The sequence below is a fragment of the Phocoena phocoena genome, chromosome 7 (assembly GCF_963924675.1).
Source record: "Phocoena phocoena chromosome 7, mPhoPho1.1, whole genome shotgun sequence".
In the NCBI taxonomy this organism is placed as follows: Eukaryota; Metazoa; Chordata; class Mammalia; order Artiodactyla; family Phocoenidae; genus Phocoena; species Phocoena phocoena.
In genome coordinates, this window is record NC_089225.1 from 65,255,246 (window position 1) to 65,327,334 (window position 72,089).

Consider the following 72,089-nt stretch of genomic DNA (forward strand, 5'->3'; position numbering starts at 1 on the left):
AAAAAACAAACAACCCATTCCAAAAATGGGCAGAAGACCTAAATAGACATTTCTCCAAAGAAGACATACAGATGGCCAAGAAGCACATGAGAAGATGCTCAACATCACTAATTATTACAGAAATGCAAATCAAAGCTACAATGAGGTATCACCTCACACCAGTTAGAAAGGCATCACCAGAAAATCTACAAACAACAAATGCTGGAGTGGGTGTGGAGAAAAGGGAACCCTTTTGCACTGTTGGTGGGAATGTAAATTGATACAGCCACTATGGAGAACAGTATGGAGGTTTCTTAAAGAACTAAAAATAGAATTACCATATGACCCAGCAATTCCACTACTGGGCATATATCCAGAGAAAACCATAATTCAAAAAGACACATGCACCCCAGTGTTCATTGCAGCACTGTTTACAATAGCCAGGTCATGGAAGCAACCTAAATGCCCATCTACAGATGAATGGATAAAGACGATGTGGTACATACATACAATGGAATATTACTCAGCCATAAAATGGAAGAAAATTGGGTCATTTGTAGAGATGTGGATGGATCTAGACACTGGCACACAGAGTGAAGTAAGTCAGAAAGAGAAAAACAAATATCGTATATTAATGCATATATGTGGAACCTAGAAAATGGTACAGATGAACCGTTTTGTAGAGCAGAAATTGAGACATAGAAGTAGAGAACAAATGTATGGATACCAAGGGGGGAAGCGGCGGGGGGTGGGGGCTGTGGTGTGATGAATTGGGACATTGGAATTGACATGCATACACTGATGCGTATAAAATGGATGACTAATGAGAAAAATAAATTTAAAAAAATAAACATACACAGAGGAAAAAATAGATAGTCCTCATGGAGCTTAGATTCGTGAGATGGAGGAAGTGGGGAATGAAGCACTAAGAGATAAACATAACAAATAAGGAAATTATATAGTGTGTTAGGAGCAGATAAATGCTATAGTAAAAAGGGAAATTAGATCAGGGTAAGGGGGCCTGGGAAAGCAGAGGAAAGGGGACAGTTGCAGTAGTCATTAGAATGATCATGAGGGGCCTCATTGACGAGATGAGATTTGAGCAAAGGCTGAAAGGAGGTGAGAGAATTGGCCAAGCAGTTATCTCGCAGAAGAACATTTAGCAGAGGGAAGAGCAAGAGCAAAGGCTGGAAGCAGGAGCGTGCCTGGTGTGTTCAAAGAGCAGCAAGCAGGCCAGGAAGTTGGAGTGAAGTAACTAAAAGGGAGAACAATAGTAGAAATCAGGGAGGTAACACAAGGTTAGTCATGTAGGGTGTTGGTCATTGCAGGGACTTTGGCTGTGATTCTGGGGTAAATGGTAGGCCATTTCAGAATTTGTGACACAGGAGTGTCATAATCTACATTATGCTTAAAAGAATCACTTTTGCTTTCGATGAGGAAAGATGAAAACAGGAAGACCTGTACGAAGACTCTTGCAGTACTCCAGGTAAGAGATCATGGTGGGTAGGATTAAAACAGTAGCAGAGTACTCAGATTTTTTAGATATATTTTGAAGCTAAAGATTTTCTGATGGATTGGATGTGGAATGTGAGAGACAGAGAGGAGTCAAGGATGTCTCTCAGGTTTTTGGCTTAAGTATTTGGAGTATTGGAGTTTCCAAGCAGTTAAATACTTTATAGTCAGTACATTTATTAATTTAAAATCTGGAAGCCTCCCCATAAATGTTTTTCATATAATACTTTGGAAATGGAGGTTGGGTCAGAATACAAAAGGTGTGTGATATGTGAGGTAAAATTTCTGACTTAGTGAAGGTTGTCTTGATAACCCCTTCCTACCACACCCCACTAAAAGTGCACATCTCAAATATAGGGACCATGAATTAGTTTTCTTGCACTTTTTTTTTTTTTGCTGTATGCGGGCCTCTCACTGTTGTGGCCTCTCCCGTTGCGGAGCACAGGCTCCGGACGCACAGGCTCAGCGGCCATGGCTCACGGGCCTAGCCACTCCACGGCATGTGGGATCTTCCCAGACCGGGGCACGAACCCGTGTCCCCTGCATCGGCAGGCGGACTCTCAACCACTGTGCCACCAGGGAAGCCCCTCTCTTGCATTTTTGATACCTACCGCAGTGCCTGTCATAAACTTATTTCATCAAATCCATTGCTATTGATTTTAAGACATAACATTATTTTATGTACTACCAACAAATGCTACCACTTACTTAAGTGACTTATTATTACTTTAATTATAAATTTAACTGAAATTTATTGAAAGTGTTATTTTGGACTATTTAGAAAAACATGCTTATCATTCAGTGTTACTATCTTTAAGGGCATTTGGCATGTGAAAGACAATGCTTTTCATGTATATCAGTAAAAAAATGTAATACAGCTTCATCTACTTGTGGGTATCATCCTTTCTCAGGTGTCATCCCTTCTTAAGTGTCAAAAAGCGCTTGGCGTTACTTTGCAAAAAAGTACGGAATTGCGATCATTCTCCCAACCATGAATGCGTACTTCATTAATATTAAATGGATGCCCTGTCACACAGATTCCTTTTCTGCATATATAATATTTCATTTCAGTCCTGGATCATAGTTCTTTCAGAAGATATTTTAAACAGCATTTGAACTCTACAAATATAGTATTAACAATGTATATAACAATGTATATAACTCATTTGAAGAGATGAAAATATGAAGAATTATGACCAAGTTCTGTGCAGACTTTGAAAACTATATCACAGCTGTCCTCTGGCCAGCAGCCATTATAGGATGTCATTCATTGTAAGAAACATTCTGATATCTTAGTTGGTAAAATGTGAAAAATGTGCATCTTACAATAATGAAATACAGTAGTAAATATTCAACAAATGCTTAACTGCTTGAAGTGTGACTCTCCGCCCCCGGATACCCCACGTGTGTGCCTCTGGCTCCAGGCTGCTATGCATTTCAACCTGTACCTGTACTGCAAATCCTGTTCAGGCTTTGATACATTATTTCTATTTTCATTTTTTTTTTTCCTGCCCAGCATCTTCTTACAGGAAACTATCCCTCCCACCTATGCTCTATCCCTGTGTTTGAGTGGGCTTGATTTCAATCCCTACTCTACCTAAAACAGGGCCAGGAATGACATGCAATTACTCCATCAAGACCTGTGCCATCAGGCCACAGTGGTTGGCTTAGGGATGGTCACATGATGCAAGCCAGGTCAGACCCCAACTTTTGTCAAAGCTATCAGGAAACAGACTTTCTTTTTGGGGGGGACTAAGATCTTTTAGGACCTTGTAGGCCTGCAGCTTATGGTGGCCACCTTATTATTACAGAAGTTGTCTGCCTGAGGAGGAAGCCTATACAGAGGAAAGCAGAATTGAGTTGAAGAGAAAGCTCTCTGGCAACCTCTGATCACCTGTATCTAGCCCTAATTAAAACTAGATTTATTCTTGGAGTTTTCAGTTATATGGCCAATAGATATATTTTTTCCTAAGGTAGGGTAAGTTTAGTTTCTTTGGTTTAAAACTGAAATTGTCCTGATGAATACAGACGCATTTTCCTACCTGCTGCTCCCCACCTTCTTCTCAGTAAATATCCCCTGTAGAGTGTGCTGACATTTAGTTACCATCTTTACTCTGAATTGTTCTAGGACTTGGAAGTCTTACTCTCACCTTTGACCCATTTCTCTCTGAATTATTCCATTAATCTAAATTGATTTTGTAGTTAGTTAATTGTCAAAACCAGGTGTAAGTTAGACTCTTCGCTTCTTCGAGGCCAGGTTCTTGGCTCAGTCTTTTTAGTCATCGGTAGATGGCAGCTTCTTGCTCTCATACCCTTTTGATAGACGCAGCTTTCTGCTTTTGACAGAAGCCGGCTCCTACTCTCTTTTTCAAAGCCTAAATGTGTCTTTATGCCTCCCACAAAGCTCTGGCCTCTTTTGATGATGAATACCTCAAACTCCTTGCTCACTTGCACAGCACAGAAGGCTTGGTGCCCCAAAACTTATTTGAAGGTTAAAACTTTGTCAGGTCAGGTTATCAACTCCAGCTACTTTCCAAAATTTTCTGTGGTGACTCAGATATTCCCAGTGCAGAGATTCACATCTTCCCAACATTTCCTAATTAAACTGCTATACCATGTAAGGCAGTATTGTATTGTGGGGATAAAGATAAATTTTGGAGCTAGAGACACCTGGATTCAAATCCTTGCTCTGGCATTTTTAGTTCCATAGCCCTGGGTAAATTATTTTAACTCTCTAAGCCTCAAATTGTAAAACAGGGATGGAAAAATTGTTTCTAGCTCAAATAAATGTTGTGAGATTTAAATATATCTATGTATTGATCTATAACCTATCTACCTATCTATCCGAATCTATCATATCTGACAGTAAGTTCTCATAAAGGGTAGCTATCATTAGAAAGTTGCATATCATATTATTTCAGAGTGCTCTAATGTCTGAATTGTGTTTTACGTTGAATTTTATATCACATATATTTAATTGTTATTATTTTTTTCTCATTCTTTCACATATGCACAATGACAAGAGTCATACTTAATCTAAGCCAGAAAACTTTGAATCCTTGTAAAACAAAAATCTGTTTAATATTGCAGATAAAGCCACATATCTTGCCCTAAAATAAATATAGAAAAGACTCTGAAAGCAGAGTCAGATGGTAGTAGAATTTATTATCTGAAAGACAGAGCTTGGCCAGGTTCTGCCATCTCTTATAGGTTCAATATGTCTCTACAGAATTCTTAGCTGCAGATAAAGTAATCCTATTTGATTTATATGGCCCCAGCTTAAGAACTCTACAGAAGGGAAGGTCTATACCAGTTCTTTATCTTGGGCACTTCGTTGACAGTGGCTTTATGTCCGAAAAGATACGGGATAAGAGGATGTAAAGGACTGTTCTCTCTATGCAATTTTCATTTGCTCAGTTTCTTCCTCAATATGTAGTGATATTTGCTGATCTATATTAATTAGGGATTTAAAAAATAGTTTTATTTGTGCTTGAGGAAAGTGCCAGATTGATTGCCAGGAAGTTTGTGTGCTGTTAATGTATCATAGTTAACTAAATTCAGTCTCTTCTTTGCCTACTTCTTAGACCTATCAGAATTACACAGACTTAGGAAAAACTGCCGTCAAACATGAAAAGTCAATACTATATTTCTTAACGTTATGGAAGAGAAAAGAAGGTGATTAAAGATTTAGACCTATGGCAAAATTATTAAGAATTATTTATTAGAGCTTGGTTTTTAACCTTTATGGGTCACAGACCCCTTAGAGAAATTTATGAAAACTGTGCACACTCTCCACAAAAATGTAAAAATAGATACAGGCAAAAAATTATGCACTTAGTTTCCAAGACATTATGAATCCTTTGAAGCTCATCAGGTTAAGAATCCCAGTGTGATTTCTTAAAATCGTAGAATCTTAGAAAAGTACATGGACATTAGAGTCCATTTAGATCAATCTCCAGTTTAACTTGGGGTTTTTCAGACTCAGCACTATGGACATTTGGACCAGATAATTCTTTGTTGTGTGGGACTATTCCATGTATTATGGGATATTTAGGAGCATCACTTTGCTCTACTCACTAGATGCCAGAGTGGGAGTAGGGGCAGTCATAATACTCAAAAATTGCCCCTAGGGGACAAAATCAGTTGAGAATCACTAGTCTAACTTAAAAATCCCTTCCATTTTGATAGCAAGTGATCATCTGGTCCCTAAGGGCATGTTCATTAACTCCAACCTGACACATCTGTTTTAATTTGAGTCTGCAGAAAGTAGAATCTGAGGTAAGTCCTTGAGGGCAGTTAGTTAATTTGGGAGGTGATCCTCAGAAGTGTAAGTGAGAGTGGAAAGCAATGAGACATTGACAGGGGAAAGCTAGTATAGTTTGCATTAATGAGGCAACTGGGGTTCAGTTATGATGGGATTCTCTGATGGACAGTGTAGAACCCACCTTAGAATTGTTCCACCAAGGGGAGGAAACTGAGGTATTATTGTCTCCTAGCCCTCATTGGTCAAGACTGCTCCAGGTAGAATTTAATTGTCAGCACTCTCAGGTTGCCCTGCAGGTGGGCTAGGCCAGCTCCTCTGATGCTGGAGAAATCCTCCAGGCAGAGTAGCAGAGTAGAGGGTATTTAAAAGGGACAGCTAACAGTTTGCAGAGGAACTGTCTATGGAAAACAGAGGTGGGCCAAGGGGATACAGGACAGGTTTTCAACAGCACCTGCTCAGCATTCCATTTTGTTTCAATTATTAAAACAATGGCTTTTTTTCTTTTTTGTGTGTGTGTGCTGATATTTGCTTTCTTATCACTAGGACCCAATGTCTTAAGGTGTTAGCTACCACAGATGTTGGTGTACTTGGTGTGTGGGCCAGGTTCAGTCTGTTGCCTATTTTTATATGGCCAGTGAGTTAAGAATTTTTCTTATTTTTTTTTACAGTTTTAAATTGTTGAAAAAATATTAGAAAGAAGAATAATATTTGTGACTTGTGGAAACTGTATGAAAATCAAATTTGAGGGTCTATAAATGAGGTTTTATTAAGAACATCCACACACATTAGTTTATGTACCAACTATGACTGTTTTCCTGTTACAGTGGTAAAATTGAGTGGTTGCAACAGACTATAAGGGCTAAAATATTTATGTGCTAGGTGGTTTATTACTGAAAAAGGAGGCCCGTCCTTGGCCCTACATATTGCCAACCTTTGATCTATAGCAGCAGTAAATAAATCTATTTCCTTTTCCAAATGGCAGCCTGAAAACATTTCAAGACATTTCTCATATTTCCTTCCCTCTCTTCCCTTTTTGTTTTCCAAGATGAACTTTTGAAATTCCTTTCCATATTTATCATATAGCACTATTCAAAGATACTTCATTCTTTAGATCACCTTCCTCTAGACCATTCCATTGAATCAATGCTTCCCTTAAAATGTGACTCTTAAAATGGAACATATTTTATAATGTGTGGTTTGAACAGTCAGAAGAATAGTGACACTATCCCCTGTGTTGAGTATTCTACTTTCTAAATGCAGCCTGACTCCATTAGGTTTTTGGAAGACTCATTACAATGTCCGCTCATAATAAGCAGTGAATCAACTAAAATCCATTTTCACATAAATTGGTGTTCAGTATAGGTGCGTTATTTCTTGACATTAACTGCTCCTCCCTTTTAACTATTAGATTTATTTTCTTTGAATACAGTTTAACTCTTTGCAGTCATTCTAAGGATCTTGTCTATTGACTTTAAATATTTGTTAAAATTTAATATTCATTGTTGTAAACAAAAATCTTTGTGTTTATGTTCAGGTGACCCTGATTTGGAATCTAATTTGTTTTCGGAAAACAGTCTCAATATGGAATCACTATAGGTCAAATCTAACTTTCTATGCCATTATATCATAAAGTGGGTCACTTTAGGCAGATTAAACAATTGACCTTAATGCTTTAGTCTTTTGTAGTAGTATTATGCAAACACATTCTTGTCATGGCCTTATCTTCGGCCATGACAAGAATGTCATGGCCTTACTGTACAGAGAAGTACAGTAAGGTACTTCTCTGCTTTTTCACTTTGAACTTGCCCATATGACTTTCTTTGACAAATGGGATACTAGCAGACAAGAAAGGGACTTGGATGGCTAGGTTTGCCTTCTGGGAGATCCTGATAATTATCATGAAAAACCAACCAACCAACCAACCAACCAAACAAACAAACAAAAGCAACCCTGATCCAGGAAGGCATTGACCTATTTCTAAAGCTAGAGTCTTATCAAGGAGAATTCCTTTACTTTGATGGAGAGGGCAACATTTGCCCAATACAATTTCAAAATTTCCAGGGACCAGTGATTCCTATGTGCCTATCATTCTTCTCTTGTTTTGAATGGAAATGTTTTATTACAGTTATACTGTCCTCCTTTGACCATTGTGGAATTTGTCTTTTTACTTCGTAGATCTATGGATCAAGAGTGGCCATATTTGAACCTGATGTGGATCAGGACGTTGGCTTGATGCTTTGTTTGGGTGAATTTGGGGGTGTTTTGGGATGGGGGTGAATATATTTTGCTCATGATAGGGATATGAATAGTTATAACCAAGAAGGTGAATTGTGGAAGATTAAATTATTTGTCCCAATTTTTAATAAAACTTTTCTATAGTAATATTATCATGGCCCAATTCAGTGGTGGGCAAAGTATGGCCTGTGGGCCAAATCCAGCTATAGCTCACTTTTGTAAGATCCTCAGCTAATAATGGCCTTTATATTTTCAAAGAGTTTGAAAAAAAGAAGAATTTGCAGAAAAGAAGGTATGTGGCCTGTAAAACCTAACATATTTTTATCTGGCCTCTCACAGAAAATGTTTGCAAATCCCCAGCCTAATGGAAGGTGAAGAGTTCCTCCCCACCCTGGACTTTGGGCTTTGCCGTATGACTTGCCTTGGTCAATGGGATGTTAGCAGATGTGATGTGAACAAAGGCTTGGAAAGTGTTTAAGAGTTTGAGCTTGACCCTGGGAGTCCTCCATGCCCCTCAGATTAAAAAAATTTTTAAGCGTGAAATATAACACATGCAGAAAAATGCACAAAACAAAAATATATAGCTCAATTATTAATTACAAAGCAGACAGCTGTATAACTATCACCCAGGTCAAGAAATGAATATTGCCACCACTTTAGAAGTCCTTGTGCCTCCTCTCTACCCACAAAGCTGGCCCTATCCAATATATTTCCTTCCTTGACTTTCCAAAGTGAAATATTAGTCAGTATATTCCCCTTCCTCCTGGACAATGCAAGGACTTAAGAACTCTTTAATATAGTGCCTCTAAACTCATATGTCATTTTTGTCTTTGTTCTATATATAGTGTGTTTATCCATTCACCTATTGATGACAGTTGGGTTGTTCTCAGTTGTTGATTCTTACAAGTAAAACTGCTATGAACGTGTGTACAAGTCCTTGTGTGAATGTTTTCTTTTGAGTAAATTCCTAGGAGCGGAATGGTTAGATCTCATTGGAGGTTTATATTTAACTTTTTAAGAAACTGCCAAACTGTTTTCCAAAGTTGTAGCATCACATACATTTTCACTATCAGTGTATAAAGTTCCATTTCCTCCATATCCTTCCCAACACTTGGTATTGTCAGTCTTTTTAACTTTAACCATTCCAATAGGAGTTAGTGGTATCTGAATAAACTTTATTTTTATTTTTTTTGAGGCAACAAGCTTTAATTTTCATTTCCCTAATGACAAATGACATTGAACCTTTTTTCATGGGTTTATTTGCCATGTGTATGTTTCCTTTGGTAAAGTGTATCTTCAAATCTTTTACTTCTCTTTTTTTAAAATTTAACTTAAAGGTTTTAAAATTTGAGGTATAGCTGATTTACAATAGTATATTAGTTTCAGGTGTACAACACAGTGATCAAAAATTTTTATGGATTATACTCCATTTAAAGTTATTGTAAAATATTGGCTATATTCCCTGTGCTGTACAATATATCCTTGTATCTTATTTATTTTATACATAGTAGTTTGTACCTCTTAATTCCCTACCCTTATCTTCTCCCACCCCCCTTCCCTCTCCCCATTGGTAACTACGATTTTGTTCTCTATATCTGTGAGTCTGTTGCTTTATTTTAAAAAAATTTACAAGTTTGTTTTATTTTTTAGATTCCATGTATAAGTGACATAATATAGTATTTGTTTTTCTCTGACTTATTTCACTAAGCATAATGCCCTCCACATTCATCCACGTTGTTGCATATGATAAAATTTCATTCTTTTTTATGGCTGAGTAGTATTCCATTGTATATATAGAGCTATAGATCTCTCTATATATACCATTGTGTGTGTGTTTATACATACATACATATATATATATATACATATATATATATATATATATATATATATATATATATACACACCACATTTTCTTTATCCATTCTTCTGTTGATAGACATTTAGGTTGCTTTTGTATCTTGGCTATTGTATTAAATAATACTGCAATGAACATTGGGGTGCATATACCTTTTTGAATTAGGGTTTTCATTTTCTTTGGATATATACCCAGGAGCAGAATTGCTAGATCATATGTTAGCTCTACTTTTAGTATTTTGAGGACCCTCCATACTGTTTTCCACAGTGGCTGCACTAATTTACATTCCCAACAACAGTGTACAAGGGTTTCATTTTCTTCACATTCTTGCCAACATTTGTTATTTTTGTTCTTTTTGATGATAGCCATACTGACAGGTGTGAGGTGATATCTCACTGTGGTTTTGATTTGCATTTCTCTGATGATTAGGTCCTTTGTTTTTCCATATGAATTTTAGAATCAATTTGAAAATTTCACAAAAAATTCTGCTGTGATTTTATTTGCAGATATATTGGATCTTTATATTAATATGGAAAGAATTGACATCTTAAAAACATTGGGTCTTTTGTTATTGGTATATTGGCATATTTATTCATTTATTTTGGTCTTTTAAATTTTTTTTCAGCATCTTTTTTTAGTTTTTAGTATACTAGTCTTGCAATCTTTTGTCAGATTTATTTATCCCTTAGTATTTTCTATTTTTTATGTGATTACAGTTGGGATTGTCTTTTATGTCAATTTTTGGATGTTTGTTTCTGGCATATAGATACACAATTGATTTATGCATATCGATGTTATACCCTGCAACTTTGCTAAACTCATTTCTTTATTCTATTATTGTAGATGGTACTTCATTTTCTTAAGTCAGGGAGTCTGATGGGCCCTGCCCCAGTTCCCCATCTTTGAACCATAGCCTAAACATACTCAAGGAAATTGTAGCGCTCAACTTGTTTGTGTTTTATCCCTAGCAGAGATCACTATTCCTCATTTCCTGATGTCTTGAAAACCATTGTCCAGTGTCTTGAAAACCATTGTTTCACATATTTTGTCCATTTGAGGGGTTGTTTCAGGCAGATAGGTAAACTCAGTCTGGAAGAGGAAAGTTCTGGGAGTTATTCACCTCTGCATTGAGGTGCCCTAGATAGCCACTGCTCTTCCAGCCTGGATCCCAAGAGGAGGTATTGAATGCGTGGAGCAGTATGACCTCAGCCAATCTGCTGATCTGCAGGCTGAATTGCAGTCCTGTGAATGTGTGAAATAGAATGGGTTAATAAAAATTGTTTTCCAAGCTCCCCCACAGAGATTCAGATTCATTGTTCACTGATATTAAAAACAAACATACAAACAAACACATACAAACAAACACAAACACATTGGTATTAAAAACAAGCATACAAACAAACACATTTCTCAGTCGAGGGGGTGGGGGAGGGATAGAAGGAAATAAAAAGATTAAAAAAAAATTTCCAGTCGATTTTAATGTGTTCTAGGCTGTATAATAAAACACTATTCAAAGAGAGCAATGTTGATGTGGTTATTAAGAAGTTACGGGCAGGATACAGGCAATCAGAAGATAGGCCAGCATTTCTTTGGGAAAGGTGTTATGAAGAAGGAATAGATGAGACTTTCTATCTTTCTGAAAACTTGTTTAGTTGAAAGGGGGAGGAACTTTTATTTTTAAAACTGCCAGCAGTTTATTTTTCCAGTTGTTGTAGAGGTAAAGCTAGAATTCCACGCTTGGGAACAGATTACTTTGTGTGTGTGTGTGTGTGTGTGTGTGTGTGTGTGTGTGTGTGTGTGTATAACTTTTTTTAAAAGAAAAAAAGGCACTTTTATGGGACTCTTGGTTATGTAAAAGTAAAGCTAAGATTCTGATATGGAATGGAAAGATTTAAGACAATGAAGAGGTAAACAACTTTCTATAAAGATGTTTTTCTTTTTTGAAAAAGTGAGCTTATCCTCATCAGATAATAATCTAACCGTTGGGATATGGGAAAGAGACAGGAAATAATTGGAAAACTTATGTTTCTCTCTCCTCCTAGTCCCAGTTTGGCCAAGGCAAGGGATACTGAATTCTGTGTGGGAAGGGACACTCAAAGGCCCTCCTTGGTGGATGAGTAGGCTGGTCTGACTGCAAGGTGGTGTACTGTAGAGGGTTAGGCCTTTGAACTCTAGGGGCATTGATGATCAGATTCAGTTTTAAGTTTTCTAAGTTGCTGTTCCTTTGGCTATATTCAACAGTTTGTTGAAGTTTTCTTTTAAACACCACAGCCAACTCATCCCTGTATTTTGTTGAACTGAGGAAGTTTTCTCTTTCCAGGTGTGACAGAATTCTAAGGTGTCTCCCAAGATTCCTTCTCCCTGGTGTCCATGCTGTGCATAGTGCCTTTCCCTTGAGTGAGGGTGGAACCTAAGCAAATTATGGGATATCACTCCCATGATTATGTTATTTCATAAAGCAAAGGAATTTTGCAGATGTAATGTAGGTTCCTAATCAGTTGTCTTTGAGTTAATCAAAAGGGAGGTTACATGGGCAGTCCTGACCTACTGAAGGGAGCCCTTAAAAGAGATAAGAAGCAGCAGCAGATACTCTCCTGGTAGCCTTAACCAAGTAAGTTGCCATGTTGTGAGAGAAGGGGGCCATGGGTTAAAAACCTGAGGGCAGCTTCTAGGAACTGAGAGCAGTCTCTGGCCAACAGCCAGCATGAAAACAGGTATCTCAGACATCTGACCAAGAACCAGTGAGCTGGCAAGAGGGTATTGATCTTCAAATAAGATGATAGCCTCAGCTAACACCTTAATCACATCCTGGAGAGATGAGAGCAGAGGAACAGTTGATCTGTACTTGGAATTCTAACTCACAGAAACTGAGAGGTAATAAATGGTGTTGTTATAAGCCGTCAGGTTTGTGGTGCTCTGTTAAGCAGCAGTAGCAAACGAATACATCAGTAGAGAGCCAAATAGCGTGGGAAAGTAGCAGCCTCCAGAAGCAGATATGCAGCAGCAAAGGGTGAGGAGTGATGATCTGGGGAAAGAACACAGGCTGAAGGGAGAAGCAGCAATTGGAACAGGTTTGTGGGATGTTTTCTTGGAGATTCATACAAATATTTAAGAAACCCAAGCAGATTTTGTATTTTATGCAATTAAATCAGAGAGAGAATCAGACTCATTTGTTCATTGAGGAAAAGTTTGGTATCTGAGTTTTGGAGAACTTGGTGATTTCCATGTCATATTTTATGTGCCTGGCATTATACTCAGAGCTGGATGTTCACTGGTGAGCAAGACAGACAATTTTTCTGCCCTCCTAGACTCACAAAGTAGTGGAGAACACAGTTTATTAACTAAGCACTTACAATAGACCATAAGTGCTGTGACGGAAAAAGGGCAGGATAGTATAGGAGTATGTAGCAGTGGCACAGAATTTAGGGATCCAAGGACCCTTCTTAGAAGAGTAGATACATCACCTGATCCTTACAGAGGAACTGGAGATGGCCAGGTGAATTGGGGATGGTGGTACTGTCTCCTTGAAAGAAGAAATAGCATGGCCAAAAATAGAGGAGCAAGGGGCAGCATCACTTTTGAGGAACTGAAGGTGGTTCAATACTGTATGGTGGGAGTAGAGAGCAAGGGAAGGGAGGGTGGAGTGGCTAGAGGCTGGCGAGATAAACTGGACATAGGTCATGGATACTGTGATAAACCTTATCAAAGGGTTTAACTTTTTACTCACAGCAAGGGAAGCCACTGAAGAATTTTAAGTGACGATGGGCATAAAACATCCTGTAATTAAAAAAATATATCATTTGGATTGTAATGCAGAGAATGAATTGGAGCAGGACATGGCTAGAGGTAAGAGGACTAAAAATGATGAGTTTCTAAAGTCCTTTCAAGGTAAAGCTAAGAAAAAACAAAATAGAGCATGTTGTCATGGCAGTGATTCAGTACTGATTTTTATTTTAAGGTAACTTTTAGAGTAGACAACTCTCTGTCTTAGTTGGTTCAAGCATTTTGATACTGCCTCCTAGCCCAAGATCAAGTTGTGGCTGAAGCCTTCCTCAGTAGCTTTTAAGCACATGTTCTCTTCCTAATATAATTAAGCAGGTCCTTGTATGTATGACAATGGATGGTGTATGACTTTTTCAGGAGTTTGGTCCTGACTTGTCTTGCCTTGATATGGAGCCAGAATTCCAGTTGCAGTATATTCTGAAATGCACTACTTTTTTCTTTTTTTGCGGTATGCGGGCCTCTGACTGTTGCGGCCTCTCCCGTTGCGGAGCACAGGCTCTGAACGCGCAGGCCCAGTGGCCATGGCTCACGGGCCCAGCTGCTCCGCGGCACGTGGGATCTTCCCAGACCGGGGCACGAACCTGTGTCCCCTGCATCGGCAGGCGGACTCTCAACCACTGCGCCACCAGGGAAGCCCTGCACTACTTTTATTTAGGATTAGCTCATTAGAAGCAAAGGAGAGCAAAGGGCCACCCTGCTGTTACTTTGTGAGCATCCATCCTCTTTCTCACCAACAGTGTAGATTAATGCTTACTCTCAAACCTTTGGAACTCTTTAATCATTTTTATTCTTCAGAGTGTTCCAAATGGAAAACAGGCACTGTCCAGTCCCATCAGTTGTAATATGGATGAAGAATCAGGGTTTGTTAGGCAAAGCACAGGTATAGTTTTACTTTAAAAGTTTCTATAACAAAAATTACATTAACAAATACATAATTCAACTTCACGGTAGAAGGCTGGATTAGAACTGGAACGCCAAAATGTATCTGAATTGAAAAAAAAATTTGATTTATTAAAAGTAATTGATTGGAGTGATCCAGGAGAAAGATTTTGAAGCTGAGTTGACACTCCTTGGGAAAGACGGTTGTGAGCAATTAGTGATGTATGCCTGGGCTATATTCTTTCTTCAGCAGCCTTCTAGATCTGAATTCTATGCTCTCTATCTGGATAAGAAGAGATCTTTGCAACTGAGACAAAGTTGAGGGTTACATGATTTGCATTATTCAAGGCAGAAATTCCACTTTTTTCAAATTCATAGTGTTTACACTTGTGCAGTTGGAGAATAATTTCTTACTGGAGCAGGAAGGTCCTGGTCAGGAGAAATTTGCTGATGTCACTTACATAAAATGTTGATGAATCATCAGAGTCCAGTGTTAAGTACATAGGACTTGCCTTATACATATCCTGATTGTGTCATTGTGTGTCTAATCCTTATCATTTGACTTAGATGAGATTATTCTAGGAATTCCATATTAAACCAGAATATATATGTTTTCACTTTACCAGAGAGTCTTACGCTGGGAAAGATAGTAAAGAACCATTTTGTAGCAAAGAATCATTCTGTATACCAACATGTAGGCTAGGACTAACTCATGGTCTCTTCTGATTCAGGGTTTTTAGCTATGCTCTTTTCCCTGCTTGGGATGCCCTTGAACTTATTTGGATTCCCTCCTCCCTTTTTTCTTTCCTCCTTCCTTTCCTCCTGTCTTCCCTTTCACAGTTGTTCAAAAGTGATTTCCTCAGAGAGGCCGTCTCTCACCTTGAAGACTACATCAGGTCTTCCTGCTCACGTTTTCATTGCTCTATTTACTGTTCTTTCATAACACTCACTGTAGTTTGTAATCATATTCTTTTGTGATTATTTGGTTAAGGCCACCAAACTGTAACTGTCATGAGATTGAGTTTATGTTTGGTTTGCTTATACTTTATGCTCGGAGCTCAGGCACATCTATATGGCTGGAACAGAGGAGGAACTCAATAAGTATTGAATAAATAAAAATTATACATAATTTTAATATAGTAAAACAAGGGCAAATAAAGGTTATACCAATACTAGAGAAGACTTTACCAGGGGTTTAAAATTTGAGCTATCTTCAGGGACGCGTACAAGCTAACTGTGGGAGGGAGAGGAGGAGGCAAGACCTGCATGTTGGCAGAGACACCACATGTAGCAGAAGAAGAGGAGTAGTAGTCGTGTGGCTGACGTACCGAGGGCGTGGAGGGACGAGGCTGGAGTGGCCTGCAGGTCCGTTAATGAAGGCCTTGTGATTCCCTTGTTTCGGTATTATCTTCCAGAAGGTTATGGGGAATGGTTGATGAATTTTAAGCAGAGCCTATATGATCATATCTGTGCTTGAGAAAATTCATGGATTTGAAGGAATGAGCCTGGCATTTGGGACCACAGTTAGAAAAACATTGCAGCCTTTCAGTCCAGAGATGAAAACAGCATTAACTAAAAACATGAATTAGAACTAGAGAAAAGGAGATAAAATTGAGAAATATTTCACAGGCACAATCTACAGGATGTGGTGGCTGATGGGATGGAAATGGGGGGCTGTGTGCAACAGACACACACTATCGCTGGGGCAGCCTGCCCTGGGTTCAGACCGGAGGAGGGTGGTGGGTAGGTGTTAGGAAAAGGCCTGCCCTGGGTTCAGACCGGAGGAGGGTGGTGGGTAGGTGTTAGGAAAAGCTGGGCAGGGGAGGGCTAGGACACTGCATTAGTATCCTTTTACATTCTGTAAATGCTTATCACCCCTTTTTGTTTATTTTCATGTGGCTTTGAGGCATGAAAGAAAAGTCACAAAATTAAGCAAGGAAGGTTTTTGATTGGGAGTAAAGCACTAAAAGTAAATTTTACTTAGGCTTTTTCATTTTGACCAGGGCTTTTCCATTGTCGGGGAAGAATATTTCATCAGAGATACAGGCAGTTTCTCTGGCTGTGGTTTTCTCTGACTACAAATTCTCTGAGGAGAATGAATAAATTATGGAAAATAATTGAGATGTGAGGTTATATGCTAAGTTGCATAAAAGGCTGACAGGCCCTAGTAGGATGGATGGGAATGATGTGTTTTTGACTTTGGCACATGTATTTGTATTAGAACAACATGTCATTCTAAGTATTGAGAACTTGGTGGATGATTTATTGTATTTTAAATATCACATGAGACCTAAAATAGTGCTAAGAGACTCTATAAATGATTGACTTTTGTTTTATCCCTGTTCATGGAAGACTTAAATATCACGATTCCAATTTGAAACAAGAGGCACAACAAATTGACTAAATTTGTCGATTCCAAAGTCTGCAGAGAGTCCTAGTCCTTGGAATGTAAAAGTTAAGAAAATTTTGGATCTGACAGGGTAACTGCAATTTCTTCCCTTGTGCTACAGGCACAGCGTGTACCTTCTAATAGCCGTCCTTCATTTCTGATTCAAATTGATATAAAAGCATTTAATGGGCTTTTAAAGGAGTATCCCCCTTAAAACAAGCTCTGTAATGAGTAACAAAGCTAGCTTACTATTTAAAAGAACGTAGGTTTTTCTGAGACTTGAAAGACCTGAATTATTTCCTCAGCTCTCCGGGGACAAGGAATATAAAACCTTGCGTTCTCTCTCTGAGCTTTGTATGTCATTACTGGTGTACAAAATCTGGTTAATCATCCTCCCACTGGCATCCCTTGCAGGAAGGTTGTGCAGGCAGATGTTATCATAGCTGAAAGATGCTGTAAAAGAAAACCTCTTCATGAATATAAAGGATTAATGCTGCTGCCTTGGCCCTAAATGCTCTAATTTCATACTGTTGGATACAATATGATTTCAGAACATTCTTTCTCCAATGCTTGAAAACATCTTTCTCAAGATTTCAAGCAAGGGAGACTTGTTCCTGAAATGGTTTTATGAGTGTAGGTGTCATGGCACCCTCTGCAAAGAGGTGAAGGCGTGCTGATGTTGAAGCAGTCATTGTGATTTAGAGTGAGAAGGCTATGCCGGTGCCTGCCCAAGTATCTGGCACTTAGAAGCAAGAATTTACGTATACTACCAGAGCAGATGCTGACTGACTCTGCCCATAATGATACATCCATAAACCAGCTGTGCTCAGCTTTGAACTAAGCCATCTGACTGTTGAAGCATCCCTGTCTTGAATTTATATCCAAGGAATATCAAACCTTTAGGACAATGACAAATTGAAGTGGACCTTCTTGGGATTAACTGATGCTGGCTTGTCAGGTAGCTATAAGCATTGTTGTAAAAGGTTGGCAATAATCAGTCCTTCTAATGGTAAGTGAGAGCATTTAATTGGATACTGAGATGTGATTGGGATGAAATGTCAAGGGGAAAGTGAGAAATTCAAGGTTGTCTTATTTTAAAAGAGACATATGCTGGAAAGATCTGTGGTTTAGCATTCTGGATTTGGCATTAAAGAGGATTTTCAGGGCTTGATAGTTTTAGCCATGGTCCCCAAACTATATCAAATTTAACTACCTCCTTTTCTTGGCTGGACTAAGAGAGATACTTGAACAAATAGAAACTTGCTGTGGGGAACATTAAAGTTATGGTTATTTAAGTTTATTGGAATATGAATCATTGGACAAAATTGAAAAAAGAAAATTTTAGCATGATATACATTATATTAAAAAGCAAATACAAGTAATTATTATTATTTGTATATTTAGCCTAATGTGTAAGAAATTTTAAATGGCACTTTTATCTTTAAAATCAGTGAATAAAGTGTTCTAGGGTGTTTTTGTTTTGTTCTGTTTTGTTTTAAACATCTTTATTGGAGTATAATTGCTTTACAATGGTGTGTTAGTTTCTGCTTTACAACAAAATGAATCAGTTATATATATACATATGTTCCCATACCTCTTCCCTCTTGCATCTCCCTCCCTCCCACCCTCCCTATTCCACCCCTCCAGGCAGTCACAAAGCACCGAGCTGATCTCCCTGTGCCATGCAGCTGCTTCCCACTAGCTATCTACCTTACGTTTGGTAGTGTATATATGTCCATGCCTCTCTCTCGCTTTGTCACAGCTTACCCTTCCCCCTCCCCATATCCTCAAGTCCATTCTCTAGTAGGTCTGTGTCTTTATTCCTGTCTTACCCTTAGGTTCTTCATGACATTTTTTCCCCCTTAAATTCCATATATATGTGTTAGCATACGGTATTTGTCTCTCTCTTTCTGACTTACTTCACTCTCTATGACAGACTCTAGGTCTATCCACCTCATCACAAATAGCTCAATTTCGTTTCTTTTTATGGCTGAGTAATATTCCATTGTATATACGTGCCACATCTTCTTTATCCATTCATCCAATCATGGAAACTTAGGTTGTTTCCATCTCCGGGCTATTGTAAATAGAGCTGCAATGAACATTTTGGTACATGACTCTTTTTGAATTATGGTTTTCTCAGGGTATATGCCCAGTAGTGGGATTGCTGGGTGTTCTAGCGTTTTTGATGGGCTGTTTATTAAATTGATATAGCTAGTTAGTCTCACAACACTTCAAGCATCATACATTTCCATTAAGGTCATCTTCAAACTACTGCACTTATTTCTAACTAATGGCACGTTCACAGATCTTTCATTATGGGGAAGCTGTTACAATATGAAAATAGAATTTTTTTTTACTTTAATAGCAAACACTGAGAGAGTTGCATTCTTATGCCTATAGTACTGCTTAAGTTGGTTGTGATAAGAGAGAAAGTTTTTTCATTTGTATCTGATTTTATAGGACCATTAGTATTATGTTACATTTGGGTACAGAGCAGTGATTCTTGGGTGCTGCAGGGAAAAAAGTCACTAATAAAGTGTTCAATGATGGTGTCAGAGATTACTAAGTAACCAAAAGCAAATTATTAATTTTTCATTCTAGAAATTCAGGGTTCAGGAGGACCACCAAATAGATAAAGAACTCATGGCAATCTTTGAGTGGGTGATGGTGATACAGACTGATGCCCTAAATCATCCTCTCTTCCTGTACAGGGAAAATTCCCCTCACATAGAATGGTGAAAAGATGGAGGTCTCTGGGATGAAGAGAGCTGGATTTCTGCTTCAGCTCTATCTTTCACAGCTGCTCCCCTGGATAAGTGATTTTGTTTTCTGTAAAATAAGGCTAGTCTTACTTTTCTCTCAAGGTCATTGTAAACATTGATTAAGGCAGCTTTTTATGGATTAAGACAGTCAGTATAGATCTGACATATAGTATTTGCTAAATAAATGAGACTTCCTTTCTCTTTCATTTCCCCTTCCAGCTTTAGTATGTAAGGACCTTCTTCAACCCAACTCCCTCCTCCTATCCCCAAGTGTGGCTGTCAGTTGCTTGGTCATGAGCTCTTTTTGAGTTATTTTTGAGCTCAGGCCTAGTGACATTGAGCTGGGCTCCGAGATTGGCCTTTTTTAAATTGAAAAAAATTTTTTTAGTTTTTCTATAATTTGTTCTGTTATGGACCCAAAATGTACTAGTTATGTAATTATTACAGTGATTATAATAGTTGGGTTTGTTTTTTCCCCAAATACCAGACCCAAAGTTACAGAGGACTTTGTTTTAGGTTTGACAGGCCTCCCATAGCCAATAGCCAATTAAATGGCAGATGAACATCATGAAAACATGATGACATAGATCTTTCTCAAACTAGCTTCTTAAGATAATACTTAGAACGTTTCATTCACATTAATAGTTTGTGTTCCTTGGTCTAGAATAGTTCCAACCACAACATTAATAACAAAATCAGAGTCCATTTCTACAGAGGAGCAAGATTAGAATGACATTCCTCTGTGAATTCTGATAGTTGCACTTTCCATAAGGTGGTTTTAGTTCTTTGGTTGATTAACATTTATAGCAAAATTATTTCAGAATAAATTTTTTTTGTGAATAAATCTAAGTGTGAGATGGTTTATAGTAGTATTTGAATGTAGTAGATATGCAAATGGTTGTAGATCAAAGCTAGTCTAAGTAATATTGGAAAGAATATTTTTTATAAATAAACCTGAATGCTAAATTCTGGTATATTTATAATTGGATATTGTGGCTACATTTGGGTTTTGGAAAGTTTCTGAAGAGTTGAAGTCACTTGAGAAATTAACTTTCAGAGGTCAAGATATGAGATCAATATTCTGCAAGTTCCATAAAAAGAACTTTATATCAATAAATAATGTTTCAGTATTTTTACTCCAACTTTTGCTGCCTTTTGCAAGCTGGAAGCTAGCAATTCTAAAATAACACATTTTAGCCTATACTAGCAATTATTATCTTTGCTTTGGCAATAAATACCTTCCTAAATGTCTATATTTTATTTACTGAAAACTCAACAAATGGTATCCTGGAAGGGAGAATTTTCAGGATGCTATTGTGGGTCGCAGCATGAGATTTTATATTATTACATAGTACCATGTAAAGACTTTCTCCTGAGAAGGAAGGAACAGTAATTACTTCATTAGTTGCATAAGAGAGTCATAGGTCTGAAGCATAAATTGATTCTGATTCACCAAGGATATTATTAAGCTGTCAAAATCTGTCAATATGGAGTGTGACAACAACATGTAAAATACCATTAAAGGGTCATTAACAAGGTCTTCAAGCTCATGCTTAGCATTTTCTCTGAGTTCCTAATGGAACTTTTCTCCAAACAGGATTTAAGTCAGATGTCTCATAATCTTTAATGCTGTTAAAAGTTTGCTATTGTAAGAAAGTGTGTCTTTTTTTGAGTTTTTTAGTTCCTATGTCAGCCAAAATGGAACAGCAGTTAAGTACCAACCACAGAAGTTTTGAAATCTTGAGATTTACACCCATTATTTTTTAAATCTGGTAAGCTCTGAAGATGGGCTGCAGTTGGTACATACTGGTTTGTATGTAGAGACTTAAAACATTCCTTTGCCAACAACAGTCATTGAATTTTTGCCATTACTTTGATAGATTTTTTTTTTTTGTAGAAGAAAAGGAAGTACAGTTTGTAATGAAAATTTATTTTTTTTCATTACACTGTCAATTACTGAGATCTGTGGTATTTGCAAATGAGTGTCCATCAAGAAAGTTAGCGCAATATTCTTTTCCTTTCTGTAGAAATATCTGACAACCACAAAAAAAAGAAGTGGGTCATTACCATTTTTCTTACTGCCATGAATATAACTCAAAATGCCAAATTGATTGAGTCTCAGCATTGTAAGTGGTGGCAGCTATGATGCAAATAACTTAGTTCTTCATTTAAATGTCAGACAGGTAGAGATTAGAGCTATTCTATCATTTTAATGAACACTAAGAAAAAGTTATCTATGATGCATGGAATAATAAGTCGCATTCTTTGAAAACAATAATAATAGTTGGAGCTGTCAAAAAACTTTATGAAACTTTGAATAACTAAACAAAATTTCATATACTTGTTCCTAGCATTTAAAAAAAGATAACTAAGATATAGATTGGAAAAAAAATAAACACCTGATGAGAATACATTGACCTGGGATGACCCAGATGGAATAGGTCCAGATATAATCTATTTGATAAGATTCTGGGAGTTGAGACCATATTCTCCTGATAGAAGGAGAAATTGGGAGGATATATACAGTTGTCAAGTAAGGATTAATTATGAGTGCTGAGTCAAATAAAAGAGTGGAAATTGTATGATAACCTTGAAAATCAGAGTGAGCTGAGCTGGGAAGGTAAGAGAGCTGTATACAAGAGTAATAATAGGAGGAGATTTAAAGCAATTAATAAGATATTATATAATGGCAGAAAAATTTAGGTGTGATTTAATTTTTGAACATAAAAACAGAGCATGATTCCTATCCTGAATGGTATCTAATAAGAAATTAATTAATTGATTTAATAAGACTGTACTGATGTCATGACCACTGATGTTTAATTAGAAGCTGATTGCTGATTATGCCAATTTCATACCTGGGAAGTTTCCAAGGGGATGCTTATACCTTTTGAAACATTTTCACTTTGAGAGTGATAATAATTATTTGCTGGCAGACTAAAAAGAAACTGGAGTAATAAAATAAAAATCTCTCTCTGCTCTGAGAAGAAATGAGAGACCTTTAGCACTGAATATTTATCATTAGGGGCTAAGGTAGCCCATGTAAAATTTGAGAGAAGGCGTTATCAAAACTTTTTCATGTGCTGTTGATTATTAGGAGAAGGGCTTGCCTTGGCTGATCACATGCTGCGGGGATGATATTAAAACTATTCAACAACTTGTGCAATATGCTTACCAACAACTAGAGTAATGCCCACTGTAGACAACCACTGTGGTCCACTGATGCTTCCAGACTGAAAGTCAGTTCCTCATGGCTGGCCCAGTATGTTTTAGGGTGTGGTCTGGACCAAACATAGGCTCCACTCTAGGTGAGTGAGTATAACTTAAATGTTGGTTTCCTATCACTAAAAAGGTGAACATCACTTAACGTCATACCTATATTAAGACAACAGTATGTCCACCTGCTTACCAGTGTCTGAAAGTGCTTGAATATGTGATAATTTCTGAGATGATGCTTATGAGGCAACATAAAAGACAGTGGCTAGCACAGAGCCTGCTTAATATCACTTAACATCACTTGTTTTCATGCAATAAACAGGAGTGTAGGCAATATGCTCCATTTTGTCAATTAAATTATTTTGTTAGTTGGATTATTTGTGCCAAAATTTTGAACATGTAACAAGTCAAATCAAATGAAATCTACCATGAATTTGTACCTTCCTGTTCTTAAACTAGTAAACTTGAGAAGATGTCATTCTTATTTTGTATCAGTAAAAGAAGGGATATTTGTATATATAGTTTATTTGGGTTAATATAGTTTATTTGGATATAGTTCATTTGGGTTAATAATATTTCAAAAATAAAACTTAAAAAATTTTGAGGAATGGGAATAAGAAGCAGTTTCTCATGGAAAGGAGGAGGGACAGAAGAAAATAACAATAGACAACATCCATGAAACTAATGAACCTGAAAGATGGTAATTATTTTATTTTATTTTATTTTTTGCCATATTTCAAAGATGTTTATTAGCTCCATGTAGCTCTTGAAGATGGTAATTATTATGGAGAAAAAGTTTGAGTTCTCAAAAGTCAGAGTTTTGGAAAATGACATCTACAGAGTATCTGGGATTTATTCCTTGGAACCAATGATTCAACTTTTCAAATTCTCTGTTTTGAAGTCCATTAATGTCTCTCAGAAATATTCTTATAGGTTATTACGGACTGTTTTGGAGAGTTTCTCTCCTTTAAATTTCTTTCTCTTCACTTCCAAAATATTGGGCGCTTTTTAAACTCATTACACACTTGTGGTCACTGACCTATTTATTGCCCAAGCGCGGATGTGCTTTGGCCGCCACAGACACTGTTCACTCTGGGGACCTTGAGGGATCCAGAGGTATGACAAAGGCCCACAGGGGCCGATGTGGTGGGGGCAGTTCAGGGAGCATGTGTGGTTTACATCATCTGACTAAGAACGTACATTTCTTGTTATAAATAGAATGATGAGACATTTCATTTGTGTTGTAAATCACAGTCTCAGATGAGCTAGTTCAGATGTCACCTTTGTGAAGGCTTTATTTTTTCCTTGTTTAGGTTACTCCAATAATTTACACATACCATTTTAATGGTATTTTTTTCCATTTTACTCTATTCATATGTATCTTCTCCTCCACTGGGCTATAGTAAAAGGGCACAAGACATCTTTTAGTCATTTTTATATCTCCATATCTAGTATGGTACTTAGTATAATGGTACCTTATAACATTTTGTTTGTTGTTTCTTTTGTGTGTTTTGAATAATGAACATAAGCTTTGCAATAGATAGAGCTGTTTTTCATAGGCTCTCTTGCCCACTTAAACATTAATGATTGTGACCACCTACAGGGGTGGGATAGAGAGGGTGGGAGGGAGATGCAAAAGGGAGGAGATTTGGGGATATATGTGTACATAGAGCTGATTCACTTTGTTATAAAGCAGAAACTAACACAACAATGTAAAGCGATTATACTCCAATAAAGATGTTAAAAAAATACAAAACATTAATGAAACTTCACATTTCTTTTTTTTAAATGGTAATTCTTTGTATTGCTTTATTGTACAATTGCAATGCCCCCTTATCATCTTCTGGAATCTTCTTCCAAGTTGTGCTCACTTTAGACACGCTGGAAAAGTAAATGATTATAAAACAAACAATTAAAGCACCACAAAGAACCAAGATTATATTACAGAAACATTAACCGTGCAAAAAAGAAATTTCTATTAGCAGTGCTTCTCAAACCTGGCTCTGCATTAGAATTGCCTGAGGCATGAATTTAAGATTTAAGGATGGCCCATGCCTAGTCACTTGGGTTTAATTGATCTAAAATGGGGGCCAGGGCTCTGTATTATTTTTAAAAGCTCACCATTAAGTAATTCTAAGTGGATCCAGGCTTAAGAACCACTACACTTAGTACTTCATTTTTTCACAATATCCTCAAATATCAAATAAGAAGCCCCACTGTATATATGGCACCATCTTGGTTATTTATTAACATTAGACAAGTTTCAAAGAACTTGAGGACACACTGCTATTAGTAGAAATCAATTTAAAAAATCCATTTTGTTAACAAAAATGTTGTGATGTCGATTATCTCTCAAGAAGCTGGCCAATAATAAAAATCAAAACTTACTTATGTCTGTTTTGCATCAGCTATATTTCATGGACCAGTGTAAAGTAACACAAAAAGTACCTCTAAAAAATTTTTCAGGGCTTCCCTGGACGCCTGCGCGTCCAGAGCCTGTGCTCCACAACGGGAGAGGCCACAACAGTTAGAGGCCCGCGTAACGCAAAAAAAAAAAAAAAATTTTCAAAGAGCCGAAAATGAACCCAGTTGAGTTGGAGGCAATCTAATTCAATAGATTAGATAATCATCTTAATTCTCAGTTACCACATCCTAACAGGTTTTCTTTGGTGGAATGAGAAAGGGGAGTCAGTATAAGGTTTCTAAGAGACAGTAATAATCAGACCCATTTGTGGGTTTCTGTATTATCACTGTCAAATTTACTGTCAAATTTGAAAATAGCCTAAAAAAAAGAAATTATTTTATACTTTCAAGTGTGACAAAAATCATAATGCCTATAGGACCTGTACACCAGACCTAGGCTGTTGTTTTATAGTTAAGACTAAAAGATGTAGCTTACCTATGAACAATTTCAGAACCAAAAGAACAAAGATCCCAATCTAACAGAAAGTTTTCTAATAGCATACATATGAAATTTGAAATAACTGGATTAAATGCATACTCTAAAAATTATCTTTCTTTCCTCTTAGTGACACATAGGTAGTAGAATACCAGCAACCAGACAAAAGTCATCACCTCAATTAAACAATAGTGCAAGACTACCCTACTATGTCTTTGCACAGGCTCAGCGGCCATGGCTCACGGACCCAGTCGCTCCGCGGCATGTGGGATCTTCCCGGACCGGGGCACAAACCCGTGTCCCCTGCATCGGCAGGTGGACTCTCAACCACTGCGCCACCAGGGAAGCCCCCCTACTGTGTCTTTGCATGAGCTGGTGGTGCTGAGCCACTCAACACAAATTTTCATGGGTTACACTAATGAACTCAAAACAACAATACTTACTTGATTAAGTCCATATCACTGAGCTGTGTTAAAATATTTGCTAAGGGATGTCTGAGTCCCCTTCGAAAGAGTTCCCTGAGAACATCTACACACTTTAGGCCTGTTTTCCTGCCAATTATATTCCGTAGTCTAAAATTTCCACTGGATATAAATTCCCTCAGCTTCTCCCAATCTATTTTAGGATTTCGTTTACCATTTTTTTTTTAACGTTGAACAAACCACTTTTTCAGAATGAAGAGCTGGCAGCAAGTTTATCTGCGCTTTGCGTCCATAGCGGGCAAGATTGTGGACTGTCACTGAAATTTTCCACCAGGGAAGGCTACTGTCTTCATGCTCATTGAAGCCACTTTGTTGGGAAAATGAAGAGTAGCCACTGTCTTCATAAGGTACACTGGTCTCCAGTTCTTCTATGTCATTTGAACTGTTAAGTGTCGTACATGTTGATTTTCCTTATTATGCCAGGGTTTGCTTTCAGTTTCAAGTTCTACAATGCTGGGGCTCACAGTCGGTGACCCAAAACCTGGTAACCTTTCATAGTCTTTTTTTTTTTTTTCTAGATTAGCAACTTTATCTTTCTGTTTCTTTTTTTTTTTATTGGAGCATAATTGCTTTACAATGGTGTTTTAGTTTCTGCTTTATAACAAAGTGAATGAGTTATACGTATACATATGTTCCCATATCTCCTCCCTCTTGAGTCTCCCTCTCTCCCACCTTCCCTATCACACCCCTCCAGGCGGTCACAAGGCACCGAGCTGATCTCCCTATGCTATGCGGCTGCTTCCCACTAGCTATCTACCTTACGTTTGGTAGTGTATATATGTCCATTCCTCTCTCTCGCTTTGTCACAGCTTACCCTTCACCCTCCCCATATCCTCAAGTCCATTCTTTAGTAGGTCTGTGTCTTTATTCCTGTCTTACACCTAGGTTCTTCATGATAATTTTTTTCCTTAAATTCCATATATATGTGTTAGCATACGGTATTTGTCTTTCTCTTTCCGACTTACTCCACTCTCTATGACAGACTCTAGGTCTATTCACCTCATTACAAATAACTCAATTTCGTTTCTTTTTATGGCTGAGAAATATGCCATTGTATATATGTGGCACATCTTCTTTATCCATTCATCCGATGATGGACACTTAGGTTGTTTCCATCACCTGGCTATTGCAAATAGAGCTGCAATGAACATTTTGGTACATGACTCTTTGAATTATGGTTTTCTTAGGGTATATGCCCAGTAGTGGGATTGCTGGGTCATATGGTAGTTCTATTTGTAGTTTTTTAAGGAACCTCCATACTGTTCTCCACAGTGGCTTTATCAATTTACATTCGCACCAACAGTGCAAGAGTGTTCCCTTTTCTCCACACCCTCTCCAGCATTTATTGTTTCTAGATTTTTTGATGAAGACCATTCTGACTGGTGTGAGATGATATCTCATTGTAGTTTTGATTTGCATTTCTCTAATGATTAATGATGTTGAGCATTCTTTCATGTGTTTGTTGGCAGTCTGTATGACTTCTTTGGAGATTGTCTCTTTAGGTCTTCTGTCCATTTTTGGATTGGGTTGTTTGTTTTTTGTTATTGAGCTATATGAGCTGCTTATAAATTTTAGAGATCAATCCTTTGTCAGTTGCTTCATTTGCAAATATTTTCTCCCATGCTGAGGGCTGTCTTTTGGTCTTGTTTTTGGTTTCCTTTGCTGTGAAAAAAGCTTTGAAGTTTCATTAGGTCCCATTTGTTTATTTTTGTTTTTATTTCCATTTCTCTAGGAGGTGGGTAAAAAAGGATCTTGGTGTGATTTATGTCATAGAGTGTTCTGCCTATGTTTTACTCTAAGAGTTTGATAGTTTCTGGCCTTACATTTAGGTCTTTAATCCATTTTCAGCTTATTTTTGTGTATGGTGTTAGGGAGTGATCTAATCTCATACTTTTACATGTACCTGTCCAGTTTTCCCAGCACCACTTATAGAAGAGGCTGTCCTTTCTCCACTGTACATTCCTGCCTCCTTTATCAAAGATAAGGTGACTGTATGTGTGTGGGTTTATCTCTGGGCTTTCTATCCTGTTCCATTGATCTTTCTGTTTTTGTGCCAGTACCATACTATCTTGATTACTGTAGCTTTGTAGTATAGTCTGATGTCCGGGAGCCTGATTCCTCCAGCTCCATTTTTCTTTCTCAAGATTGCTTTGGCTATTCAGGGTCTTTTGTGTTTCCATACAAATTGTGAATTTTTTTGTTCTAGTTCTGTGAAAAATGCCAGTGGTAGTTTGATAGGGATTGCATTGCAACTGTAGATTGCTTTGGGTAGTAGAGTCATGTTTGCAATGTTGATTCTTCCTATCCAAGAACATGGTATATCTCTCCATCTGTTTGTATCATCTTTAATTTCTTTCATCAGTGTCTTATAATTTTCTGCATACAGGTGTTTTGTCTTCTTAGGTAGATTTATTCCTAGATATTTTATTCTCTTTGTTGCAATGGTAAATGGGAGTGTTTTCTTGATTTTACTTTCAGATTTTTCATCATTACTGTATAGTAATGCAAGAGATTTCTGTGCATTAATTTTGTATCCTGCTACTTTACCAAATTCATTGATTAGCTCTAGTAGTTTTCTGGTAGCATCTTTAGGATTCTCTATGTATAGTATCATGTCATCTGCAAACAGTGACAGCTTTACTTCTTCTTTTCCGATTTGGATTCCTTTTATTTCCTTTTCTTCTCTGATTGCTGTGGCTAAAACTTCCAAAACTATGTTGAATAAGAGTGATGAGAGTGGGCAACCTTGTCTTGTTCTTGATCTTAGTGGAAATGCTTTCAGTTTTTCACCATTGAGGACGATGTTGGTTGTGGGTTTGTCATATATGGCCTTTATTATGTTGAGGAAAGTTCCCTCTGTGCCTACTTTCTGCAGGGCTTTTATCATAAATTGGTGTTGAATTTTGTCGAAAGCTTTCTCTGCATCTATTGAGATGATCACATGGTTTTTCTCCTTCACTTTGTTAATATGGTTTATCACATTAATTGATTTGTGTATACTGAAGAATTCTTTCATTCCTGGAATAAACCCCACTTGATCATGGTGTATGATCGTTTTAATGTGCTGTTTGCTAGTATTTTGTTGAGGATTTTTGCATCTATGTTCATCAGTGACATTGGCGTGTAGTTTCCTTTCTTTGTGACATCCTTGTCTGGGTTTGGTATCAGGGTGATGGTGGCCTCGTAGAATGAGTTTGGGAGTGTTCCTCCCTCTGCTATATTTTGGAAGAGTTTGAGAAGGTTAAGTGTTAGTTCTTCTCTAAATGTTTGATAGAATTCGCCTGTGAAGCCATCTGCTCCTGGGCTTTTGTTTGTTGGAAGATTTTTAATCATAGTTTCAATTTCAGTGCTTGTGAATGGTCTGTTCATAGTTTCTATTTCTTCCTGATTCAGTATTAGCAGGTTGTGCATTTCTAAGAATTTGTCCATTTCTTCCAGGTTGTCTATTTTATTGGCATAGAGTTGCTTGTAGTAATCTCTCATGATCTTTTGTATTTCTGCAGTGTCAGTTGTTCTCCTTTTTCATTTCTAATTCTATTGAGTCTTCTTCCTTTTATTCTTGATGAGTCTGGCTAATGGTTTATCAATTTTGTTTATCTTCTCAAAGAACCAGCTTTTAGTTTTATTGATCTTTGCTATCGTTTCCTTCATTTCTTTTTCATTTATTTCTGATCTGATTTTTATGATTTCTTTCCTTCTGGTAACTTTGGGGTTCTGTTGTTCTTCTTTCTCTAATTGCTTTAGGTGCAAGGTTAGGTTGTTTATTCGAGGTGTTTCCTGTTTCTTAAGGTAGGATTGTATTGCTATAAACTTCCCGCTTAGAACTGCTTTTGCTGCATCTCATAGATTTTGGGTTGTTATGTCTCCATTTTCATTTGTTTCTAGGTATTTTTTATTTCCTCTTTGATTTCTTCAGTGATCACATCGTTATTAAGTAGTGTATTGTTTAGCCTCCATTTGTTTGTATTTTTACAGATCTTTTCCTGTAATTGATATCTAGTCTCATAGCATTGTGGTCAGAGAAGATACTTGATACAATTTCAATTTTCTTAAATTTACCAAGGCTTGATTTGTGACCAAGATATGATCTATCCTGGAGAATGTTCCATGAGCACTTGAGAAAAATGTGTGTTCTGTTGTCTTTGGATGGAATGTCCTATAAATATCAATTAAGCCCAAGTTGTTTAATGTATCATGTAAAACTTGTGTTTCCTTATTTATTTTCATTTTGGATGATCTGTCCATTGGTGAAAGTGGGGTGTTAAAGTCCCCTACTATGAATGTGTTACTTTAGATTTCCCCTTTTATGGCTGTTAGTATTTGCCTTATGTATTGAGGTGTTCCTATGTTGGGTGCATAAATATTTACAATTGTTATATCTTCTTCTTGGATAGATCCCTTGATCATTATGTAGTGTCCTTCTTTGTCTCTTCTAATAGTCTTTATTTTAAAGTCTATTTTGTCTAAGAATTGCTACTCCAGCTGTCTTTTGGTTTCCATTTGCATGAAATATCTTTTTCCATCCCCTTACTTTCAGTCTGTATGTGTCTCTAGGTCTGAAGTGGGTCTCTTGTAGACAGCAAATATATGGGTCCTGTTTATGTATCCATTCAGCCAATCTGTGTCTTTTGGTGGGAGCATTTAGTCCATTTACATTTAAGGTAATTATTGATATGCATGTTCCTATTCCCATTTTCTTAATTGTTTTGGGTTCGTTATTGTAGGTCTTTTCCTTCTCTTGTGTTTCTTGCCTAGAGAAGTTCCTTTAGCATTTGTTGTAAAGCTGGTTTGGTGGTGCTGAACTCTCAGCTTTTGCTTGTCTGTAAAGGTTTTAATTTCTCCATCAAATCTGAATGAGATTCTTGCTGGGTAGAGTAATCTTGGTTGCAGGCTTTTCTCCTTCATCACTTTAAATATGTCCTGCCAGTCCCTTCTGGCTTGCAGCGTTTCTGCTGAAAGATCAGCTGTTAACCTTATGGGGATGCCCTTGTGTGTTATTTGTTGTTTTTCCCTTGCTGCTTTTAATATGTTTTCTTTGTATTTAATTTTTGACAGTTTGATTAATATGTGTCTTGGCATATTCCTCCTTGGATTTTTCCTGTATGGGACTTTCTGTGCTTCCTGGAGTTGATTAACTATTTCCTTTCCCATATTAGGGAAGTTTTCAACTATTATCTCTTGAAATATTTTCTCAGTCCCTTTCTTTTTCTCTTATCTTCTGGAACCCCTATAATTTGAATGTTGGTGCGTTTAATGTTGTCCCAGAGGTCTCTGAGACTGTCCTCAGTTCTTTTTATTGTTTTTTCTTTATTCTGCTCTGCAGTAGTTATTTCCACTGCTTTATCTTCCAGGTCACTTACCCGTTCTTCTGCCTCAGTTATTCTGCTATTGATCCCATCTGGAGTATTTTTAAGTTCATTTATTGTGTTGTTCATCATTGTTTGTTTCATCTTTAGGTCTTCTAGGTCCTTGTTAAATGTTTCTTGCATTTTGTCTATTGTATTTCCAACATTTTGGATCATGTTTACTATTATTATTCTGAATTCTTTTTAAGGTAGACTGCCTATTTCCTCTTCATTTGTTAGGTCTGGTGGGTTTTTATCTTGCTCTTTCATCTGCTATGTGTTCTTCTGTCTTCTCATTTTGCTTATCTTACTGTGTTTGGGGTCTCCTTTTTGCAGGCTGCAGGTTCGTAGTTCCCGTTGTTTTTGGTGTCTGTCCCCAGTGGCTAAAGTTGGTTAAATGGGTTGTGTAGGCTTCCTGGTGGAGGGGACTAGTGCCTGTGTTCTGGTGGATGAGGCTGGATCTTGTCTTTCTGGTGGGCAGGTCCACATCTGGTGGTGTGTTTTGGGTGTCTGTGGACTTATTATGATTTTAGGCAGCCTCTCTGCTAATGGGTGGGGTTGTATTCCTGTCTTGCTAGTTGTTTCGCATAGGGTGTCCAGCACTGTAGCTTGCTGGTCGTTGAGTGAAGCTGGGTATTGGTGTTGAGGTGGAGATATTCGCCATTTGATATCATGTGGAGCTGGGAGGTTTCTTGTGGACCAATGTCCTTAAGTTGGCTGTCCCACGTCAGAGGCACAGCACTGACTCCTGGGTGCAGCACCAAGATCCTTTCATTCACACAGCTCAGAATAAAAGGGAGAAAAAGTAGAAAGAAAGAATTAGTAGAAGAAAGAAAGAAAGAAAGAAGGGCGGGAGGGAGGGAAGGAGGAAGGCAGGAAGGAAGGAGGGAAGGAAGGAAAAAAGCAAGAAAGAAGATAAAGTAAAATAAAATAAAGTAAGATAAAATATAATAAAGTTATTAAAATAAAAAAATAATTATTAAGAAAAAAAGAAAAAAAACAACAAAAAACGGACGGATAGAGCCGTAAGACAAATGGTGGAAACAAAGCTATACAGACAAAATCTCACACAGAAGCATACACATACACACTCACAAAAACAGGAAAAGGGAAAAAAATCATAAATCTTGCTCTCAAAGTCCACCTCCTCAATTTGGGATGATCCGTTGTCTATTCATGTATTCCACAGTTGCAGCGTACATAAAGTTGATTGTGGAGCTTTAATCCGCTGCTTCTGAGGCTGCTGGGAGAGATTTCCCTTTCTCTTCTTTGTTCTCACAGCTCCCAGGGGCTCAGCTTTGGATTTGGCCCTGCCTGTGCGTGTAGGTCACCGGAGGGCGTCTGTTCTTCGCCCAGACAGGACGGGGTTAAAGGAGCCGCTGATTCGGGGGCTCTGGCTCACTCAGGCCAGGGGGAGGGAGGAGCATGGAGTGCGGGGAGAGCCTGTGGCCGCAGAGGCCAGCGTGACGTTGCAACAGCCTGAGGCACGCCGTGCGTTCTCCCAGGGGAGTTGTTCCTGGATCCCGGGACTCTGGCAGTGGCGGGCTGCACAGGCTCCCCGGAAGGGGAGTGTGGATAGTGACCTGTGCTTGCACACAGGCTTCTTGGTGGCGGCAGCAGCAGCCTTAGCATCTCATGCCCGTCTCTGGGGTCCGCGCTTTTAGCTGCGGCTCGCGCCCGTTTCTGGAGCTCCTTTAAGCAGCACTCTTAATCCCCTCTCCTCGCGCACCAGGAAACAAAGAGGCAAGAAAAAGTCTCTTGCCTCTTCGGCTGGTCCAGACTTTTCCCCGGACTCCCTCCCGGCTAGCCGTGACGCACTAACCTCCTGCAGGCTGTGTTCACGCCGCCAATCCCAGTCCTCTCCTGGCGCTCCGAACGAAGGCCGAGCCTCAACTTGCAGCCCTGCCCGCCCCGGCAGGTGAGCAGACAGGCCTCTCAGGCTGGTGAGTACCGGTCGGCCCTGATCCTCTGTGCGGGAATCTCTCCGCTTTGCCCTCCACACCCCTTTTGCTGTGCTTTATTCCGCGGCTCCGAAGCTTTCCCCCTCCGCCACCCGCAGTCTCCGCGCGCGAAGGGGCTTCCTAGTGTGTGGAAACTTTAACTTCTTCACAGCTCCCTCCCACTGGTGCAGGTCCTGTCCCTATTCGTTGTCTCTGTTTTTTCTTTTGCCCTACCCAGGTACGTGGGGGGTTTCTTGCCTTTTGGGAGGTCTGAGGTCTTCTGTAAGCATTCAGTAGGTGTTCTCTAGGAGTTGTTACACGTGTAGATGTATTTCTGGTGTATCTGTGGGGAGGAAGGTGATCTCCGCGTCTTAATCTTCCGCCATCTTCCCGGAAGACCTTTTCATAGTCTTTAATGCAGTCTTTTTAAGAACCTTCCAAATATGAAGTAGTGTAGGAACCTTGTCTTCTGTCATCAGGCGTTACCGGTTTAATTCCAGAATGAACGTGGTAATAGTTAAAATCCCACTTCATTTTGACGCAGAAAGTGGGACTTTCTTCTTTATAACCATCTGAGGGGCGAGGGCGCCGTAGCTGCAGTGGCAGGAACCGGAGGGCGCCATGGGGAGCAGCTGCAGGGGGGCCGGCTCACGCCAGGGCAGGTGGGGTCCACCTCAGGTGAGGGAGCTGCACCCGTGGCAGAGAAGCAGGCCGTCCACTTCTCAGAGCTCTCGAGACTTCACATTTCTGATTATGATTGTTAGTTGGGTAATAAAAATATAACCATGTCATGTTCTAAGGTCAGTTCTTCCTATTTTTAGTTGTATGCTTTCCTTAATTTGTGCTCATTTCTAAGTTTTTGAGCTGTGTTTTTATGTTTATTCTTTTAAAATTTTCATTGTGTTTTCTTTTTATTAAGACTATAACCCCAATAACTCTTGTTTATTCCCCCAGATACAGAAATATGTGATGGTTATGTTCTAGTTTGTTGAAATTTTTAGTTACTTAAAATTAGATTCTGGTGAAACTATTAATTGACATGGGGTAGAGCTAGCATGTTGGAAACTGGGGTGTCTAATGCCTGCGTTGAGTACAAACCTTGATTTTTTTAAGCATAGAAGCAGCCTAGGGATGTGCCTCAGACACAGGAAGACTTTGGGCTTTATCACCCGGTTAGACTCACAATAGGGAGGGTGTTGGTGCCCCAGGGTGAGTACTAAGTCAGTGAGCTGTGAGCTATAATTGCAGAATGCCCTCTTTTCCTCATCTTTTTTTTTTTTTTTTTTCTTTGGTATGCGGGCCTCTCACTATTGTGGCCTCTCCCATTGCGGAGCACAGGCTCCGGACGTACAGGCTCAGCGGCCATGGCGCACGGGGCCAGCCGCTTCGCGGCACGTGGGATCTTCCTGGACTGCGGCACGAACCCGCGTCCCCTGCATCGGCAGGCGGACTCTCTACCACTGCACCACCAGGGAAGGCCTCCTCATCTTTGACTTCCAAACACATATGGTGCTTGTTCTTTGCAGGGAGATATGCCCCCATTGTCTGTTGGCATGTGTTGTGAGCTAATTTAGGTTCACTGAACATACCTGAAAATCTCTATAGCTAAGCCCCTGATTTCTGTGTATGAGACTTTTTATTTTGTGAAATGGATGCAGTAAGCAGGAAGAATAAAATACTGCTCAGGTAAGATTTCTACTCAGAAGCTTTTTCAAAGGAGGCTATGAATTATAATGCAAAAGGACATTGCACTCACTGCATGGTGATCTGGTTCTGAAAGCAAAGCCTTTCTTTGATAGCTAGAGGACAAGTAATTCTAAAGATCAAAAAACTTCTTATCATACTAAGAAACCTAAATCTGTGCCTGTGTATGTATTATTTTCCAAAATGTTCAGTTATGTATTACTCTCTGTCACCTCAGCGTTCAAAAACTAAAATGAACCATGGGATGGGGGGACAATAATATCACTACAGCCCATCCTGGGCAGCCAGGTGGCTTGTTTTTAGGCCACCTCAACTTATCCTTCATTGTCATGCTAGCTCCTTTGAAGTAACTCTGAGGTTTCTCTTTCTCTCTCCAGTGCCTGGAGCTTCCGGCAATATGACAAGGTAAACAATTGACTACAGCAGAAGTAGCAAACTGAGGCCTATGGGCCAAGTCTAGCCCTGGCCTGCTTTTGTACTGCCTGTGAGCTGAGCATGGTTTTCACACTTTGAAAAACAAAAAAATAAGAATCTGTGACAGAGACCATAGGTGGCCTGAACCTATGCCTAAAATACATACTGTCTGGCCTTTGACAGGAATGTTTGCCAACCATTGCCAGCCCTCTGAATTTTATTCTGCAGTGGCCTTGACATCCCTGCCTTCTTTCACAGACTCTTCTGACCTCCTCTTACTACTTCTTGTGCACATCTTGACCTTTAGTGCACTATCAAACATCCTTCAGTTTCTATTGCTACAGGCTGCATCCTCCCTCTCACCGATGCCTCTGTGTCTTTGTACGTGCTCTTCCTGCTTTCTGGAATGTTCTCCACTCTACCCTGCATCTTTTGTGTTCTGTATCTGTTGTGCAATGTATCTATTTGATATTCACTTCTCTGAACAGAACAATGGACACAATGCTGATAACTAATGAATATTATCTAATAATTAAACCTTATCAAATAAGTAATGTTTAGCCAGAGAGAAAATTATAGATACTGGACAGAAAGCCAGTGACAAATTTGTGTTCCTGTTTTCATTGGTCATGTTGCTGTTGATGACAGCTCTCTTCTCACCCTGCCTTTGCTATTTACTATCAGCATAAATAATGCAGTGTTTATTTTTTTTATCTTTCTTTTCTCATTTGTGTTTTATTGATATATTTTTTTCAAAGCACAGAAAAAAGATAAAATCCAGGGTCTTGAAAATTAGTGGGCTTGTACACTAAGCAATGGTAAGGAAGGAAGATAACATTTCAGGAGAGAAAAAGCAATAGTAACAGCAAGTGATTTTGCAAGGGGATATATGTATCAGATAGTGTTTTTGTTATGGAAAAGAATTAAGATCAGTAGCCACAGTTGGCCATTTTAAAGCCCTGGGTGTTGCTATGGCTACACTGAGGAACCTGTTATGGTCACCCTTAGAGTATACACAATGATAAAGGGAATTTAGTGCTTTTAGATACAAATATGAATGATAAGTTTGTTTTTCAAATCAAAAGAACGAAGTGAAAATGGATTTGTTTGTCTCTACCAGCTATGGGAATTAGAGGTTGAAAAAACTAAGATAATTGGCATATGTGTTAGGTTACAAAAAAGATGTGGTAATTTAGAACTAATCCCGAAAAAATGATATACTCTTCTGTTGTGAAATCTTGATAAGAGGGACAAAAGGTAGTAGGGAATAAAGTAAACCTAGTACCATAGGTATACAATACCCAAATTCTTAAATGATGATTTAGAAATAATAAAATACAAAAGTGAGTAACCTGTCTGTTCCTAAGCTTAAGTCTTATGTTTGGAACATTCTTATAATTTTAAGCTGTTCAAAAAGCAGTTCTTGTTCATTGCCTGCTTTCTCTTGACCTTTAAGGAACCTGTGATTAAACTCCACCTCCATATATTCCCATTTTAGAGCTATCCAGCAGAGCTGTTCTTCAGTCAATATATGCCTTCATCTCTTATTCTGACTTGACCTGAATTTCTTTTGTGATGTTTTTTCTCCTAGAAAAGCCTATTTCAACCTTTGGTATCAAAATCACTCCTTCTGTGGGCAAGTAAAATAGTAGCCAAGTGTCAGATGTCATTCACGTTACTCTCCTTGAAACTCCAGCTATCTCCTTTACCTGTTTATCTCTTCAAAGTGGGAAGTAATCAGTATGGTCATTTTTATTATTAAGATTCACTTTTCATTATCATTTAAAAAACATCTAAAAGGATATATCACTCACTGTCCTTTTGAGATGTGAGGTCAATAAGTTATTATGGGGGCTTCCCTGGAGGTCCAGTGGTTAATACTTGGCACTTCCATGAAAGCGCAGGTTCGATCCCTGGTTGGGAAACTAAGATCCCGCGTGCCGTGTGGTGTGGCCAAAAAGACAAAAAACAAAAAGTTATTATGTGGTGGGCACTAAGATAACACTGCATATTTTATTTACCTGACTTGGGAGACTTTTGGTCTCATTTAGAGAATATGAAAAAACCTTAACAAGGCTGTGTAAAACTCATTTTACTCAATATTTTGGTTCATATGTTTGCCAAATGGATATTGTCTAATTCAAAAGGAAAACATGTCCAGTTTTTCATTTTAAGTCCCATGGACCTTTATTGGGTACTAATCTTATTTTTGCTCTAAGTAATTTTATGTGTTCTGAAACTTTGAACTTTGCATTTAAATGTGATTCTAAAATTCCTGGAATTTAGAGAAGAAAGTTCCAAACATTATCAATCACAGCTGTCTATATACCTTTTGACAACTTCTATTGTTCACACTATCAGTTAGGCTTAGTGAGCCAGGAAATGCTGCCCTTTCTTTTACACTTACCCTTTCAGGGGTGTATAGATAAGGCCGTCAGTGAGCTTGCCAGCATGCAGGCTCATAACCATGGTCTGGGGCAAACCACTGATTCTTCCTTCCCTAGTCACTCTCTTTCAACTGACTGACCAAGAGTGGTCACCTTGACCTAAGGTCAGCTGGTCTGGGTAGTAACCTTTGCATGCAATGACAGGAAGAGATGAGTTTGGAATATCAGATTCTCTCTCCTAGTACTTTTCCTTATAAAACATGGGTGATCCTTGCAATTAAAAATGGAGGATGAGATGAAGAGGATGCAAAGAGGGGAACTACATGGTAGGGTTGGGGCCATGAGGATTTATGAAAAAGTGAAATTATAATCTAGCACACAGATTTTTCCCAGAGATGGAATGAGAGACCATGTGACCTCTGGGTGTGACTGAAAGGTCAGTCCACTAAGCTACCTCTATGTTTGAGGCAATAGCTTTACAATCCTTTCTCCCCAGCCATTTTCCCCCCAGAGGTTACCTTGAGTTCCTTACAGGCTAAAGAATTGACCAGAAACAAATAAGATTCCTGTCGTTTAGACCTTCCTGCCTGAGTAGGATATCAATGTGCTCCATCTTATGCTACTGCTACTGCTCTGGCAGTCAGTGTGGGCCGTGAACAAGGATCTGACAGGTGGCCATTATCTGTTCAGGGAATGTCATGGGCTTGCTGCTTTTCCTTGGACAGCTGGTCCCCAAAGAATTGTAGCACTGTCAAAATTTAAACATGGCTCAGCTCTCCTTAAATGTGCTTCTGTGAGAAACATACAGTCTCTTTGTTCTAAGTAGGTGATGGAACTGTTTCTGGAATTGAATTGGATTACATGTGTATTTCGTGCTTGATTTCTCCTGTGTGAGGAAAACACCACCAGCTGAGTGTGCTTTTGGGGTATTTGAGGGGCAAAGGCCCTGCTCGGTCCCCATCCTGATCGCTAACCTCCATGCTTGTACCTTGCTTGCTTGAAAGATATAAGCCCATATTGCTTGAGATACTTAAAATTGTTTAGGGAAGGTGTTGTCTTCTAGCTTACTACCCTCCAAGACATGGGCTTACTGGCTTTTCTTTCCTGTCTCCTGACACTCCTGGGCCTTTCTTCAGGGTTGGTGTGATATTATGATATAATAAAAACTAGGGTATTTGATCTTTGTCCTGGCACAGAGCTCCTAAAACTCTTGGAATTTCCTAAGAGATGTGAGTGTCTTTTTGTATGCTAGTGAGATGACTGGTCGCTGGCAGTGCCTAGATAGCTTCAGGATGAGGGCTGTTCACCAAAATGATCAAGGCACATTTAGAGGGTTGGAAGTTTCAGCCCCACTCCCTGACTTCTGGGAAGGGGAGAGGGGCTAGAGATTGAATTAACCACCAATGGTCAGTGATTTAATCAATCATGCCTGTATAATGGAACCTCCATAAAAATGCTAAACCACAGGGTTTGGAGAGCTTCTGGGTTGGTGAACACATCCACGTGCTGGGAGGGTGGTGTACCCCAACTCCAAGGGGACAGAAATTCCTGTGCTTTGCATCTTTCTGGATCTCACCCTGTATACTTCATCTGGTTGTTCATCTACATCCCTTATAGTGTCCTTCACAATAAATAGGTAAATATAAGTAAATGTTTCCCTGAGTTTTGTGAACCATTCTAACCTGGGGGAAGGTTTGTAGGAGCTCCTGACTTTGCAGCCAAGTTGGACAGACCCTTGTTTTTTTTTCCACATGACATGTGGGATCCTAGTTCCCCGGTCAGGGCTCGAACCTGTGCCCCTTGCAGTGGAAGCACTCCCCACTGGACCACCAGGGAAGTCCTGGACAGATCCATTACTTGTGACTGACATCTGAAGTGAGGGCTTTTAGACTGAGCTCTAAACCTGTGGAGCTGGACGCTAAGTCCTGGTATTGAATTAAGTTATAGGACACTTAGTTGGTGTTCAGAGTTGGAAAGTTGATCGACATGGGAAAAAACCCCCACACATTTGACTTCGGAAGTGCTGTGAGTAGAGAAATAGTTTTCCTTTAACAGTGAATATTTCTAATATACAAGTGGTTCTGGGCACATGGCAGACAGTACTAAACATGAAGAGGAAATCAGGTGGCAATTATATAATGAGCATTTTTATTAAATTTAGGAGTTGCATTCATCCTGTGAGCTTCATTTTTCTTAGGAGGATTTCATTTTCTAGGTGCATTTATTTCATGGAGAGAGGTACTTGGTAAATATATATGTATAGGGATATAAATCATGCCCTTAAGTAGACATTGTGCTCATTTAATTCTTATAAGGATATTGCTGGGTAGGTATTCTTACCTGTATTTTTTGATGAAGAAATTGAGGCGTAGAGTCATTAATGGACACTTCTCGAGGTCTCCTAAGAGGCAAATTTTTTTTTTTGAAGACCCACCGCTGCCCCTGCCGGCAGCCTCCCTGCCACCCCTGGGGCCTCTAGCCCCACACAAATAATGCCCGTCGCATCTGTCACTGGCCTGCATCAGCAGCACTTCGTCACCATGACACAACGATCTCCATCCTGTCTCTGGGCTCATTGCACTAAGAGGCAGATTTGAGACTGCATCTGAGCTTATTCCAAAGCTTGTAGTCTTTCCAGTTACCATAAAGATATGGGAACACAAAAGATTTATCCTAGTATTAGTTTGCAATGCCTTTAAATCTTCCATTTAGTTTCTTTCTTCTTTTTTGTAAAGTTAATAAAAAACGTAAAAACTCATGTTCACCAAAAGCATTTCATTTCTTAAAACAACACCACCACCTGCACTGGAAGCATTGGTGATGAGTAACAGCAGGCTTCTGAGGGCACAACTCATTGTTCCTAATCGGGTGATAGAAAGGATTTTTTCTGTTGCCTTGGCGCAAAGTAATTGCATATTTATCTATTTATCTGAGTAATTAATCAGAAACCCAAGTAGTCAAAGCAGCAGCTGGAATTCCCATGATGGACTTCCACGTTACATTCACCAATTCTCAGCACTTTAAATGATTTCTTACACAAGCAGTGTAAAGCCCCATGAATCATATGACCAAGTGCTAGCTATACTAGGGACTATTTACCCATCCTGGAGAATGCATTTTAGATGACTTTTCAGGAAATATAAAGAAAAATGATTACAGTAAAGATATGTTTAAACTGAAAAGCACTCAATAGTTTATGTCTCTACAATGACTTTCCTAGGCCTTACATTTATAGTCTAAAAATAACATTTTATAGAAGCAACAGGCATAATGTTCTATTAATTTAATAAGAAAGAAAGCTCTGTTAAAGCATCTTTGTTTAAAAATGTTCATTTTTAAATGACTCAGAATCAGCATAATGGCCATTTTCCTCAGCTGTCTGTGGATGCATAGGAAACAATGACGGACCCATGGTGTCTACGAACCTAGTTTCGAAAAGCAGAACCGCCTTTGACCAAAATGTTGAATGGCAGTGTTTAAAAAATAAACCAATGTTTATTTTGAATGGAAAACTGTTTTTGAAGAATCACAATGAATCGCATTTATCAGTAATTAAAAATTCAATTATTATTGAGTTTCTTAAAGTATCCATAAAGACCAAATTTGCTGAAGTTCAAGGAACTTGAATTTTGGAAGCTGTGAGCAAGGCTTGAAAGGCTACCTCTTTCTTTTTTTTATGTTTTTATATATATATTTTTTTTTATTGGAGTAAAATTGCTTTACAATGTTGTGTTAGTTTCTGCTGTACAATGAGGTGAATCAGCTATATGTATACCTATATCCCCTCCCCCTTGGACCTCCTTCCCACCCCGCCACCCCACCTATCTAGGTCGTCACAGAGCACTGAGCTGAGCTCCCTGTGCTATACAGCAGGTTCTCACTAGCTAGCTATTTTACACATGGTAGTGTATTTATGTCAAACCTAATCTCCCAATTCGTCCCACCCTCCCCTTCCCCTACTGTACTGTGTCACATGTCCATTCTCTACGTCTGCATCTCTGTTCCTGCCCTACAAATAGGTTCATCTGTACCATTTTTCTTGATTCCACATATATGTGTTAATATATATTTGTTTTTCTCTTTCTGGCTTACTTCATTCACTCTGTATGAGAGACTCTATGTCCATCCACATCTCTACAGATGACCCAATTTCATTCCTTTTTATGGCTGAGTAATATTCCATCGTATATATGTACCACATCTTCTTTATCCATTCATCTGTTGTTGGACATTTAGGTTATTTCCATGTCCTGGCTGTTGTAAATAGTGCTGCAATGAACATTGGGGTACATGTGTCCTTTTGAATTATGGTTTTCTCAGGGTATATGCCCAGGAGTGGGATTGCTGGGTCATATGGTAGTTCTACTTTTAGTTAATGAAAATAAAAACAAAAATAAACAAATGGGACCTAAAGAAACTTAAAAGCTTTTGCACAACAAAGGAAACCATAAACAAGACCAAAAGACAACCCTCAGAATGGGAGAAAATATTTGCAAATGAAGCAATGGACAAAGGATTAATCTCCAAAATATGCAAGCAGCTCATGGAGCTTAATATCAAAAAAACAAACAACCGAATTAAAAAATGGGCAGAAGACCTACATAGACATTTCACCAAAGAAGACATATAGATGGCCAAGAGGCACATGAAAAGATGTTCAACATCACTAACTATTAGAAAAATGCAAATCGGAACTACAATGAGGTATCACCTCACACCGGTCAGAATGGCCACCGTCCAAAAATCTGCAAACAATAAATGCTGGAGAGGGTGTGGAGAGGAAGGCTACCTCTTATATGTATATTGTGTTAGGCCTGCATGATGTTTTATAAATAAAAAGTCAATAGAAGGATTTCACATAAAAGTCAGGATTTTTGGCTTCTCTTAAAAAAGAAGTCAAACGACGTGGCAACACAGGGTCTATTGTCCCTTTCAGTTGAGGTGTATGCTTTCCATTTCTTATTCTCTTGCACATAGCATGTTTGCAAATTCTCTTCTACAGCTGACTTAATTCATTTTAAGTTACCTGACTAGCAGTGTAGGCATTTGAGTTTCAGCCTATATTCTAAGCTCTGCCTGCTGCTAGTTCCCAAACCACATGACTTTTACCGTTTGAGATACTCTCTCAGTCCTCAGGAGATGATGATGGTGATGATGATGATGATGGCTTTTGAAATTTTGTTCTATTAAGATCCCAGAGACTTTTTGAAATCACACAAACTTTAAAGGGAAAGAGACATTGACTTAAACAAAATAGAAAGTATTGATGTTAAGATTATTAAATTTGGTGACATTATTTGTTGTGAGAGATTTATGTGTTAAGAAAGGTTTGGAATATATGGGGAGAATCCCGAACAACCTCGTTTATATAAAGAAATTAGCTGCTATTAAGATTGGGATTATAATGAGAAATTCTGTGCTATAGTTTTGTCTTCCTCAGCTCCTCCACCCTTTACTGGGGCCCCCACCCCCGCCCGCCAAATGAATAAGGCCAAAGAAAAACAAGACCCATAGTAATGGATGCTGAAGTAGAAGTTCATCTTTCTATATTTATCATGTTAGAACTGGATTAGAATAGAGTAGGTTGGTAAGATTTAGCAAATAAAAATACAGGATGTCTAGTTATCTGAACTTCAGATAAACAAGAAACAGTTTTGTAATCTAATTATGTTCCATGCAATATTTAGGGTATATGCTGTGGTCTGAATGTATCCCCCCCGAATTCATATGTTGAAATCCTAATGCCTGGAGTGATGGTATTAAGAGGTGATTAGGTCATGAGTGTGGAATCCTCATGAATGAAATTAGTACCCTCATAAAAGAGGCTCCAGAGAACTAGCTCATCTCTTCCATGTGAGGACCAGAAAGAGGTCAGCAGTCTGCAACCTGGAGAGGGTCTTCACTGAAACCATGCTAGCACCCTGGTCTTGGACCTCCAGCTTCCAGGACTGTGAGAAATAAATTTCGGTTATTTGTAGCCACTTAGTCTGTGGTATTTTGTTATAGCAGCCCAGATAGACTAAGATAGTACACTTACGCTAAAAATGTTCATTTCTTATCTAAAATTAAAAGTTAAGTTGGTCTCCTGTACTTTATCTGGCAACCCTAGAAGAGGGGAAAGACGCTTCATCAAAGGCTTGGTTATTTCTGCAATCAAGGTTTAGTCAGCAGATGGAAGGCCAGAGGGAGCCTGTTCCCAACCTGGGAACCTGAATATCAGATAAGCCAAGTAGAGAAGGCATTTTTGGATAGTTCAGACAGCAGGAAATCAGACTAGGTTCAGGCTAGTAGGCAATAGGTTGAGAAGCTTGCAGGTTTTAAAGATAGATGTGTGTTAAAGTCCTGCCTGGAATGATAATAATGATGATGATGATGGTATCTAATGTATGAGCTTTATTGCATGCCAGGCATTGGCCTGGATGCTTCATATATTAACTATCTTCATAACGATCCTGTGAGATAGATACTATTATTATCTCCTTTTTATAGGCAAGGAAGCTGGGTACCAAAAAGTAAATTAATTTGCCTAAGTGACCGAAACGGCAAAACCTGGGTTTGTGTTTCATTACTTATGAGGTTAAGTGATAGAGAATATCATATAATTATGTATTGCATACTGAGTACTTTATAAATATGTCACGTAATTTTTGCAGCAACCCCATGAGATAGACATTATTGCCAAAGATTAAAAATAATCTAAGCGTTGTTTTTAGGGGTAGAAATTGTTAGAAGTATTTTTAATAATACAAACTTCCTACAAACCACTGCAGTGGAGAGATGCTCAGAGTATATTACTTTTCAAGCACCAGAAATTACACTGAGTTTTCTACTTTTAGAAAAGAGAAGATAGAGATGGGAAAAGGAGGAAGGAAAAAAAAAAAAACCAGAGCAAGTTTATATCATAAATGATTTTCAGTTTGCCTCAGGTACAGATTTATAATGTGTTGATATTTTTAATACCAGTCATGTATTATGACTCTGTATTTTACAAAGCTCACCCAACACTGCTGTTTATATAAACACATATACACATACATATACACACATATTTATAAAATTATTTTTTAATATGTACTATATGTATATATATTCTAGTATAAAGACAGTTCTGTACAAATGAGAGAGTGCTCTTATCTCCTTGACCTTGTATGCCAGGAAACTTAGGGAGGGTGAACACCCATGAAGAAGGAAAGACGGGAGAGTTGAGACTAGCTCACTGGTGGTAGTCCACCAACGAGCTTGGTAACCCAAAATGGCATTGTCAGTGGTATTGCCAGAGGCAATATATTCCACTGACTCTGGATAAACAAAAACTTCATGTGGGTACCTCAGAGTCTACTTTTATTAAAACTGACTAATTTCTTAAAGATAGAATCATATTTCTGATTCTATATTTTTTTCATCTAAAAGAGCAGGGTTTTATTATTTTCATTTGCCATTATGCTGTAGGATCTCATGAAAATTATGAGTGACTCCCTTCTCTGGGCCAGACTGAGGTCCTTTTAATTGCAAAGAGAAGTGAGTATCAGGACAGGAACAGACAAAAACTGGTCAAAGTCTTCATATGACCTTTGATTCCCTCTTTTTAATGAAGTACTCAAAGCCTACTTTTAGCTATCTACTAGGAAGTGAAAGATTTCAACTGTCTGAGGGTCCTATGTCAAGCCTTGTTAAATGTTAATGTTTGCAGTGGAAGTCAGAGGGCAACACAGAAACTGACTGCTGGATACTTGTGGAGAATTTCTGGACTCTCCTTCTCTAGCAACTTATTACAACCTTTACAAGGTCCAGAGATGGTAGAGGCTGTGGCCAATGAAGAAATCTTGAGACTCTCTAGGTCTTAATCCTACTGGCTCTTTCTGCTGGGCTCAAAAAACGGCAAAGTGCAATGCCTTAAAAAAAGGACAAGCATTTGCTTATATAGTTTGGGGCAACTGATATGTTATAGGTGAAGTATGCCTAAGTCAGGGTGTGGGATTTATGTATGTCATTCATTCGCCCTCAGGAAAACACGTAAAAATCTTAAATGAGAGAATGCAGTGATCTTAGGCAATCCATCCTGGGGATAGTAATTATAAGTTACTAATATTTTCTTTTCCCTCAATCAGGAAAGAAAAATTATATGGCATGGGCATAGGAGGTTCAACTCCACAGGTGAGCATCTCCCTGCCCACCACCCTAAACTCCCTATTATACTTTAGTATTCTTGTTTTACTCATGAGAAAATTGAGGCTTAGAGAGGTCAAATGAACTTGCTTCGGATCATATACTTGGTTAATGGTAGGACTTCTCAGATATTTTTAACTCCAAGGCCATGTGCTTTTCCTGTATATCATCTCCCAGGGTGAATTGCTCAGTCTCCTCAGCTCCAGCTTCTTTACCAGTAAAACAGTGATGCTACTACCTGCCTTGATGGGCTGTGGTGAGTATTAGAGATAACTGGTATAAAGTTTCCAGTGCAATGACAGCCCTACGTTACGTTCAGTAAGTTAGAGCTTTTACTGTTATTAAGCAGGGAAAAAGTAAGTGTCCCAAAGGTAGGTGGGCAAAACACAGTGTCAAGAAAGTCCAGCAGGAGGCACTAAATAGAGGTCTATGTAGGCAATAGTTTCATGGAGTGTGAAAACTATAGTAGGAGCATTTAGCTCATAGAAGGGCTAGACTGAGAATAAAAAAGGGAATGGCCTACTTTAGCAAGAAATGAAGGCAGGAACCTACAGAGATGACTAAACTTACTCAGTCCAGAATGAATTTGACCTTGAATGAATTTTCTTGGAAAAAATGGAACACACCTCTATAAATCCATTGATACTGTGATATTGTTCAAGTATTTGCTAAATAATTGAAATGATTAAATTAAAATATATTTGCTAATAAAATAATCGAATTGTTTTTTAAACCACAAGCATGAGAACAACAGAGGTCACTGGTTTTCTTTTATCATGGTCTGGATTTGGGATTGAAATCATTTTTAATTTGTTATTTCACATGCAGTCAGGACTAGAATTTTTCTTTAGATTTTTTATTCAGTGTAATACAGGTTTGACATTAAAAAATAATGATGATGTATGACAGCAGCAAGGATACTTTTGTATGTGACTATATAACCTGTCAGAGAATTTGCATCAGGCCTTTCTGAAGTGCTGTCATTCTCATTCACAATAAAGGCCCTCAAGCCCCTCACTGTCTCACAATAAAGGCTGTCACCCAGTCAGCACAAATTTCATCAGTGTATGAGTCGGCTTTGATACTGCTGATGCATGTCAAACTCTTGTTAAATTCACTGTGGGTCAACTACCTAAATGTTGCTTCTCAATGATTCAGTCATGGAAGCACAAAGGCCCTGAAATACCTAAAGAAGTGTGGCAACCAGCATCCTCTTGATAGACTTGTTAGGAGCCTGATGAATGGGGGTAGGAGTTGAATTTAACACAGATACCAATAAAATTGAAGTAGTGAAAATTCTTATAAGTTTATTTTGTATTTTTGCATATTATTCGAAAGATACTTGATTTGATTTGTTACTGGCACTTTTCTGGATAAAATGGGATGGTTTTAGAGACTTATTGAAAAGATTCAAATTGTTATTTGTTTATTCATTTGTTCATTCATTCATTCATCCATTTGTTCATCAAACTTCCTTGAGCCACATGCTTTCCTAAGCACTGAAAATGAAAAGACAACTGAGACTAGGCCTCTGTCCTCCTGGGTCTCACAGGCGATTAGAAAAAGAAATTTCATTGAATTTAAAAAATTAGCATTATTCTGTTTTTGAAGTTTTCCTTTTCCTTGATTTTTTAAAACAATTTTCCTGGCCTTGCTGAAAAGGTATAATGGATGAAATGTGGAGTACTTTAGGAAGCCTGGAAGAGCAGAAATAGCGAAGATAATGTTTATTCTCTTCTATTCTATTCCTAGACTATATCATGCTATTCCCTTCTACTCCTCCTAAGTCTCCCTATATATAGTTTTGAATGAGAGTCAGAGACTGGAGGCTCTATTTGTGTTAGGGTGATGTTTGTTGGCTTTGGATTTTTTTTTTTTCCACCAGGAATTGTTGCTCCTCAGTTGCTGGCTTCACCACTTTGATTAGGAGTCTCCCTTTACCAGTTACTAACTGTAGGGTCTAAAGCAACGCATCTAAAATTAACTCTTGCCTCCTTGGAACCACAGAATAATTAACAAGAGACATAAAACTACGATCAAGTTTTCCTGACACCTGTGTGTATTTTCACTCTATTGCCCTTTCAATTGTTATATGAGTGTATTTTATTTTATGTATTATAGAATTAGTAACTGTTTATCAGGGAAGATTCCAAAAAAAAATAAAGAAGATTAAAACAAAACAAAACATTTACCTGCTTCTTCAATACACAGAAGGAATCAGTTGGTATTCTGTAGACTGTTCATCCAGCCATTCTTAAAGCACTTAGAGACACACACGCTTTTCCTTTAAACAAAAGTGTGATTTTGGTAGAAAAATTTTCTAGATGTAGAAGTGCATGGTCAAAACCCTGAACATCTTTAAACATTTAAAACATATCACCAAACTGCTCTCCTAAATCAGTGTAGCAATTTGTATTCCCATCAGCACTATGTATAAGTGGTTGCATTTCTGAATGTGCCAAAATGAGATATTATCATTTTAAAAAGTCAGTATGATAGGTGAGCTCTTTCAATTTTACAGATTCTTGGTATAATCCTTGGATTTCTCATTGCCTATTGGTTCTCTTTTAGTTAAGATACTCTTTATCTATGATGCTTATCTTCCTGCTTGCCACCCCTTTGTTATCCAGAGTTGTTCTGGGTCCTTGAGATCTGCTTTTGTTGCTGTTGGTAATTGTTTGTCTCTTGGTTTTATCTTATACATGCAGTAGATTTTTCCCTCACTTGCTCCTTTTTCTACTCAGAAAGAGGCCTGCTTATAGGAAGGCCACCATAGCTAGGATAGACTTCTACTCTATCCTTTCATTAACCTGTTAAAGAGTCAATATTTAATGCTCACTAACTTGTGCACAACTTTCTAGGAAAGTAAAATTCTGTCCCTATAATCATTCAGTCGATCGTCCATGGCCTTCCTAATTGGAAAAATGCAGTACAATTATTTTGATCAGGAAAACAGAAACCATTCTAAGTATTTCAGGCTGGATGGGATTCAGTTCAGAGATTTACAAACTCACGTAACTGTTAGAAGGATTAGAGAAGCAAAGGTCAACGACCATATAGAATATATAGGAACCATGTTTGTTTGTTTTGTTTTGTTTTGTTTTGTTTTTGCGGTACGCGGGCCTCTCACTGTTGTGGCCCCTCCCGTTGCGGAGCACAGGCTCCGGACGCGCAGGCTCAGCGGCCATGGCTCACGGGCCCAGCCGCTCCGCGGCACGTGGGATCCTCCCGGACTGGGGCACGAACCTGTGTCCCTTGCATTGGCAGGCAGACTGTCAACCACTGCGCCACCAGGGAAGCCCAGGAACCATGTTTTCTATGTAGAATATTTTTATTTGATGATACACCTGATTAGACTAAGGTAATTTCCATAGTGAGTTTCCATCTATTTATTTGTCTGTTTGCATTGTAGATAGTGTTCAGGTCTTTTTATGAGTCACATTTTCTCTTAGAGGCTGTAAGTATTTTTGTTAAAAAACAAACAAAAAAAGCCACTTCACCTCCTGGCACACTAAAGTTGGCCTCTGTGCTGCTATTGCTATTTTCTGACAGGCAACAGCAATATTATATTTTTTGAAGTTGTCTTCGTGTGCTTTTATGCCGCTCCTCCAGTCCTTGTTTGCTGTCACCCTGATTCAAGTTGCTGAGCCATAGCTTCTTGATATCTGGCTTGAGTCCATCCTCCTCTAACATACACCCTCTGATGGTGAGTTGCAGTGAGCAAATCTTCAGTGCCATGAACTGGCTGTGCTCCAGGCCTCAGCTGCTGATAAATCTGCCTTGGCATTTGATGTTAAGTATAGCTCTCAGATGATAACTACGTTTTTTGAAGCGGCATGCAACATTTTGATAGGCTGTTATTATAAACCAGCACCTAAGACTAGAAACAGGAATGGGAAGAAATTTTCCATGTATAGAAGCCCATTAGCAGTGGTTGTCATTTTTTGCACTCATTAATAGAGTCTAAAGATTTTTAACAGAATGTGATCCCCAGATCAAAAAAGACAGGCTAGGGCACAGTCACCCCTTAGGGTGACTTAAATTTGGGGACCTTTGCAAGCAGCACTACCAGGAACCTCAGACAGCCTTTGACCTAGGATGTCCTTAAAAATATGGGTAGTGGTTTATTATGGATGCCCTTAAGAGAAAGTAGTGCCTGATGCAGACATGTAGGAAACAGAGATGCCAGTTGATCCCAGCAGTTATCAATACCCCTCACTTTTATTAACTGCAGGTCAGTGTTTCTGAAAGTGCTCTTCAAACCTTGAGCCTTGAGAGGTACTCCAAAAATGTTTTTTATGGTTGAAGTAATTTGGGAAATGATGTAAGTTTTACCCATACCTGAGAGTCACAATTGACATTTTAAAATTTATGACAAGTCCTGTAGTAACAAAATCTACTTAATTTTGTTTAACGCAACATCCGCCCCTGCCCCCCCCCCCTTCATTTTGATTATGGACACTTTTTCTTCTGCAGCATTTTGACAAAAGCAGATTGAAAACTGGGGTTTTTACCCCCCTCCCACTGTGCCCTGTGGTCAGTTATTTTATTCTATATGACTATGCCTGAGGGTCTTCAACTTTGTTCTGTGTCATTGGACCCTGTGGCCTGAACTTCTCAAAACAAATTTTTTTCTTGCTGATTTCAACATTTTCTCCTTGTTTTTGACTTTTATACTATAATGTATTTGTCTGTGTTTTCTTGCTTAGAGTTCATTTTGCTCCCTGTATGTATAGGTTATTATTTTTCAATAAATTTGGGAAGTGTTCAGCCATTATTTCTTTGAATATATTTTCTCTTCTCTCACCTCTCCTGCTGGTACTTCCATCAATGAGTGTGTTGGTATGCTTAATGGTACCCACATTTCTTTGAGGATCCATTCATTTTTCTTCATTCTTTTTTCTCTCTGTTCTTCATCTTGCATAATCATTACCAACCTATCTTCAAGTTCACTATTTCTTTCCTCTGCTAGTTCAAATCTACTTTTGAGTCCCTACAGTGAATTTTTTGTCAGTTATTGTGTTTTTCTATTTCATTTGGTTCTTTTTACTAATTTCTGTCCCTTTATTGATATTCTCTATTTAATGAAACATTGCCATCATCCCTTTCTTTACTTCTTTAGTCATTCTTTCCTGTAGTTCTGTGAAGTTATTTATAATGGCTACTTTGAAATCCTTTTTCTTTTATATCTGACATCTCTCACTTTGACATTCTCACAGGCAGCTTCTGTTGCTAGCTTTTTTTCTGGTGTAATACTTTCCATGATTCATGATTTTGTTGTTGGAAACTGGATATTTTTGATACACTGTAGCAAATCTGTGTGTGGCTCCAACTGCCCCCCACCCCGCCTCCTGGCCCCCACCCCTTTCGTCTTGTTATTCGCTTGTTTATTTGTATAATGACTGCCAGGATTATTTTAATGAAGTCTATTTTCCTCTCCCTCTCTACCCCCACACAGTGTTAAATCTCTGATACTGCACCTCAGGGAAGTGCAGATTGGGTATGCCAGCAGTCATTCTAAGATGACAGTGGTCCCAGTAGTTCACTCTTTTCCCGAACCATACACAGTCGTTAAATTTCACTAGTTGGTGACTGATTGCGCTATTGTTTCCAGCAATGTCCTGGGACATAACTTGCCACAGAAACGAAGCTAATCAAATTGCGGCTCCTTTATAGTTCCTGAGGTCAGTGTTTGGTATTTCCTGACCCTGGTTCTCTACTGCAAATTAGCCAATTTACCATCTAGGTTGTATTTTCATTAGATCCACACATCTCTTCCCAACTGCCTTTCATCACGACCTCTACTCTTCTTGAGAGTCCTTTTAGGCTTAAACTCCTTCATGTTCTGTCTCAGATGACGTTTGTTCCTTTGGGAATAGGAGGTTTTTTAAAAAAATTTCATTTAATTATACAGTCTGCTTCTCCCCACAGGCAAAATCTCTGAATTAGGGCTCTGGAGGTTGGCTTGAGACAATGGCAAGCTTCTCTCTGAGTGATATCCCTGCTGTAGGAGCTAAGTCTCAGTGGAGGGGCGTCAGCATCCTGAGGTTCTCTTGGTTTGCTTTTCCTGGTAAGGAGCCATTACCTCATGAGTAGGGGAAAGGGCTAATGGGGTCCCAAATTTTCAGTGTGCCATACCAAAGGCAGAGCCAACATTCCATGAGTAGGGTTTGGACAGGAAAAAGAGAACCCTCACCTCTTAATAGTACTTGCCTGGGGCTGAACATCAGCAGCAGGCAGCTGGGGGCAGGAGGAGAAACACTGAAGTCCCAGCCTTCTGACCAGGAGCTGGGGAGAGAGGGAGTCCTGTGTTCTTGACTACAGCAGTCTGGATGGAGTCTCCACCTTGCTGAGCTGGGAGAAGAGAGGGAAGGAACAGTCTCAATTCAAATACCACAGACTCTCATCTTTTTTAGTTGAATTTTCATAGATTTTATTGAATTGATATTTTTTAAAAAATTTTTGTTTGTACTTAGGATTATTTCCAGAGTCTATGAATGATTGTTTTCCAAAAATAATTTTCACCAGTTTCATTAGGGAGCAGGTTAACAAAGCTACTCCTGTTGTCACAGAATAATTTTTAAATGCATAAAGTAAAACATATAGGATTACAAATAGAATTTGTAATTCTGTGTCTATAGAATAATTTTTAAATGTATAAAGTGAAACATATAGGATTGAAAGGAAATAAATTATATTTAAGTGTAGTCATAAAAAGATTTTAAAATTGTGGGTTTTATAATAATAATTGTTACCTGAAAACTGGGTTCGTCTCTTGGTGGGTGTTGAGCTAAAAGACACAGCCAAGCCAAAGATCAGGAAAAGAAAGGATTTGTTTCTTGCAGCAAGTCTGGAGAACACCAGCAGTGTCTCCTGGAACAGCTAAACTGGGGAAGTTTTAAGCCGAGGGTACATGCATATTCACATATGAGCTGGGCTGGTATATGCATACTCATGAAGGGGCTTCAGCAGAGGAGAATTCAGCATAGAACTGGGGCAAAGGTTGCCAGAGTCCAAACTTTAGTTGGTTGAAGTCACGAGGGCCAGGAAAGGTCAGCACCATCATTCCTCACGTTCCCACTGACCAGTCTGAGGTCTTAGCTGGTAGTCTCCATCCTCCACCTGGGTGAGGACCTCAGTTACTACAGAACTCAAAGATATGTATCAGAATCTTATGTATGTCCCTCGAGGAGGAACTAGGACTTTATTTTATCTCTGAACTATTGTTTCATGACTGCTTTTCCTTTGTTCCTGCACTCCTTTGTTCCCTTACGATCATTAATTACTGAGACCTGTTCAGGGGCAAGTGTTGTGGCCAGGCTTAGATCACGAAATGGCTTATATCTAAAATGGCTTCTCATGTCAAGAAAACCATCCCTGGTTCTCTTTCTCTAGAGCGTACATACTACATACATAGTACTTTCTCTACTCTGTCAGCGTACATAACTACCCTACTTTAAGGTAGATATGAACATAAATGAATCATAGATTTTAGAATATCTGCAACAACCATATTGTGATATGGAAATATCTATGATTTCTATTGGTGACAAAGTCATAAGGACTTTAATACCATTGTGGTTCATTGCCTCATAATTTCAGGAAATGATAAATTTCATTTAGAGTTCAGTGAAAATAAAAATGTTACTTTTTCCAATCCACATTCACTGATCCCCTGAATTTTATCCACAGTTCTCTTGGGGGTCTGTGTATCCAGGTGAAGATTGCACTTAAGTATCTGGACAATAACAAAATCTAGAGAAGGTCCTTGAACAGATCATGTGTACCATGACCTAGGAATTTCTCAGATTCTTCTTTTCAATGGCAAATGAAATGACCCATAGGAATTTTGAAGTCCTTTGAAGTTTTGCATAAACTTTTCCTAGAAAGCCATTATCTTTATCTGTCACCAACCTTGTCACTTCTCTGCATCCTCCGTTTGGAGTAACCTTGGAAACGGTGGCACAAGCATGGGCAGGGAATTTTAATAAAAGGTACATCATATTGTAACAAGAAAGCTATTGGTGATTTTCAAAAAATACTGAGTCTGGAATGTGCAAATCTGGGAGCTAAACTGTCAATATCAGGCAGTACAAACGCCAAGAGATTTAAAGTTAAGAAAAAGTATTTAAATAATCGCCTACTAAAATTTTAGTCTCTGTAAAAAACATCTTTGTGAAAACATAATACCCCTTTTAGAAACTATAATTCACTTACATAATCCCTTTAAAAGGGAATATTGTCCAAGTCTTACATGATGGAGAGAAAATTATTCTTTAGTTATTGCTCAGTTCAGTTTTTTATTTAAATCAATTCATTGCTTCTACCACTAAATATAACTATTTCTAAGATACAAAGTTGCCTCTAGAATTACTTCCTCCAGGTTTTATGTAACAGAATGTTGTGTAGGAGGCTTAGTTCATGCTGTTTGTTTATATCACCCTAAACAATGATCTGTTATTTTTAAGAGCCAGTATTAAATATTTGGAAATATAAAGCTATATAAATTATGAATTATATAAATTATACATATGCAATTTTACTTTTCCCACCATAGTCATCAAATATGTCATTAAGAAATTAACAATATGTTATGAAATAAAGCAAAACTCTTATGCTATTTTACTGTTGCTCCTTAAAGCATTTTGGTTGGATATAATGGAATTTTCTTTCTTTCTTTCTTTCTTTCTTTCTTTCTTTCTTTCTTTCTTTCTCTTCCTTCCTTCCTTCCTTCCTTCCTTCCTTCCTTCCTTCCTTCCTTCCTTCCTTTCTCTCACCATTGTTAAATATTAGAAAGAAGGAAGATATATTTTTCTTTAAAGGTCATTAAAAACCTCTTCTATCCTAGGTGATTTGAGAGTCCCCCTCTTAATGAAGGTAGTGAGTTGTACTAGATCACTTTTTGGTGCCTTGCATGGCCAGTTAATTTATGATTCTAGGTCCTGACGTGCAAAAGCAGTTTGGTATGCTGATGTGCAAATGATCTGGCTTGAATGAATTATAGCAAAGCATTCTCCATGTTTTAGTATTTTTTTTCTCTTATAAAAAGGGATTCATTTTCAGAGAGAGAATGAGGGACAATTATTAGCGTTTGCCCAATATTTCATGAAATGAAAAGAAGTTGAAAAAGCAAATTTCATACTTACTGTTGAAAATTGCTCTGGTAGTATTGACATGTTATTTTGTCTTTCCCTCTATTATGGAGCTTTGTTTCTTCAACAGCATTAAAAGTTACCAAAAGAGTAATTTTGGTGTTAGGGCTAGAGAAACACATCTGTTCTTCTGGGACCAGAACTCTAAGGTGATTAGTGCTCCGGGGATGTATGAAACCAGTGTAATGTTTTGCCTTTGCATGAGAAATCACCTTCTTCAAAACCTGAAAATCCCTACAGAGTTATGACTAACCTAGCCCACTGCGGGTATGGAGGGCTGTGGAGAAGATGGTATCACACTGGGAAAGAGATAATTGTGAAGGCCAGCAAAGTTTTAGAAGACAGACTGCTTGGGTGGAAAGAGAAACATTAAACAGAAATACAATGTACATGCAATAAAGGTATCTCTGGATAAACTGAAGAGTAAAATCATAATAGGCTAATGGCTCAAGACTCAGGAACAGACTGGAAATTGGGGGATGAGACACTCTGATCCTGGCACTGTGATTAGCTCACCATGTGTGCCTGTATAGGCAAATCACTTCACATCTGAGATTCAGTTGCTGCATCTGAATGAGTTCAGAGGTGACAGCATACCTAATGGGCATAGGCATATTTGCTTTCGTCTTATGGAGTCTCTCACTTAATTGGGACATCAGGAGAAACACCATTACTTCCTTACAGCCTCCTGTGTTCATTGCTACTACCTCCCCCAATCTCATTCACATTTGAAATTTCAGGAACTGAAACTAGAGGCATCTTACATAATAATTATTCTGTTGAAATCTATTCACCTGGATAAGTTGGAATAGAAAACATTGCCACCTTCAATCACTTTGACCTCACCCAAAACTGCTGGACATCAAGATAGACTCTATCTCCAGACCCTCCAAGAGACAGGTTCTCACCATGTGACTACTTTGGGGACCAAGTCGACTCCTGGCAGGTACAGTGATGCCTTTATTCCTCTTTTTCTCAAATTCTTAAAATGCAGCTTCCAACTGATACCATAGAACAACCTGGAAACTCATGTGTATTTGAAATACGAACATCCATAGCCTGGCTTCTTTATTCTCACAGGGCCAGAAATACTTGGCAAAAGCAAAACCCCCAAACCAGCCAAACAAGCAAAGAAGGCAGTAGGGGTAGTATGGGGACGATGAATATTCTCTTGAGTTTTATCTATAGCTTCTGTGCTATGTGACTTTCTTCCCCTTTCTGCTCATCAAAGATTTCTTAGATTTTCCAGCTTTTTCTTCTTAAGTCAGGATTAATTTTTCTTGCTTTAACTTTCAAGCTTATTTATCTATTATTTAAAATACTATTTAAGGTCACACAAATTTTTTTTTTTTTTGGTTTGTTTTTTTGTTTTTGCGGTACACAGGCCTCTAACTGTTGTGGCCTCTTCCGTTGCGGAGCACAGGCTCCGGGCGCGCAGGCTCAGCGGCCATGGCTCACGGGCCCAGCCACTCCGCGGCATGTGGGATCTTCCCGGACCGGGGCACGAACCCACGTCCCCTGCATCAGCAGGTGGACACTCAACCACTGTGCCACCAGGGAAGCCCCACACAAATTTTTTGAATGGGTATTTCAAAGCTGAAAACAGAACACTCCTGATATAGGGACATAACTCTCAGATTACCTGTGTTCTACTTTGGAAAGAATATATACTGCCTATATAGGTTAGTATTTATTTTCTATATCAAAAATTTTATAATGTGACTTTTTAAACTCTTCAAGTAAACCACTGGGGATAATGAGATAATAAACCACTATTTTCACCCATATTTAGCTCTTCATCCTATCCCTGATCCTACACACATCCTCCAGGACCTTGCTATACCAATTTCATTTTCCCTCATACCATTTTTAAACCTCTTCTTGAACCTTAAAATATTTGTATTGTGTCTTCAGTGTGTTGGGCAGTGGGTTAGTTGCTGGGAAGACAACAGTGAATAAGACACAGCATCTGCCCTTGATTAGCTTACAGTCTAGCGTGGAGGAATGAGCAGTAAACAGGCATCACAAGACAGAGAAATGAGTACTTTGAGAGTTTGTGACATTAGCACAAAGAGAAGAGCCCTAATTCTTCCCCTATGTCAAAAGAATGCTCAGGATTCCCTTATCCTAAGTAACCCCATTCCACTCTCCTACTGGTCACCTTTTTCTACCAGATTTTCCCATAGCACATTAGTTCTTTCTCCTATTTTACAGTTTAATTTATTATCTCTACCATTCAGGCTTCTGCCCTTACCCATCCCACTGGTACTGATATTTGACATTGAAGAACATTTTCTAAAGGCCAAATCTAGGGTCTTTTTCTTAATCTTATTTCCTTTTGACTTAATGAAGCACTCATCATTGCTGACTGCCCCAAGCTCACTGACTGGATCCTTGAACAGCTGCCTAATGTGTTTTACATTTGTCTTTGTCCCTATTCACTCCCAAGATGTTAATCATTGTCTCTAGCTCCAGTTCCTCTCCTGAGTGCCATCTTTCACTTTCAACTGTGCACTTCCACCTAGATATTCTGCCAAAACTTAAATTCATGGGTATAAGTACTAACTCCATATTCAAACTCCAAAAAGCGTATCTTTGATATAATACAGTTTCTCTTTTAAAAAAATCTTTAATGGTTCCTTGTTGCCTACTAAATTATATACAAGGTCTCCAGCATGACATTCAAGGCTCTGTATATCCTCAAGCCATATTTCCAACCTTTCCTTCTTCTTTGTTACTTTTCCACACATACTCTATCATGAAGACCAAGTTAAGAGATTGCTGCATTTTATGTAGTCGCATATTTTTCTGCTTCCAATTTTTTGCTCATTCTTTTTCTTGAACTGGAATTCTATCTGCTTCCATATCCTTCTGTCAATGTGTTGGTACTCTCTGCAAGGCCCTCACAATAGACACGTACTCAATGATGTTTCCCTATGCCCCCCAAAGAGATATCATCTTTTCTTTTTAGAATGCTGTAGCATATTACTTTCCCCCATCATCATCCTCTATCATATTTATATATTTATAATGTGCTTTTCTAATATACTACAGAATATTTTTGAGGGCTGTACCTAGCATCTTGCTGTGGACATATGCCTTAAAAAGTATTTGTTGAGTTGTGCCTAACTCCTCAAATCATCATCTTTTCTTGACTTGCCTATTTCTGAGGCATATTTGTCCCCATAACTTGTATATAGATATAAAAATATGGGCAATAAATTTGTGACTGATAACATGTTGAATGACAAAGAGCCAAAAAAGAAGAGAGGGATTAAAAAAACAAAAGCAGGATTAATTATAACATTGATCTAATAGAAACCATTGGTGCAGAAATGGATGGAGGGGAAATGGATGGGCAGTAGCCTATGTAGAAAGGATTTGACCCTGTGGTGAAATAGGAATGAGTCAACAGTCAACAGCAAGTTGTTCAGCTTTATCATTTATTAGGAGTCAGAGGTGGGGAAGTCACTTAATTTCTTAGAGTATTTACTCTTTCAACTATTAAACATTATTAGGCACTAGAACTATGCACCAGACATTTCCAAGTGCTGGAGTTAGAACTGTGAAAAAGAGTACATGGTCTCTGTCCTTATGGACTAAAACATTAGTGAAATAATAATATTTGTCTCACATTATAGTAAAATAATACTACTGATCTCAAAAAGTTACAGTGCAGATTAAATCAGAGAAGGACAAGAAAATTAAGAGTAGAGAAATAGGGACTTCCCTGGTGGTCCAGTGGGTAAGACTTGGCGCTCCCAATGCAGGGTGCCTGGGTTTGATCCCTGGTCAGGGAACTAGATCCCGCACTCATGCCACAACTAAGAGTCCACATGCCACAACTAAGAAGTACGCATGCCGCAACTAAAAAAAGATCCCGCATGCCGCAACTAAGACCCTGTGCAGCCAAAATAACTTAAATAAATAAATATTTTTTAAAAAGAGTAGAGAAATAAATACTATGTGAGAGATTTAAAAATACAAGTAATAATGTGGATAAAACTGTCTAATGTATTACTTGGGTATGTTACTGATATGCTTTCACTCCTGATGTTATTTCACTTTCACCATAATGCATCAGGGTGTGAATTCACTTATTATGCTTGGTACTAGCAGTGCATTTTTGATCTGAAGATACATGTACTGCTTCACTTTTGAAAATTTCTTAGTTATTGCTTCATCAAATATTTCTGCTCCTATGGCCTACTCTCTTTTCTTCTGGAACTCCTTTTATGTGTATACTGGAGATTCTCAATGTATCTTCCACATTTCTTTTTTTTTTCTTTAAAGTGGTTGAAGTTATTGTATGTAAATTATACCTAAATACAGCAGTTATGAAATAGGTATCATGGCCGGGACTAGTACTTGTTTTTCTGTATTTCTTTTAAAAAATTTCTTTATCCCTTTATGCAGCATTCTGGGCAATTTCCTCAGTGGTTGAGTCTAAACGCTTTTGTCTTTTTTTTTGCGGTGCGCGAGCCTCTCACTGTTGTGGCCTCTCCCGTTGCGGAGCACAGGCTTCGGATGCGCAGGCTCAGCGACCATGGCGCACGGGCCCAGCTGCTCCGCGGCATGTGGGATCCTCCCGGACTGGGGCACGAACCTGGTTCCCCTGCATTGGCAGGCAGACTCTCAACCACTGCGCCACCAGGGAAGCCCGCTGTTGCCTTTTTGTTTCATAATTTCTTCTTCACTTTTTTCAGGCAAGTTTTTCTTTAATACATCTCTTTATTTTTTTTTCAACATCTTTATTGGAGTATAATTGCTTTACAATGGTGTGTTAGTTTCTGCTTTATAACAAAGTGAATCAGCTATACATATATCCCCATATCTCCTCCCTCTTGCATCTCCCTCCCTCCTGCATCTTCCTCCCTCCATCCCTATCCCACCCCTCAAGGTGGTAACAAAGCACCGAGATGATTTCCCTGTGCTATGCAGCTGCTTCCCACTAGCTATCTATTTTGCATTTGGTAGTGTATATATGTCCATGCAACTCTCTCACTCCATCCCAGCTTAACCTTCACCCTCCCCGTGTTCTCAAGTCCATTCTCTACGTCTGCATTCCTGTCCTGTCCCTAGGTTCTTCAGGCCCATTTTGTTTTTTTTAGATTCCATATATATGTGTTAGCATACAGTATTTCTTTTTCTCTTTCTGATTTACTTGACTCTGTGTGACAGACTCTAGGTCCATCCAACTCACTACAAATAACTCAATTTTGTTTCTTTTTATGGCTGAGTAATATTCCTTGTATATATGTGCCACATCTTCTTTACCTATTCATCTGTTGATGGACATTTAGGTTGCTTCCATGTCCAGTGTATTGTAAATAGAGCTGCAGTGAACATTGTGGTACATGACTCTTTTTGAATTATGGTTTCCTCAGGGTATATGCCCAGTATTGGGATTGCTGGGTCATATGGTAGTTCTAATTTTAGTTTTTTAAGGAACCTCCATACTGTTCTCCATAGTGGCTGTATCAATTTACATTCCCAACAGTGCAAGAGGGTTCCCTTTGGTCCACACACTCTCCAGCATTTATTGTCTGTAGATTTTTTTTTTTTTTTTTTTTGTGGTACGTGGGCCTCTCACTGTTGTGGCATCTCCCGTTGTGGAGCACAGGCTCTGGATGCGCAGGTTCGGCGGCCATGGCTCACGGGTCTAGCCGCTCCACTGCATGTGGGATCTTCCCGGACCGGGGCACAAACCCGTGTCCCCTGCATCGGCAGGCGGACTCTCAACCACTGCGCCGCCAGGGAAGCCCCTGTCTGTAGATTTTTTGAAGATGGCCATTCTGACTGTTGTGAGGTGATATCTTACTGTAGTTTTGATTTGCATTTCTCTAATGATTAGTGATGTTGAGCATCCTTTCATGTGTTTGTTGGCAATCTGTATCTCTTCTTTGGAGAAATGTCTATTTAGGTCTTCTGCCCATTTTTGGATTGGGTTGTTTGTTTTTTCATATTGAGCTACATGAGCTGCTTGTAAATTTTGGAGTTTAATCCTTTGTCAGTTGCTTCATTTGAAAATATTTTCTCCCATTTTGAGGGTTGTCTTTTTGTCTTGTTTATGGTTTCCTTTGCTATGTAAAAGCTTTTAAGTTTCATTAGGTCCCATTTGTTTATTTTTGTTTTTATTTTCATTTCTCTAGGAGGTGGGTCAAAAAGGATCTTGCTGTGATTTATGTCATAGAGTCTTCTGCCTATGTTTTCTTTTAAGAGTTTTATAGTGTCTGGCCTAAAATTTAGGTCTTTAATCCATTTTGAGTCTATTTTTCTGTATGGTGTTTGGGAGTGTTCTAATTTCATTCTTTTACATGTAGGTGTCCAGTTTTCCCAGCACCACTTATTGAAGAGGCTGTCTTTTCTCCATTGTATATTCTTGCCTCCTTTATCAAAAATAAGGTGACCATGTGTGCATGAGTTTATCTCTGGGTCTATCTTGTTGCATTGATCTATATTTCTGTTTTTGTGCCAGTTCCTTACTGTCTTGATTACTGTAGGTTTGTAGTATAGTCTGAAGTCCAGAAGCATGATTCCTCCAGTTCCATTTTTCTTTCTCAAGATTGCTTTGGCTATTCGGGGTCTTTTGTTTTTCCATAGAAATTGTGAAATTTTTTGTTCTAGTTCTGTGAAAAATGCCATTGGTAGTTTGATAGGGATTTCACAGAATCTGTAGATTGCTTTGGGTTGTATAGTCATTTTCACAATGTTGATTCTTCCAATCCAAGAACATGGTATGCCTCTCCAGCTGTTTGTATCATCTTTAATTTCTATCATCAGTGTCTTATAGTTTTCTGCACAGAGGTCTTTGTCTCCTTAGGTAGGTTTATTTCTAGGTATTTTATTCTTTTTGTTGCAGTGGTACATGGGAGTGTTTCCTTAATTTCTGTTTCAGATTTTTCTTCATTAGTGTACAGGAATGCCAAAGATTTCTGTGCATTAATTTTCTATCCTGCTACTTTACCAAATTCATTGGTTAGCTTTAGTAGTTTTATGGTAATATCTTTAGGATTCTCTATGTATAGTATCATGTCATCTGGAAACAGTGACAGGTTTACTTCTTCTTTTCTGATTTGGATTCCTTTTATTTCTTTTTATTCTCTTATTGCTATGGCTAAAATGTCCAAAGCTATGTTGAATAATAGTGGTGAATGAGGGCAACCTTGTTTTGTTCCTGATCTTAGTGGAAATGGTTTCAGTTTCACCATTGAGAGTGATGTTGACTGTGGGGTTGTCATATATGGCCTTTATTATGTTGAGGTAAGTTCCCTGTATGCCTACTTTCTGGAGGGATTTTTATCATAAATGGGTGTTGAATTTTGTCAAAAGCTTTTTCTTCATCTATTGAGATGATCATATGGTTTTTATCCTTCAGTTTGTTACTATGGTTTATCACATCGATTGATTTACATATATTGAAGAATCCTGGCATTCTTGGGATAAACCGCACTTGATCATGGTGTATGATCCTTTTAATGTGCTGTTGGATTGTGTTCGCTAGTATTTTACTGAGGATTTCTACATCTATGTTCATCAGTGTTATTGGCCTGTAGTTTTCTTTTTTTGTGACATCTTTGTCTGGTTTTGGTATCAGGATGATTGTAGCCTTGTAGAATGAGTTTGGGAGTGTTCCTCCCTCTGCTACATTTCGGAAGATTTTGAGGACGATAGGTGCTAGCTCTTCTGTAAATGTTTGATAGAATTCACCTGTGAAGCCATCTGGTCCTGGGCTTTTGTTTGTTGGAAGATTTTTAATCACAGTCTCACTTTCAGTGCTTGTGATTGGTCTGTTCGTATTTTCTATTTCTTCCTGAATCAGTCTCAGAAGGTTTTGCTTTTCTAAGAATTTGTCCATTTCTTCCAGGTTGTCCATTTTATTGGCATAGAGTTGCTTGTAGTAATCTCTCATGATCCTTTGTATTTCTGCAGTGTCAGTTGTTACTTCTCCATTTCATTTCTAATTCTATTGGTTTGAGTCTTCTCCCCTTTTTTCTTGATGAATCTGGCTAATGGTTTATGAATTTTGTTTATCTTCTCAAAGAACCAGCTTTTAGTTTTGCTGATCTTTCCTATTGTTTCCTTTATTTCTTTTTCATTTATTTCTGGTCTGATCTTTATGATTTCTTTCCTTCTGCTAACTTTGGGGTTTTTTTTGTTCTTCTTTCTCTAATTGCTTTAGGTGTAAGGTTTGGTTTATTTGAGATGTTTCTTGTTTCTTGAGGTAGGATTGTATTGCTATAAACTTACCTCTTAGAACTGCTTTTTCTGCATCTCATAGGTTTTGGGTCATCGTGTTTTCTTTGTCATTTTTTTCTAGGTATTTTTTGATTTCCTCTTTGATTTCTTCAGTGATCTCTTGGTTATTTAGTAGTATAGTGTTTAGCCTCCATGTGTTCGTATTTTTAACAGAATTTTTTTTCTGTAATTGATATCTAGTCTCATAGCCTTGTGGTTGGAAAAGATACTTGATACTATTTCAGTTTTCTTAAATTTACCAAGGCTTGATTTGTGACTCAATACATGATCTATCCTGGAGAATGTTCCATGAGCACTTGAGAAGGAAGTGTATTCTGTTGTTTTTGGATAGAATGTCCTATAAATATCAATTAAGTCCATCTTGTTTAGTGTGTCATTTAAAGCTTATGTTTCCTTATTTATTTTCATTTTGGATGAACTGTGCATTGATGAAAGTGGGGTGTTAAAGTTCCCTACTATGATTGTGTTACTGTCAATTTCCCCTTTTATGGGTGTTAGCATTTGCCTTATGTATTGAGGTGCTCTTATGTTTGGAGCATAAATATTTACCATTGTTATATCTTATCTTGGAATCATCCCTGGATCATGTGTACTGTCCTTCTTTGTCTCTTCTAATAGTCTTAATTTAATTTAATTTAATTAATTATTTATTTTTTTGTGGTACGCGGGCCTCTCACTGTTGTGGCCTCTTCCATTGTGGAGCACAGGCTCCAGATGCGCAGGCTCAGCATCCATAACTCATGGACCTAGCCACTCCGCAGCATGTGGGATCTTCCCGGATTGGGGCATGAACCCATATCCCCTGCATCAGCAGGCAGACTCTCAACCACTGCGCCACCAGGGAAGCCTATAGTCTTTATCTTAAAGTCTATTTTGTCTGATATGAGAATTGCTACTCCAGCTTTCTTTTGTTTTCCATTTTCATGGAATATATTTTCCCATCCCCTCACTTTCAGTCTGTATGTGTCCCTAGGTCTGAAACGGGTCTTGTTTTTGTATCCATTCAGCCAGTCTATGTCTATTCAGCCAGTCTTTTGTTTGGAGCATTTAATCCATTTACATTTAAAGTAGCTATCACTATGTATATTCCTATTACCATTTTCTTAATTGTTTGGGGTTTGTTATTGTAGGTCTTCTCCTTCTCTTGTGTTTCCTGCCTAGAGAAGTTCCTTGGTGGTGCTGAATTCTCTTAGCTTTTGCTTGTCTGTAAAGGTTTTAATTTCTCTGTCGAATCTGAATGAGATCCTTGCTGGATAGAGTCATCTTGGTTGTAGGTTTTTCCCTTCATCACTTTAAATATGTCCTGACACTCCCTTCTGGCTTGCAGAGTTTCTGCTGAAAGATCAGCTGTTAACCTTATGGGGATTCCATTGTATGTTATTTTTTGTTTTTCCCTTGCTGTTTTTAATATTTTTTCTTTGTATTTAATTTTTGATAGATTTTTAATATGTGTCTTGGTGTATTTCTCCTTGGATTTATCCTGTATGGGACTCTGTGTGCTTCCCGCACTTGATTAACTATTTCCTTTCCCATATTAGGGAAGTTTTCAACTATTATCTCTTCAAATATTCTCGTAGTCCCTTTCTATTTCTCTTCTTCTTCCGGGACCCCTATAATTCAAATGTTGGTGCATTTAATGTTGTCCCAGAGGTCTCTATGAATGTCCTCAATTCTTTTCATTCCTTTTTCTTTATTCTTCTCTGAGGTAGTTATTTCCACTATTTTATTTTCCAGGTCACTTCTCTGTTCTTCTGCCTCAGTTATTCTGCTATTGATGCCTTCTAGAGAGTTTTTAATTTCATTTATTGTGTTGTTCATCATTGTTTGTTTGCTCTTTAGTTCTTCTAGGTCCTTGTGAAACGTTTCTTGTATTTTCTCCATTCTATTTCCAAGATTTTGGATCAGATTTACTATCATTACTCTGAATTCTTTTTCAGGTAGTCTGCCTATTTCCTCTTGATTTGTTTGGTTCTTGTGGGTTTTTACCTTGCTCCTTCATCTGCTGTGTATTTCTCTGTCTTCTCATTTTGCTTAACTTACTGTGTTTGGGGTCTCCTTTTTCATAGGCTGAAGGTTTGTAGTTCCCTTTTTTTTTGGTGTCTGCCCCCAGTGGCTGATGTTGGTTCAGTGGGTTGTGTAGTCTTCCTGGTGGAGGGGACTGGTGCCTGTGTTGTGGTGGTTGAGGTTGGTTCTTGTCTTTCTGGTGGGCAGGGCCGTGGCTGGTGGCATGTTTTGGAGTGTCTGTGACCTTATTATGATTCTAGGCAGCCTCTCTGCTAATGGGCAGCCTCTCTCTTAATTGTTTGGCATAGGGTGCTCAGCACTGTAGCTTGCTGTTCGTTGAGTGGAACTGGGTCTTAGCATTGAGAATGAGATCTCTGGGAGAGCTTTCAGCATTTGATATTATGTGGCGCCAGGAGGTCTCTGGAGCACCAATGTCCTGAACTCGGCTCTCCCACCTCAGAGGCACAGGCCTGACATCCGGCCAGACCACCAAGACCCTGTCAGCCACACAGCTCAGAATAAAAGGGAGAAAAAAATAAAGAAAGAAAGAAAGAGAAAAATAAAATAAAAGTCATTAAAATAATAAATTAAAAAATTACTAAAAATAAAAAATTAAAAAGTAATAAAAAAAGAAAGAAAAAAGAAAGAAAGAAAGAAGAGAGCAACCAAACCAAAAAAAACAAATCCACCAATGATAACAAGCACTAATAAGTATAGTAAAAAAACAAAAAAAAAAACCCCCAAAATCCCAGACAGAACGCTAGGACAAATGGTAGAAGCAAAGTTATACAGACAAAATCATACAAAGAAGTATACACATATACACTCACACAAAGAAAAAGGAAAAAAATATATATCTATATATAAAAAAAAAAGGAAGAGAGCAACCAAATCAATAAGCAAATCTACCAATGACAATAAACTCTAAATACTAAACTAGGATAAACATAAAACCAGAAGCACATTAGATGCATAAAGCAAATTGCAAGTCTACAGTTGCTCCCCAACTCAACTGCCTCAATTTTGGGGTAATTCGTTGTCTATTCAGGTATTCCAGAGTTTCAGGGTACATCAAGTTGATTGTGGAGATTTAATCCACTGCTTCTGTTGCTGCTGGGAGAGATTTCCCTTTCTCTTCTTTGTTTGCACAACTCCTGGGCTTCGGCTTTGGATTTGGCCCCGCCTCTGTGTGTAGGTCACCTGAGGGCAACTGTTACCCCCCCAGACAGGATGGGGTTAAAGTAGCAGCTGATTAGGGGGCTCTGGCTCACTCAAGCCTGGGGGGAGGACGAGGTGCAGAGTGTGGGGCAAGCCTGCATCGGCAGAGGCAGAGGCCGGTGAGACATTGCAACAGCCTGAAGTTTGCCGTGTGTTCTCCCGGGGAAGTTGTCCCTGGATCACGGGACCCTGGCAGTGGCGGGCTGCACAGGTTCCTAGGAGGGGAGGTGTGCATAGTGACCTGTGCTTGCACACAGGCTTCTTGGTGGCTGCAGCAGCAGTCTTAGCATTTCATACCCATCTCTGGTGTCTGTGCTGATAGCCGCGGCTCGCACCCGTCTCTGGTGCTCTTTTAGGCGGTGCTCTAAATCCCCTCTCCTCGCCCACAGGGAAACAATGGTCTCTTGCCTCTTAGGAAGGTCCAGGCTTTTTCTTGGACTCCCTCCTGGCTAGCAATGTTGCACTAGCCCACTTCAGGCTGTGTTCACGCAGTCAACCCCAGTTCTCTCCCTGGGATCTGACTTCCGAAGCCTGAGCCTCAGCTCCCAGCCCCCACCCGCCCTGGCGGGTGAACAGAGAAACCTCTCAGGCTGCTGAGTGCTGGTAGGCACCGATCCTCTGTGCGGGAATCTCTCTGCCTTGCCCTCTGCACCCCTGTTGCTGCTGTCTCCTCCGTGGCTCCGAAGCTTCCCCCTGCCACCCCCCATCGTCTCCGCCAGTGAAGGGGCTTCCTAGTGTGTGGAAACTTTTCCTCTTTTACAGCTCCCTCCCAGAGGTGCAGGTCCCGTCCCTATTCTTTTGTCTCTGTTTTTTCTTTTTTCTTTTACTCTGCCCAGGTACTTGGGGAGTTTCTTGCCTTTTGGGAAGTCTGAGGTCTTCAGCGTTCAGTAGGTGTTCTGTAGGAGTTGTTCCACATGTGGATGTATTTCTGATGTATTTGTGGGGAAGAAGGTGATCTCCACTTCTTACTCCTCTGCCATCTTGAAGGTCTCCCTAATACATCTCTTTCAACAACCTAAACATACTTATTTGAAAGTTTTTGCTGTAGTACACCTTGACTGTATACAATTAAAAAATAGGGGTTCCCTGGTGGCGCTAGTGGTTGAGAGTCTGCCTGCTGATGCAGGGGACATGGGTTCGTGCCCTGGTCCAGCAAGATCCCACATGCCGCAGAGTGGCTGGGCCTGTGAGCCGTGGCCGCTGAGCCTGCGCATCCGGAGCCTGTGCTCCGCAACTGGAGAGGCCACAGCAGTGAGAGGCTCGTGTACCGCCAAAAAAATAAATAAATAAAAAGTTTTTGCCACAGTATTTCATAAAATTAATTTTGAGTGAATTTATCACTTGATTTTTGAGTTTTTCTGGCCCTGTGCATCTGCATGGGATTCCAGAATTTTGTTTGGAGAGATCAGTTTTTTATTTTTTAATATAGACATAAAGATATATGTCTTTGTTTCTTCCGATATAAAGTCGTTATTAAAAAAGTATAAAAGGAATATGTAATAGAAAGCAAAATTTCTAGAAATAACCACTGGTGCTAGCTTGGTTATACTTCTCTAGGTGTTTTTCCCCCTCTCTGGCTAATAACATGCAATAAAATTGCAAAAGCGAATGGTAAGATCAGCTTTTGTGGGAGGTTTTTGCATTTGTTTTTTTCCTGCTCTCTACTTCTGGATCATCCCTCGTAGTCTTATGTTTGCATTTGTTTCCTACCAGCTCTCTGGTGTCCCGTCCCAGATCCAAGTCTCATAATGGAACTGATTGTCACTATCTAGTAGCAATAGTGCACATCCATCCACTTATCCTAGAGAGGCTTGGCTTGACTTTGATGAGGCTGTGCTGTTCTTCTCTTGCCTCACTTGGTCCAGAGCTTCTTATAAAACTAGACCTGCCTCAAGAACAAGTTGTGGGAGTTACAACACTCCAGCCTTTGACTTCCAGCAATGACTCTGACTTTGTCACGTCTCCTCTCTAGGGGAACATTAGTCCTTATTATCCTGTAGGAGCAACACTCTGAGCCACTAGTGGCTGCTTTTGAGTCAAGAGTAGAGCAGGCCTATGATTGTACCTGCACACACTGTCTTCAGTTTTCATTCTTTTTTAGTTCACAAAGATGTTAAATATTTTTGTAAACTTACTTTTGTCTTTGAGTTTGAATAATTTTTTCCACATACATTCAACATGCATGATCACTTTCAGAATACCAGAATTAGTTAGTTTAAAACCAGAAATAAAACAAGGCAGCTGATGTCCAGCTATACTGGCAGTCACCTAGAGAGATAGCAGTGAAAAGTATCTCTAGTAGTACAAATACTACAGCTTGAAATTCTTATGTACCTATCACTGTAAACCTCTAACCAACAGCAAGGTTGACCGGCCCTGATTTTTTCCAAACATCTTCTTTTGACTTCTTCTTTGGAGCCCTCTCTTTGAGTTTATATTGAAAACTCATGTTTTTTAAAGCTTAATATAATACATATAAAAATACTGAGAAACGGGGTTGGGGGGGGAAATAAGAGCAAGATCACAGGATGATTTATCTCAACCCCACAATGCCTAGAGACAAATATACACCCTCAGTCTTACCAGAGAGGCCGTGATATATGGTTCAATCCATATCATATTACTGATTCATTAAGTATATTTTAAAAATCTCTGGCCTCCTTCTTCTCATTAAAGTGAGATTTCTCCAGTTTTCCAGCAAAAATGGAGGGAGACAGTTGGTACTCCTTATCTCTGTGTCTCTAATTTTTAGTTCTTCACATATATCAGAATTCAGTAAACATTTGTAGACTATCACTTGCAAGCAGATTGCTTTCACTGTAGGATTGTAAGAATGTGATATATGCATTTTAAATTTCTAAAGACTTTCTAACATTTCATGAAATAAGCCAGGTAGCTGGGAAAGTTGTCTCTGCCATATCTCCCTAGAACTAACCATTACAATGACACCGCACAGTATTATATGCTCAATGCTAGACCTAATGACTGCTGTTTTATTTTTTAAATTTTATTGAAGTATACTTGATTTACAATGTTGTGTTAATTTCTGCAGTAGAGCAAAGTGACTCCGTTATACATATATATCCTTTTTCATATTCTTTTCCATCATGGTTTATCACAGAATATTGAATATAGCTCCCTGTGCTATACAGTAAGACCTTGTTGTGTAACCATCCTATATACAATAGTTTGCATTTGGGATAGTTCACTAATCCCAAACTCCCAAACCTTCCCTTTCCCACCCCGCTTCTCCCTTGGCAGCCACAAGTCTGTTCTCTATGTCTGTGTGACTACTGGTTTTGGAGTCAAATTCTGTAGACTTATTTATGGAATGTCGTTTACTGTGTTATCATTTCCATATCTATTGCAGTACCACTAGTTTAGTCCTTTCTTTTTTTTCTGTACAAATTCAGTTACTTTTAACTGGTCTCTCTACCTTGAGTCTAATGGCACTTAATGTTTATGAGGTCCTGCATCTTTCTGAGAATCTGACGAGAACTGTGGAACTTCTTTCTTGAAAATGCACTTAAGTACGTATAGTCCACATTTCATATAAATTTCGATGGGGTTCATAAATCCCTGAAACTGCCATGGAGACTCCTAAAAGTGCTTCCATTTGAATTTATCATATCCATCTCATTCATCCATTCATTTATCCATCAAACACTTTTGCATCTGCACTAAATTTGGTACATTTGTGCTAAGCTCTGGATATACAAAGATATATAGGAAATATATTTTCCTCTTAAAGAACTTCTAGTCAAGACTGGAGGGAAGAGCTATGTCCAACATATATAACAAAGTGTTATAGGCATTTGTGGACTACAGAAGAGGTCCAAAGACAGAAAGTTTTGATTCTGTTAGGGAAATATTAAGTAAAACCTTCAAGAATCAGATTAACCCTCCTAAAGCAATGCCTTTATCATTCTATTCCTACATTAAACAAACTGCAGTGGTGCTCTATTAATGGAGGGAAATGAACTTCTCAACTTGAAATCTAAGAACTTGGTTAATCAGACTCTAGTCTATTTTTGCTCTGTCAATTACCAGCAATGTCACATGGGGAAAGTTAAATAAAATCTCTGGATTTCAGTTTTCTCATCTGTAATAGTAATGATAATAGCAAGAAAAATAAGAATAACAAATAAAAACCATCTTATAGAATTTTGGACAGTAATGATAATATCAAGAGCAGGCATCGTACTATCTGCAGGCTTTGTACTGAAGTCTTGCATTTATTATGTCTAGTGTATCAGAGTGGCTAAGCATAAGGACTTTGGGGTGAGCAGCACCTCTCATCCTTCCTTGCTTTGCCAGTTTTTGTCTTTATGGTTTGGGCCAACTAATTTGACCTGCTTATCAATTTTCTCGGTGCACAAAGGAAATAATATATACCCTGAGGGCAGCTGAGGATTAAATAAGGTTTCAATGAGTACAAATGGTCTGAGCATGGTGCCTAACACAGTACTAGGTATTATTATTACTATAAATATGTGTGTACTACCATGTGTAAAATAGATGGCTAATGGGAACCTGCTGTAGAGCACAGGGAGCTCAGCTCGGTGCTCTCTGATGACCTAGATGGGTGGGATAGGGGTGAGTGGCAGGGAGGTCCAAGAAGAAGGGGATGTATATATACACATAGCTGATTTACTCTGTTGTACAGAAGAAACTAACACAACATTGTAAAGCAATTATACTCCAATAAAAAATAATAAAAATATAAGATTAAAAAAAATAGATATACTTATCACCATTCATATGTAAAGAAACTGAGGCCCAGATAGTTCAATAACTTTCTCAGGTTATACAGGTAGTGAGAAGTATAGTTGGGATTCAAGTTTCTCTGACTCCAGAGGCCATGGTTAATTCAAAGCTAGGCAGAGGGTGGTATGGGGTACGGGGAGAAGAAGAGAGAAATGAGAGGGAAAGAAGAGCACTGGTGCTGTCCTTAGCACATGGCCATTCATTTCCTTTTCTTTTCAATCTTCCTGTTTGAATTTTCCACTTCAACTGTTCGTATCTAGTCATCGACCTAGAACCACCTCGCTTCTGTGCCTTTGTCCATGCCACGTCCTGTCTCTTCCCTCTAGGTTCAATTCCTACTCCATCTGGAAGGCCCTGGGGACGATCCGTTGGCTTTTGGAGACTGTCTAGACCACATCTCTCGGAAGTCATCTTTTGTAGACCTGAGGTTCCATATCACTTATTTTCTGTATCACTCACTTGGTGCTAATGT

General features: G+C 38.7%; 1 pseudogene; it reads right to left on the bottom strand.

Annotated features, from left to right (window-relative positions):
• Positions 1-24,664: 24,664 nt before the first annotated feature.
• Positions 24,665-34,080, bottom strand: LOC136125395 (F-box only protein 5-like; annotated as a pseudogene).
• Between the last annotated feature and the right edge of the window lie 38,009 nt (positions 34,081-72,089).